The sequence below is a fragment of the Aquila chrysaetos genome, chromosome 6, assembly GCF_900496995.4.
Source record: "Aquila chrysaetos chrysaetos chromosome 6, bAquChr1.4, whole genome shotgun sequence".
Classification (NCBI taxonomy): Eukaryota; Metazoa; Chordata; class Aves; order Accipitriformes; family Accipitridae; genus Aquila; species Aquila chrysaetos.
This window is the reverse complement of record NC_044009.1, coordinates 51,592,130-51,664,218: the sequence shown is the minus strand read 5'-3', so window position 1 is coordinate 51,664,218 and position 72,089 is coordinate 51,592,130.

Below are 72,089 nucleotides of genomic sequence, written 5' to 3'. Positions count from 1 at the left end.
AAGAATGGCCAGCAGCTCTTCCCAGCTGTGTGCTTTGCCTGGTTCCAGATGTGCAAATAAAAGAAACGCTGATGACAACATGCCGTCGTAGCGCAGAGGAAATGAAATGCACGGCCCGATTCCGAAACCCTACCTCAGCCCTTCCATCACCCAGCACCAAAATCAATATTTGCATTTTAAGCCTTGCTTAAGTTTAAAGATTATGGGTTGGACGAAAGGTGGAAAACTTTGTGGCACCCTTTGAAGTTGATTTATTTTAATGTGATACCTACAAGAGCCCGGTATCTCCTTGCACATCATGAAAAAATGGTCATGTGCCAGGGATGAGGATGCTAAACCAGTGCCATGCACATGTAGGTAATTCCTTGAGTTTATCACACTCACCATGGTGAAATGTACCTGCAGAAGTGTGGGCAGAGGAGCAAACTGCCAGGTATTTGTAGAACAGGTGAAATCCATGCTGCGCCAGCTGGGCTCCAGCTATCACATCTCACTCGTGCAGCCAGCAAGAGCAAGCAGAAACATAAAAACTGACGGGAAACCACACAAAAAAAAATCATTAGTCCTGCCCGTAAATGTCAAGAACAAAATACAGAGGAGGGCAGGCAGGTAGGTGAAGGCAAGGAAGGTGGCAGGTGCCGGCCCCAAAGCGGGGGGTCACCATAGGGAAGGGGGACGGGGGTACCTGGTACCCAGCAGCGCTGGGAGCGAGGGATGATGGAGCTGCGCATCACAGGAAAATGAGCATCTCCAACCCAGAGCACCTGCAAGCCTACAACTGGGACCAGCACCTTCTTTGTGCAGGTTTAGGGACTTCTCACAAACCCCTTTAGATTTTCACCCTCTGCCAGAAGATTAAATCCCTCTTTGCTCCACACCGTCTGGGAACCTCAATGTTGGGTTACCCAGGCTTTTTATTATGACCACCAAAATTTATACCCCACTTAAAATGCAGCATAATTTGCAATATTTATTTGAGTATATAGTATAAATTTGTATATAGTATAAAATATAGTATAAATTATAGTATAAATTTGAGTAATATGGACTCAAACCCAGCAGTCGGGTTGTCCTACAAGACATGAGGGAAGAGGTGTCCTAGTTAGGGCAAAATCTTGCACATATATTTTTTATACTGCTTCTTCCAGTGAGGGGAAAAAGCTTTGAATGTGAGATGTGTTGTAAATGAAGACGAATTTTTTTTTGTGGGAATGGGAGGTTGAGCAGAACATGTGGAAAACGCAGAGAGCTGCCCTGACACATCATTACGAGTGCTTCCTGCAGATAATGTCCTGCGTGGGACTATTTTCCCCATGTCCCCAAGCTCGTGGCGGGGAATTCAAACACTGGGGTTTCAAGGAAAAGGCATCCTTCTCCTGCCCATGCTTCCCTGGCCAGCGGTGGGGATGATGATGCTCCCGAGTGCCGTGGGGAGGTGCGGGCAGCGAGATGGGAGGCAGCGGGTACCGGTGCTGCTGGAGGATGCTGCCCTGTAGCGGTGCTTTAAAACGAGATGCTCTTCAAGGAGAAAAGACGGGCACTGCCTGCATCCAAGGGAAGAAGGAAGCCCACGGGCTCCCTGTGCTCCAGCCACGACACACAAGTGTGTGATCCCACCGTTGCCATGGTTATCTCTCCAAAATTATTGGTGAGCCAGGCAATTAGGCTACCACGATGCATCTAATTGCTTGTACATTTTCCAGCATGCTCTCCCCACTTTTCCAGTGGGGATTTCCCCCAGCAGTGCTGACGAGCAGCCGTTCCCCCGTGTCCTCCACCTTCCCCACCACCAGCTTTTGACAGCCCCCTCTCCACGAGGAGCCTCCCGGGATAAATTGCTTAACTCCAGGTGACAGATGCTGCAATAAACCTGCTCCTAATTAGCTGATATCAGAACCCGCTCATTCATAAAATGTTGATATTACCAGCAGGACAAATGTGCTTCCTTTAATCGCAATGTATTATATTATGGGCTCAGAGCCAGCTTTTAATAGCCGCAGACTGGGACAACACTTGATATCGCCGGTGAAATCCTTCCCAGGGCACCTGAGGATGCTCAGGTGGCATCGCAGGGACGATGACCTGTGCTGCGTAAGTACCAGGGGCAAAGCAGGACAGCACTGAAATCCTGCACCCCCCCCACGACCTCCACAGACCCCCAAATCAGGGATGGAGGTAGCACCTTCCCACCTGCCAAGAATTTTATCTTCAGCGCTGAAAACGGCCGCGTTGGAAAAAAAAACACCGTTCCCGAGCTCGGCGCTGGGTACCCACAGGGTTAACGCAGCCTGAACACCTCTTTCAAGTGCTGGCAGGAAGGGATTTGAAGTGGAGCAAGGGGAGGATGTGAAAAGAGTTGGAGTTTCCACTCTTTCACATCATGCCGGAGAGAAGAGCAAAGAATACCTTTTCTTAAAGCCTTATTTCATTGTGATTTTAATGAGCATTTCAGGTCAATTCTCTTTCTGCCTTTGAGCCATCTCTCTGGCTGTACCGTTGTTAAGGTACAAAATATTCAAGTCAGCTAATTTGAAATGAATTTTGAGATTTTTACATATTTCTCTAAAGAAGACTTTCATGATCAGAGTTTAGCATCCGTTTCAAATAGATGGGACTCTGTGACTTCTGGCTGTTTTTCCTGCCGGCACAATACCTCCAGATTTCACCCTGGTACATTAACAAGGCTCATGACACCACATAAAATACAAGCTATTACTAGCGAAGGCACCTATTCAGGTCATAAATTTATTAAAAAGAAAATTATTCTAAAAACTTTTAACACCAAAATTCCCAACCTATTAGAAAACCTCTGTGCAGTTATCTTCCCTCTCACATCTCCCTCCTGTAATAGGGTGGGGGCACCCAGAGGAGACTTACTTGGGGAAATATTGTTCTTTTTTGAAAGGAAATTTGCTGCAGGGTATCCGTATGTTCAGGAATGTTTTTGATGGCATTTTCCTCACCATTGGGTTTAGGGTGCTGGGAGCAGAGGGGGGAACTAGGGCTGCCTGCCCGGCTCACGGTCCCTGCTTTGTCCTTGCAGCAGCAGCAACATGCAGCTGCAAAGCTGTAGCACATGGGCAAGGAGCAGCCCAAATACATCTGCTCGAGCTGGTTCCACTCATGGTAATGGAAAGATTAAATAAAATGTATGATCTGAGGCTTATTTATGGGCAGAAAAGGAGTTTGTGGCATGCGTTGGTTTGAGGGAAGGGTTCACCTGGTAATTCCCCAGGTAAACGCTGAGTGGGGATGCAGCTGGGCACTGGGATGTGCTGGGGGGACCAGGAAAAGCAAGAGCAGTGCTGCCCTGCTGAATAATTCGCGGATGCCCAGGAAAAAAGGGGCTGGTGCTCCCTTGCACAGCTGGCAAGCCCTGCCCTGCCCAACCAGGGATGCTCCGGCTGCATTTCAGACCCAGGTTTGCCTCACCAAGGCGTTCCCCCGCTTTGTCTGCTCCTAGCCCCGTGGATTAACACATCCCAAAGAGCAAAAGCTCTGGGATTTAAATGAAAAGCCAGGCGACAGTGACACATTTCTTCTGGTACTTGGCTCCGTGGTGACAATCTTCTCCATTAGCGGGCAGGATAATGAGGGTAATGGCCATGCTCCTCATCAGGGCTGGCACCAATTACCAGCTGGCTCTTTAATATTATGATGGTTATTGTTGTTGCTGTTATTGCTCACAAGCATTTGCATGCCATCTATGCATCCTTCACCAGCCCACGTGAAGGATAAGTAATTTGGCACGCGAAAAAGGATGCGCTTCGGATGGAGAAAAGCTCCAAATCCCTGTGGCCAATTCCACCTGACTGCTTCACCTGGGGTCTTATGAGCCTGAATATGTACCATGCCAAAATAAAAGTTATTACCGTTCTATGTTGGCTTTGTGGTTTGGCAAGGTTTGGAGAAAAAAAACAAATCGCCTCCATGAATTAATCCACCGGTTGACTGACGGACTGGCTGAAGGCATTGGCTGTGCTGCACCCTGTTCGGTCGTCAGGCTGGGAAAGCAACGTTATAAAAACCTTCCTGTCCAATGGGAAATGATTTAACATGATTTCTGGACTGCCCTGTTATCACTTAGCTCCATGCTGGGAGGTGGGACGCGTTCAGCCTGCACCACGCTTTGCAAAGGCAGCGACACATTTGATGGACCAGGCAGTCTGACACCGCTCACTTTTGGAGATGTCTTGTCTTGAAAATTCATTAAATATAAGCCATGGGAAATGCAAAAGAGGCAGATTTACTCTATGTACTGATGCTCCTAAAGACTCGGCTCAGAGGCATGAAAAGAGGGGTGCGGTGCCCACTTTTTTGGCTTGCAGCACACGTGCACCCCGGATTCAGCAGCACCGACGCCAGAGAGGGTGGAAACAACAGGGCTGGGGCAGGACACAGCGGCCGGTTCCTCAGCATCTCTGTTTTCAGCCATCACGTAGCAAGAGGCGATACCCGGCAATGCAAATCCAGCATCCGCAAGGCAGCGTGGGGAGAAAACCTGGGGGACTGACGAGAAAACCGATGTATTTTCCTTCTTGGCAACATTTACTTCGCGGTAGCAGGATGAAATACGAAGAGGCAGCAGGCACAGGCTTTCTCCTTTCCTGCAGCAAGGTCTGGATTTCACCTACGCAAAGCATTTAAACTGCTTGTTTCCCACCCCCAGTGGGGTCTCCATTAAAAATAAAAACATCCCAGTATTTTCCTTTCAAGCTGATGTTGCTCAGCTGGGCTGGCACCAGGAGTTTTGCCATCCAGATGTGATCCAGCCGCTCAGCATCGCTCCTGGAGCTGCAGCGTATGCGGACAGACGCACAGCTGGATGCTCCTGGGGGTGCAGCATCGCCCGGCCACCCCCGTGGCCCTGGGTTTTGGGGGGGATAAAGCCCCCAGTGGGTGCCCCGGGTGCCGCCGCGGCAGGCAGCGGACCAGAAGGCACAGTGCGGCGTGTTACCTGCCACCTGGGTTCGTGTGCAATTAGAAGGAATTTGAAAGTGATCTGGTTTCCCAACCGAAAACCTGTTTCTAATTAGGGGTAAATGTGTATCCTGGTAACACTGAATTTTAAGCACCGTTTTCAAATGTTTATTGATAAATCATTATTATGGGAAAACACGAGCTCCCATATATAAACCTTTTGACAGGAGCTGTCCATCAAAAATAATGATCCTTTTAAAACTCATGAATAGATAATAATGCAAATCTATTTTACACAAAATACATACTGCTTTCCATCCCAGCCACTGGAATGAAATACAGCTATTTAAAATAATGACTCTATAATGCTTCGATAATGAGCTATTACGCATGTAATACACATGACTTTTTTTTTTCTGGCCTCTGGATTATTACTTTTTCAAATTAAAACATTACATTCCTTCAGATTCTTCTATCCTAAATGCCTCGCCTATGACATTTTTTCCAGTTGGTTAAGGAGAAGATGGCTTAATTTGCCACAGAATCATATCACGATGGACACAGTAATATCGAGCTTCATTAACATTTGCCTTGTGCTTTGGGGGACCGATGAGGACGTGTGCCCCAAGTGCCACCGGCATCCCCGTTGGTCCCCCAAAAGCGCTGTGGCACATGCAAAGCCCCAAGGCTACCAGAGGTCTAAGAAAAATTGCTGAGAAATGTTACTTTTAGGCCATTGCAAACATACGATTTGCTGCAAAGTGCTGAGTCGGCACTTTTGCTCGGTGCTGAGGTTTGCACGAGGTGGGAGTCTGGCATCTGTGGGCATCTTGGCTTGAGAAGTAATTAACAGGACCCCTCCAAAAAAGTTAAATTTTATTAGCGTGCAAAGAAATTATCTATGGGTTGTGGATTACTCTTGGAGAAGTAAGTGTCAATGCTGGCGTTCACCAAGGAACCTGGCTAGTGATAAATACGCTTTAAGGATGCTCTTTCAGCTCTTACTTAATTATACAGTAAAAATACCTCTGGTGGGAAGCTGTGGTAATTCATGTAGACCTTTAGATATTTTAGGATTATATTTTGAAGGCTGAATTTAATGCTTGCTGGTCTGTACTTCTGAAGCAGCAGGAGAGGATGGGACTGGTAACACCATGGCTCAGAGGTTCCTCCTGTTTCCCCAGCGCATCGTCCTGGCATCCTCCAGCTGCCAGGGTCCCAGCACCGCTCCCGAGGCCGTTTGCCACGCTCCTGCGCAGGGAAAACAATATGAAGTGTTTTTCCTCTGAAATCACGGTCAGTGAGAGGATAACACAGGGCTTTCTCTGGTCCTTCGCATGCTTCCATCATCTTTGGTGGGGTGGCTCTTTGGTGCACGGCAGGGGAGGCAGCACGGGATGGATGTGAATAGCAGTGATTTTCCCTTGCTTATTGACCAAAAAAAAAAAGCCATCAAGCCATAGTTAGAATAAAAATTGAGACACAAATGAGAAAAAAGTGGGATTTGCTAGATGCGTATCAGACGTCACGAACTGAACATGGTTTTATCCCGAGCTGAGTATTTAAAAGCGGTGCAGCAGCTGATCCAGCACCTCTTGGTGACCAGGAGAAGGGCTGCAGGGAACCTCCTGATGACAAGGGAGAGAAGTGGAGGGGAGGCCAGGTCTGCCCAGGGGAAGAACAGCCTCTCCCCGCCAAGTCTCAACCCTCCGCCGTCCCTGTGGCTGGGCGCAGCTGCCTGGCTCTGCCGTGCCCGCGAGGATGCAGAGGATGCTGTTGATGGTGAGGTGCCCGTGCCTCTTTTCCACATCAGCGATGTCCATAGCCCACCCCTCAAACTGGACGTGAACTGGAAGCAGGTTACCAATCTGGGAGGCAAATTTCCCCAGCAGCAAGTTCCCATGAGCTAATAAACATCAGATACACACTTTCGGGGGGGAGATACGCACGACGCAGGGATGGGGAGGGGAAACGATTTTAATAAAGGGGCTCAATATGTATTTTTCTCTTATTTTCAGTTGGGGGTAGAAAATGGAAATGGGCCTCTCTGCTGTTCCTGTGGCTCTAATATTAGAGGTAATATCCTCAGATTTCCCTTCCACCTGAGTAATTTGGAATAATCTGAAATATATTTTCAGAGATGACTGTTAACATCTGCAATTCTTCTCCTGGCTTTCAAGTGAGCAGTAAGTGTACCTAATCTCAGGCAAAGAAATCACATCTGAAACAGCAGCAGTAAGGCCATTTGGAAAATAGCTCAGGAGAACAATTTGTGTAGACGATTTCTTTCTATTTTTTTCCCCCCAATTTTTCAATAGGAGCCTATTCTAAAATGTTATTACATGGAATTCAAACACAGGCTTCAACCATAAGAAATTCTCCCAGCGGAAATGTAAGAAGGCTGTAATCAAGAAATTGACTGTAGATTGGGAAGAGGGCTGCCGGTAGAGTTGCAAACATTTTTTTTTTCTTGTTTTTTTTTGCTGTTTGATATTTGCAGAAATGTTCATGGCTGGGTGAGAGCCGGGCAGCAGCTCTCCTCCTACCCTGCGTGTGCCCATCGTCCCCCGCAGCACGGCACAACACGATGCTGAAGCCCCAGTTGCGCATTTCCACCTCCAAATACCCAGAAGAGCGACTAAATACGTGAGATGGAAGAAGACGCAGAATTCTTTGAAGGTTCAGGACTGGAGAGATTTGCAATTAAAAAGGGGGAAAAAAAGAGAAAAAGCCAACAAAGATGTTCTGTGACCAGACTATGGCTTATTTTTCAGATGTCTGCTCATTAAGGAGTGACTCTGTATGCAAGTATGTGTTTAAGCTTTGCTCCTAGCTCCCTCTTTACAAAATAACAACCCTTTCAAGTGGAGAGAAGGAATCCTCTGAAGAGAAAATCAAAGGCAGGTCCCCAGTGAGCGCCACGTTCGCTGCGGGAGCCGCTGGGACTGCCCGGACCCTCCTCGTGCCCCTGCGTGCCGTTCCCTCCGTCAGTGCCTCCAGAGAGGGAAGGGGGTTGCTGAGACCCCGGCCCCGCTGCGGGCTGGAGGGGGGCCCCGGGGAGCGGGCTGCAAGTCGTGATAGATGGCGGAGGTGGAAGGAGCCCCGCTCACCACCCCCAACGTATCTGTGAGGTCCCCTCGCCTTCTCCTTCTTCTTCCTTTTCCTTTTTTCCTTTTCCTTTTTCCCTTCCTTTCCTTTTCCTTTTCCTTTTTCCTTTTCCTTTTCCTTTTTCTTTTCCTTTTTTCATTCTCCTTCCTTTTTTCTTTTTTCCTCTCTTTTTCTTTTCCTTTTTCTTTTTCTTTTTCTCCCTTTCTTTTTCTTTTTCCTCCTTCTCTTTCTTTTCCTCATTCTTTCTCTTTTTCTTTTTCCACTTGCACATTTTAAATTGGCGGGCCCATTCCCACCAGTCAGGCATTTCTCAGTTCAGCCCAGTGCTGTAGAGCAGCGGCAGTGCAGCCCCCGCACGCGGTGCCTGACCTCCGACGGTGTTTTTAGAAGGGTGATGTAGGCAAGAACAGAAAAAGTAATATCCTCACTGTCACTGGCTAAACACAAAACTGTTTCAAAGCTGTAAAATAAAAATCCATGAAGAAAGAGTAGGCTTGCATTTTTTGTGTGATAACATTTGATAACCAAGTTCAGACCATGTTCATCACTTTCTTGGTGGAATTTCTTACGCTGCAATTGTACCGATCCTTTTTTTCTTGCACAAACTAAGTGGCTCCTCCACAACACAGCCTCATTACAAAAAAAAAAAAAAAAAGGGCAAATGCCACTAAAAATCCTGTTGTCTTCATGATGTGCACATTTTGCTGAGCTGGTTTTGTTATACTCCTGCCAGGCAAACCTGGGGAGGGTTTGGCAGGGGAATGCTCCGGGGTGTGTGCTGCCAGCTCCCCTCGCCCCTTAAACAAACGCCCTTGCCCCGGGTCTTGCCATCAGCTCTTGCTGCTTGCAAACACAAGGAAATCACTGCTTTCATATCACTAAAAAGAAAAAGCAGCTGGGCTGCTAGTGGTCCCTTCCCAGCTGCAACCCAAGGACAACGAGAGGTCCCGTGAGCGGGAGGATCGGGTCCCCGATGGAGTGCTCTGCCCTCACCCTTCCCATGTCACATTGCAGGGATTTTGGTGATGCTCAAAGGGAGTTTTGCCAAGTGCCAGCAAACTGGGTAAAGAAAGGCTTTGGGTTTGAAAATGCCCGCTAATAAATTCAAACAAAGAGATGGAATATTCAGCTAAAACATGAATGGGAATTCCTTCAACGTCCATAAAAATGTTATTGTAGAGCTTCTCCTACCTTCAGAATACTTCATTAAAAGTTTGCAAACACAGACACAATATGAAGTTGGTTACATCTGTGGGTTACGGGAAGAGCATCCCGGCACAACCATCCCCTTCACACAAGTCTTCCTTTAACACATGCAAATCCTGGGAGAAGGCAGTTTGCCTTATGCCCTGGCTGCACCCATGTTCAGATGCCTAATTATTCCTCGAGGGATTCAGAGAGGCACTGGAGATCTCCTCTTGAGAAAGGCTCTTCCAGACTCCTTATGGTTTTCACCCTGAGCCCGTTGACAAGGAGGAGAGGCAGGGGTGAAGACACGTGGTGCGGGACCCAGACCCGGATTTTGTTTCTATGGGTGTAAATCCAGGGCTGCTGCATCACTTGTCACTTACGTACTATTGTCAGCTTCACACGTGCATTTGTAATGTGATCAAGCTACAGGTGACCAAAAAACCTTCTGTTAAACTACTTTTTGAGGGTGAAAGGCAGGCATCCCCATGCAGCCCTGGCACCCCAGGGATGTGCAGAGCATCACAAGGTAAATCCCCATCCCAGCCCGTGTGTGGCGGCCCCGTCAATAAACCCCTTCCATGCCTCCACCTCCCTGGCTAGAACCTCTCATTTCTGGCATTTCTGAAAGCCATCCTTCTGCTTTTATCCCCAGAAACGGCTCAAAGGAGACACCAAGATTTACACAGCAGTGCGGCATTCAAGTCACCGAGTCTAAAAGAAGTCTGCAAGATGGATTTGTCTTTTCCCCCTTTCCCCGGCTGGGCACATTATTCTGCTGGGGATCTTTAGTCAGCTGGGGATTAATTGCTCTTCCTCATGCTCCTGCTATTTGCAAATGCTCCCGGCACCTGCTCCTGAGGGAGTAAGTTAAAGTTCCCATCATATGGGAGCACTGGCCGTCAGCAGAGACGCTGAAGCATCCTGCCATCCCTTAGCAAACCTACCTGCAAACCTGTGGGGTATTACAGCTCCGATTCTCCAGTTACCATCCAAATGCCACGCTCCCCCTCAGGAAAGAAAAGATGCTCTGTAAACAGAAAAGGGGGACAAGAAATTATATTAACCTCGGAGAGATGGAAATCCAGGATCAAGAGAGAGAAGAAAACATTTCAGAATACCAACAGCAGAGAGTTGCCTCCTTGTTATTTTAACCAAGGTTTTAACCAAGCCAGATTTCCTTTCTGAGGCCTCTCTTTACTGCCATTGCTCCCAGCAGAGACCATGGGCTTTCCCCACTGCCCACACTGCCACGCTGCAGGCAGCTCCTGCCTGCTCTCACCCCTCCACAGCCGTCCTGAATGAGATAAGAAAATGGAAACTCATCCGCGTCGCCGCGAGCTGAGGTCAGTCTGACTGCCGTAATAATTTGCAGACCGTACCTTGGGTTAGGTTCACTCCTTCCTCCTTGGCTTGCTTTGAGCTGGTTGTAAGGGTCGGTGCTGTCTGGGATCGCTCTCGCGAGAAAGGGAGCGACACCAAGCTCGAGCTTCCCATGGAAATCAGCGCTGGCTGTTGAAAACATCATGCGTGAGCAAAACGTGACAGCTCTGATGGAAAAACAGGGGGTACTGGGGGCAATTCTCTGGCTGGGATGCTCCCGAGTGGTTGGTACCGAGGCAGAGATGGTGTCGGGTCCAAGGGGGGCACTGGGGTTTGCACAAACCCCTTTGTGTGCAGAAGCAACATCCCGCTGCACGACCACATTTCCATGTCATAGTCACAAGGACCTGGCTCAGAAGGAAAAGAGGACCTCGACGCTTTCATGCCTCCACGCACGGTTCATCCGACAGCATCCAGCGTGGTGGGAAGGAACCAGCGTGCCTTGGTGCTGCACCACACAAAGGCTCTGGCCTTAAAGTTTTCTTTCCCAGCCCAGAAAGAGAGCCGAAGCCTCACGCCCAGCACCCCTGCACCTCCCTGAGAGCTTCCCTCCCTTCCCAGGCAACCAAAACCGAGGCCAAAGTAAATCCTTCAAGCTGCAGTTTCTGAGAGCATTCCTCTGCTTATTGCTTACACATGGGTACTGCTGGAGAGCTTCCTCCCGTCCTCCACGCTCGCCCTCGGGAAAGGGCTCTTCCAGCAAATACTGAAACTTCTGCTTTTATAACCACAATATAAAGTCCTCCGTCAACATTAGGAATCATTTAATGAGTCTGGCAGGGATCACCCACTTCAGCTGCTTCGTAGCCAGCCAACCAAAATAAATCAGTTATTATGGCAAAGGGAATTTCTCTAAAAGCTGTATCTCAGGCAGTGACAATAGGGTATTTTTTTCGCAATAGTAAACTTTTAATCCGCCCCCCCCCCCCCAAAGAACAGAGCCTTACAAAGGGCTGGCCAAGCTCTTCTGATCCAAAGTGATGCATAAATGGGACCTGACATTAATCTCCTCCGGCCCGCAGCGCTAGAATGGGACACTTTACAAGCAGTGAAAAATTTAAACTAGGAAGGATTTTCTGGGGAGAAAAAGGAAAAAAAAAAACCAACCTAGGCTATAATAGCATGAATCCTGTTACTGAGGGGAGTGTTTGCATCCAAGGAAATTCACGAAATACGACTCCAGCTTTTTGGGATCTTTGCTTTATAGACAAGGGCCCTCGATGGCTGCGGGACGGTGAGGAGCAAGGCAGCCGGCGGGGCTCTGCTTGGGGGAAGGAGCCAGCCTCAAAGCCCTGCACTTCCTAGCACCGTGACTCGTTCCTTAATGGACTAAATGGAGCTGCACGCTCGCCACGGATTAATTAATTTTTCCCCACCCAAAGAAACGAGCTTTACGCCGTCAAGTCCCCTCGGAGCGGTTCAGAGCATCCCCTGCCGTGCAGGCGAGCGGAGCCAGGCACGGCGGCAGGAGTCCTGCCCAGGGTGACCCGGCAGCATTGCAGGGGTCCGTGCAAACCCAGAGCTCTCTCCACGGGTGGGACACGGTCTCCTCTTTGGAGACCCCTCTTAATGGCTGGGCTGTAGCCGTCAGCAGGGAAAGCCTCTCGGTGTGCTCTCAAGCAGTCCCAGCCCTTGGGTTTGTGCCCCCCAATCACCTCCCCAGGCATCTTGAAATGAAGAATTTGGAGGAGACTCCACAAGAACTGAGATTTCATCAGATGTGGGCACCTATGAAATACGAAAAATCACCCAAACAGAGGAACAAAGTAAGCACTGCTTGAATAAATAACCTTCATAAAAATAGTGAATGCTTACCTTGCGAAGGCACAAGATAAATCCCGGTAATTTCTATGAAGCAGTCCTGGGAGTTTAACTTCTGCTCCTGGACCATCCCAGGGTTGCAAATTGCCTTGCAGAGCCTGCGGCGATTTCTGCATTAATTTCATGGGCTGCTGCACGGGATTCAGTTCAGCTGCTGAGGTTTGCACCCGGGTTTGCTCCGGGATGCACCGGGCTCCGTCCTCCAGAGGTGCCCCGGGGTGGGAAGCAGCTGGCACTGGCCATCTCGGACACAACAAAATAGCTCTGGGCACGTCCTTCCTGAGGCTGGCCTGAACCCACCCCCAAAGTGCTCCAGGGGGGCAGGGGAAACTGGGGCAAGGACACAGTTTTAGGCATTTATCAGTTTGTCTAGGTCAGCTCAAGCGTTGTTTGAGGGTGGTTATGCTTACGGAGCTGTGTGTCTAGAACAAAGTCCATCACGAGGGATAATATGGATAAAAGCACTGTGATGGTTTACCGATGGAGGAAAGGGACCTGGATATAGAGCATAAAGTGACACCTGCATTAATCATGTCCCTTATAAAAATTACAGTGGGCAGAAACATGCCGAATGTCAGCTGTTCGTCCATGGAAACGGGGAGAGGACCCAAGGCTGCTCCAGGAGAGTGGCTGGTCGGTCCAGGTCCTACAGACGAGGACGAGAGAGGTGGCACAGCACGCCGGGAGCTAGGGCATGGAGCAGTGAAATGGCTGAAAATCCAATGCTAGGGTTTTATAGTGATAACAGATGGAGCCGTAGGTTTGAGGAGAGAGCAGGAGGAGTGTTTTCCCAAATCCCAAGGACAAATTATCCTTTGTGACCTGATGGGACCTTCATCAGCATTGGTCCACTTGTCCAAGGGTGCCTCTGAAGGGTGCCCAGGAGCGCTTTGGTCATACGTTAGCAAACACTTGCCCGTTAGCCCGTGTCATTTCTTTCTCGTGGAGGTGTAGAGTGGCAGCAGGGAGGACTCTGGTGGGTGGCCCGGGGCTTAAGCAGCCCGACGGGGCCTTCTGCAGGCACCCACCTCTCGGGGAATTCGTAGGACAACTCACCTCTTCCCTCTCCGATTCAGCCGTTCTCCTTTGCTTCTTAGGGCAGAATCATCTCATCAATACAGCGAAAATCACTCGGAAAAAAATAAAGGGCAGTTAAACTACATAGGACAAAACTTTCTCTTCTCCCAAGCTATTTTATGACTATTTTGATTTCTCTTTCAGACACCGCAACTTTTCTTTCCAGGGAAGCAGAGCTGTTGCAGCACTTGCAGAGCCACGCATGCACCGTGCAGATATGCCATGTGCTGAGGCTGTTTTAACACACCGGGATGCCTTCTTTGGATGCAAATGTCTTCATATATACACACAAACACATATTAGTGTCTACAGAATTGCTGCAGCACAACAGAAGGTAAAATGGCAACCCCAGTCCCAGACAGTCAGCCCCATGGTAATATTCACCAAAATCATTCAGATCCAAGAAATGAGCTGATTTCAGTCATGGTGAACATACAAGAGAAATAAACAGAAGAAAAAAAGCTCTAATCATTTCAGGCTCCATTAGGAATAACTAATAAAACTCAGTGTTTGCCAAGTGGAAAATAACTATCTTGATAAGGAAAAAAAAATAATAATAGTTTTCAACATCACAAAGTGAATTTGGCAGCAAAAACGCCATGCAGAGTTTAAAGAAATACCAGAGGAAGGACCTCTGTTAATAAATGACTTCGTATGGGTTTATCTGGCACTTTTTCATCCAGGCTGTTTGTTGTTATGTCTAAAATCACGCGTCAGTGTATTATATCACACATAAGCACGCGCATTTCACAAAAGTGCAAAAAAACACAAGTTGATGCTTGAAGAGCTTATGCTGTGCATGGGCTCAGAGAGCACAGGGAGCTCAGCACCTTCACCCTCTGATTTACAAGCAGCTACTTCCCTGGCGAAAAATGGCCCCTAATTCCAAATACACTCAGGGTAGTGATGTTCAAGGGGGTCTTTTATTATAATTAGACTCTCTGTTTGTAGCAAAGGGCTCCAGTGCTCTGGGAGAATTATTCCTAATAAGGCAGGAACAAATCTGCCCAGCTTGTGGTAAAAAAACATATCCATGCTGAGGGGCTGGTTGACAGAAAGCTGTAGATGTGTGGGCAGCTGCCATTTAATTCCACATCTCAGCTATTTTTCAATTACCTTTGACTAACCTCTAATTGAGATCTGAAATTAAAATCAAACAGTATGGAGGAGCTTTAGTTGTGAGGACCTAGTCATGCTGTTTACCTCTTTGTTTCACCCCAAAACCTTTTCAGGTCCTTATACTGCTTTTTTTCCTTATTTGCTTTTCTAAAGTGAATTATTTATTAGCAAAAAGTATTTTCTCTACTCTAATCCCACACATAGGACCACACTTTCCATTGGTCTGAGGAATAAATACAAATTGATCTGGCTTCCAGTCTGGAAAAGACGCCTTTAACACATTGATATGCTGCATGGCAGATTTGTTTCTGGAAATTGCTCTTCTTTTGGTCCTCACCATTTCTGTATAATTAGACTTTTTGCATTTCCACTGGGAAATCCATACGAGTTACAAATCATTCCTGGCTGGACAGCTTTGTGGTGCTAATGAAAACCATTTGACACAGTGTTTTCTTTCTATCTTATTTTCTACTTTTTATTTTCTATTTATTTTTCTATTTTAGTTCATTAAATTCACATCTGGTCATATACCGAGCCCTCAGGGACTGGCCCTGCCTTCTCCGACCACAGAAATCTTCTGCTTGGGGAAACATGTCAGTCCATGCTCTGTAGGAAACACTGTGGTTGGAGCCCACCACCCATCTGAGTGCCACCTTCTGCTCGTAGCTCCAGGATATGCAGGCCATGGAGCAGAAAAAATGAGTTATTCAAGCCTAGAATACACATAGTCCTTGGAAGAAAAGGGAAGAAATCAACTATTTTCCACCCCAAGTAGTGGATTTGATATTGCCAGGTCAACAAAATTTTTGTGGTATTGCATTGACTGCAGATCTGCTTCTGTCCTTGCCTGCAAGGTCGGTAGTGACGCAACATTCCGGGCTGGGGGTTTGGGATTTCCCCCAGCAGCAACCTGGTCCAGCTCCTGCAGGCAGGTGTGCATGGGAACACCATGGGCCAGCTGTCCAGCTGGAGCTCTTGGACTTGAGAGCATCTCCATTTTCCAATAACGCATAGTACCAGCTCATATTACTTTTTAATGTCACCACAACCAGTCTTCTAGCCATATGTAATCTTATTTTGGAAGGAAATCACTTCATCTTTTTATTTCTAGGCTGAAAACCACCATAAGAGACATCACCTTGGAAGGTTATCACGCGTCTTTTTGGGGTGCGGGACCACAAGGACCACAGGATGTCTGTGCTGAGACAACATGGGGCATACCACATCAGCAGTCACAAAGGGCTTTCACAGGATGATATTTATCCCAGCGGGATTTGAGTGAAGGAAAGGTCTGCTCCCAAACATGGTATTTATCATACTCCTCCTGCAGGTCCTCAAGAGTTTGGCCTGAGAAGCAGGAGCGAGGAGATATCCTGAGCTGACGTCTTTGCTGAAAAAGCTGCATGTACAGAGACAGAGACCCAGGTAGGAAAGCCCCCCAAATAACATGCTTCTCATGAATCTCCATGGTCTTATAGTTCCCCTGATTCTGTTTCCCGCTCATGGCATGGCTCATTTCACCATGGCTTCCCGGCCAGCCAGCACGGAATTCTTCTGGGGCAGGTTTTCCTGAAGGATGTCCCTGGATGTGGCAGTGGCTGCAGCCACGGCAGTCGTCGGGGTCCCACGGGTACCCACCGCAGCCAGCCGAGAAAAGGGGTGCCCAGCTCCCAGCACTGGCTCACGTTTGGGAGGGGACAGTGCTGGGACACAGGGATCTGCCATTCAGAAGGAGGTGTGCTGGAAGGAGACCTGATGAAGGGTCACTGAAACCACCTCAGAAGCAATCTGGAGAGCATTAAAAAGCTTTACATCGCAGGATCCCGTACCACATAGACCCCTCTGGCTACAGTAAGGCAAGAACTGTCATTCCCTCATTATCAAACCCATCTCTGCTTGGGTGTTGCAAAACTAAAGAAAGCACTTTTGCAACACAGCCCATTAGCTAAGGACAAGAGCACTGCTGGAGATGCTGCTCCTCACCACTCGCCTCTGTAGGCTAGCAGACAGACTATATACTCCCATCTGTCTTCAAACTGTTTTGCTTGATGTCTAATTCAACATACACTTTTTTTTTTGAAAGCCTAGCACAAAATCCTGTATCTATTGAAATCAGCGGGGGTTTCATCTGTAGAGCTGGGCAATGTTTCCCCCAGGTCTGTATCACAGGAGGGTACATGGAGGTACAGGGCAGTAGGGATGAAGTGACTGTTGATTTTCCTGCTGCAGTTCCTATTTAATCAGTATCTTAACTCTCTGCTGCTTTGAGCACCACAGTTGCATATTAAAAATGCCATTCAGTGAATTTACATTTGGACGTGATTCCTGGGCAGTTTATCCAGTTTCAGCTGAATTGCACCATGCTCTGCAGACCAGCATCAGCTCCATGCTGAGCAAACGGTGCCCAGGCTCGTTAGCCCAGGCACAGCGTGGCATGGGCAGAGCTGCACGGCATCACGTGCCAGCTTGGACCCAGATTAAAATCAGCCACTTTTGCATGGCAGAGAGCCCATGCTAATAAACCCTGTTGGATGAGTGCAGGTTGCTGCAGCACCAGCACCATCCTCACTGTCTTCCCTGGCATACCGGAGAGCCACGACTCCAGATTTGATGGGCAGTGAGGACCGTCTGCACACATGTGCGTTTGCCCTAGCAAAACAAAGTTTGGTTAAATCAAATGAGACTGGTGTGGGGAGAGGGAGAAAATGAAGCCCAGTGCCCCCATCCTGAGTGATGCCCAGTGTGGCTCATCCAGAGAAGTCATCTATGGTGACAGTCCCTGCACTCATGCTGTCCCCAGGCGGAGAGCGTTTGGCTTTGTCAGGTGACCGAAGTAAAAAAAAAAATAAATTAGATGTTAAGAGAAAAATAGCTTTCCACATCTCCTGGGAAAGTAAAAATTTTGTAGTAATACATGCCCTGCTAAAAATATTCTGTAGCACCAAATACTGCCTTGTCTGTGTTTATGTCACAGCTACAGGAATGAGACCTGAAGGCAAATGCTCCTGTTGGTGTAAAAGGAAGATGTGTGCATAGCTGTTACGTTGTTAATTTTTTAATTACGAGTCCCTACTCTTAGAAGAACCTTTTGACCAAACGTGCGTTTTTCTGCATTAAAACCTCTGGACGCGGGTTGCAGCTCCGAGAGGAGAAACGGGATCCCTCACGGCTCCGATCTGCCTCCGGCAGGGATCACGTCGTGGGTGCCGCGGGTAGCGCTGGCTTCCAGCATCCCTCCGCCGCTCGGCAAACCACTGGTTCCCAGCAGCGTGGTGGGGAAGCATCTCTGGCCTTCCTCCCCCCGCCAATCCCCAATGCCCGCTCGGCCCCGGGGCTGAATTTTGGCCGATTTCTTGGGGAGCTAAATGGCCCGTCTCTTTACCCAGGGAACCAGAAGCTCATTATGAAAAGTTGTTTTGATATTCCTGCTGGAAATCCTCGCCCAACAACACATTTGATAATCATACATGGTCTCATAGCTAGATACACTCCTGCCCATCTGCCGGGATGGCAATCTGCCCGCTCACCAGATGGTACGCTTGATTCGCAGGGGCAGAGGTGCCAAAAAAAAAGATGGATTTAGATGACACTGTTAGTGCCACCTCTTCTGCCTTCCCTGTGCGGTGACAGCTCAGACAAATTAGTGCCACGGCAACAAAGAATTCCTCTTAATAAAACGCAGGAATTAGAGATGGAAAAGACCTATTAGGTCATCTACTCCATCTCCTTGCCAGTGCCTGATCATCACATTAATCTTCCCAAATGTGAATATCACCGTGGAAGAATAAAAGACAGACTGCTTCCAGATATCGGCAGTTGCCAACAACACGAGCAAGATTTCAGCTTGTGCCTGAGAGAACCGTGGGGACCATATGGGGTGTCAAAATATATTACACAAAAGTTCAGCCTGAAGGCAATCTACGTGAGAGGAGGCCCGTGGCAGACATAAAAAATATTCACGTTTATGGGAGGATCTAATGGCAACTGTGGAGCGTAACGCGCAAGATGTCGTCCTGGGAACTTGGGCAGATATGCAACAGTGGATACCTCCGTGTGCTTTGGGAGGCTTGGAAAAAAGGAGGTTCACCAGCAAAATATATAGCTGGGGATATGAAAAGGGACATAAATGGCTCTGAAAGGACAGGTCAGCTCCATATTTCCTTCCCCCCTGCCCCCCATCATCCCAGTGCTCCATCATTATGTTTTAAGATAAATGTATCAGGGCTCTAAACATTTGACGTGGCAAATACCAAAGCACCCTATGACATGCTTCACAAAACATTAGTCCATCCTTTCCAGTTGGGTTGGGATAGCTTTAACAGCACCCACTTTAAAACCTCAAACTTTCTAAAGCTTTTCAAAACTTTACAAATCCAATCCAACTCTGATTTCAAGTCTCTTGCCCAATACGAGGGGAACATCAAATAGAAGTATAGCCACATTTCAGGGTCAATATTCAAAGTGCTGCCAAACATTTAACTAAAAAAATGAAAGAAATAGCAGAATAAAAGGAGTTCTCTCTATATGTTGCCCTGGACTTGAGATAAAGGTAGTTAACATGTCATTGTATGGCAAAAGACAAGGGTGGGTCCTCTACCAGGTTCTTGGCTTTTCCATGAGCTGGCTGGTTTTACACTCATCCTCATTTTTCTCTCTCTCCTTGATTCCACCGGCAATCCCTAAGGTCATGTAAATAACACAAAGAAAAGACAGACATTCAGTCAGTGTTTTTCCATGATTTTCAGCTCCTATCTTTCCTTCAGGGTTTGCAGAAACTGTAATTGCCTAATTAACCTAATGAGGCGGATCTTTGAGATTTCCAAGTGTTCAGCAGCTCAGTTCTTGGAACCCCTTGAATGCCTCCATCATTTACTTCCATATCATACCTGTTACAGAAGTGATACCCCTGACCGATGCTAGACAGTAAATAAATGGAAAGGAAGGAGAAGGAGCGTCCCTGGAGAGCCAGGACATCTCCCCAGTGGTTTGCAAGGGGCAAGGAGAGAGGGTTCCCGAACTCTGCAGGAGGCAGTGGCACGGTGCCCTGCAGGAGGACCAGGGAAGGGCATCGACACTCAGGCTGGTGATCAAGGGTGAAAATTTTAGGAGCCGAAAGAAAACAAGAAGGCAGAGCTAGGGGGTTTTTTTGCTCAAAAAGTGGAGATTTTGCTGTGGTGACACGCTGACCTCATTTCTTCCTCTGCAGCAATAGCTAGCCCAAAGCAAGAGCAAGGACTTTGCTCCCCATAAAAACAGAGATCTAGTGGTGTTAAATGCCTGCAAGCAGCTGTGATGTATCACATTCTCCATGTGCTGGTGGAGAGTTAAAAACATTTCTTATTGAACCTTATTATTTTCCATGTGATTTGTGGTAATAACACACGGCAACAATGAAAAGGTGAGGCTCTCCTGTTGTTTTACTGTCTTGCCAGAGTTCATTCCAAGCATAGGGTTAAAACAGCATTGATTTTTTTTTTTTGTAAAGAACTTTGGGAAAGGCTGCAGAAAGACTTTGGAAAGGAACGCTCAATCCTTCGTAATGTAATTAGCCAAAAATACTGCAGAAAAATATCCATGAAGGAGAACATAGGTTAGGAAGAAGTGTTCTTTAGCTGGTGCGTTACTGGGTTGTTATTTTTTTCTCTTCGCTTCAGGGAAGAGGAGAAATTCCTTGGTTTGCTCAGCTTACAAATAGACACCCATTAAAATGAGCAGCTGAGAATGCACAGCTCCGAGGGATCCCCCACAGCATCCTGCTTCACTCCGTGCATCCCCGCAGCGCCCATTCCCCTCCCGTTGGATGGGGGCCCTGGGGTAGGCACCACTTAGCATGGATAAAGGTGGCAGCATCTGGCCCGTAAGGAATTTGTTATACCAGGCAAAGCCGAGAGGGTCCCTGCAATGACCCCACGGTGAGACAGACCCCGCTAGGAAGAGATTAGGACACTCTACTGCCTACAAGTACAATACAAGTCCATTAAGAACAGAGAGAAATTGCCCTGCAATTGTATTCTCTGGCCCATATCTAGTACAACCATCACCCCTGCCACCGTTGGGAATATACACAAGTATTGTTCCATAACTGCTAAAATGAACAGCAGATTGAATGCGGCGAGTTTCCTCCTTTTTCTTTGTTTTTGGTTTTTTTTTTTTCCCGTGAGGAGAGCTACCTCTCAGGCAGTGATGCGTGGGTGCTGAGTGCTCCATGCCTGGCTGCCGTGGAGACGTGCTGAATGGGATGCTCTTCTCATGGTCCTTTCTTATTTTTTACGCTATGTCACTCCTGGAAGCACATTGATAGGAGATGTCAGTTGGTGATCATTTACAAAAGCCAGTAAGAAGGCTGCTCATTTTGTGTCTTGGGAAAGGAGACAAGGAAGAGGTGCAATCTCTTTTTTTTTGCTTTCATGAGCAATAAATAGGAATATCAAAACTGAAGCCACTTTAAAGAACGGCAAGTTTCCGAAACACTAGCTAAGAAAGAAATTTAAAGACCCAGTGAAGCATTGCAGCCATTGGGTTTGGAAGTGGAAAGAGTCCTTTCAGTTTAATAGCATGCCCTCTGGGAATCAGGGTTTACAGGAACAATTAGAACCTCACCAAGATAAATAAGAATGAGAAAAGGGAAAATGCACCCTACATTCCAGTGTGCAAAGTGAGATTTACCTGGAAAAAAAAGAGCCAGCCTCTAATCTATGGATAAGCAAAAGCAGAAGCTTTTTATCCAAAGAACTGAGATGCTTACCTTGGCTCTCCAAACTGCAATGTTAGCAGAGTAGCAGTTGCTGGGGTGACCGTGGACACTCGGCCAGAGAACAGCAGGTCCTCTCCGCATCATTTCATAGGCTATTTCTAGATGTATTTTCTTTTCTGTTAAAATGTTGCCCCTTATCCCTAGTCCAAATTTGCCTTTCCGATTGCAGGCTCTCATGCCATTTTCCACTGGATTAGAGAGCTTTCCGAAATCTCTTCCACATGGTGCCATCCTGAGCCCCTCGCAGCTCGCCTCTAAGTGCGTGCTTTGCTAAGCCGGACAGATCAATTTTATTAGCCAGATACGAGGTAAATTTTTGAGGGTTCACGTTATTTTTATGCTTCTTCCTGAGGCCTTTCCACTCTCCAGAATGAGGCTTTTTGGCAGTAAATGAACTCGAGGACCTTTTACGGTGGAAAGCAACTCCCGACACCCTCAGTGTGGGTGGACACAGTGAGCATTCCCTGCTCCCAGGCTGAAGCCAGCGAGATGATTAACGTGAATGTTGTCCCTTCGTCCTCACCTGTCCTTCAGCGACCACGTGGGTTGGAAGATGCTCTCCAGCCTCTCCTGGGCCTCACCCACAGGTTTGCCAACCTCTCAATGGGAAATTCAAGTCAGCTTCAACCAGTCCCCAGGGATGCCAAAGGTATGGGACCGGGCACCCCAAATTCCCCAGGGAGTGGAGGATTTCCAGATGATGGCCAACACCTTGGGTGGCCTTTGTCTTCTGGAGGTGCCACAGAGCACACAGGACACCTGGAGGTGGCATTTCAGCTGGGCACCTGGACTAGCTGCACAAGATACTCCCCATTTCATCACCCTCCTGCCTAATCCGGACAAACAAGGCAGGACAAAGCAAGGCGTTAGCTTTAAACCTTCCGTTTCTTCCATGTGCTTCTGCAAAAGCTATTTTTGCAAAACAGGCTTCATTTTATTTCTGTGCTTTGCTCGTGCTGCAGAACACAGGGTACCGAAATCAAGGAGAAGAGCGTGAAATGAACTTGCATCGCTTAAAAGAGCTTGATTGATATGAAGTAAAGCATTTCCCCTTGAATTCACAAAGTGGAGCTAGCATTTTTAAATCAACACTCCTCTTTATGAAAACAAGTAATTATTCTTTCATTGAAGCCAGAACCAAAGTCTGGCAAATTACTAAAGTTAGAAAAATGCAAATGTTATATTAGTCCAGAACACCGCAGTTATGTTTCATTAACTCGGACTCTTTCTGTACATGCATAATGTATTTTCCCTGTTTATTTTTGTGGTTAACGGGAAGCAAAGGTCCACCTCAGCCTGTTGGTTCAACAGAAAAAGGATGGGTGACGAGGGAGGACACGGATTATCCCCCAGGGATGCTGCAGTCTCCGCTCGTGCCAGGGACTTCCAGGGACAACGCCGCCTGCCCGAGCTTCCCAGGGCTTTGCCAGCCTTCCCGAGTCCTCTGTACACTGGAGACAAGGAAAAACGCCAGGCAGGGGTGTCCTGTTAGGACCGTGCCAGGTGATGCCACCCCCTCCGCTGCTGCATCGGTAGCAGCTTGTTACTGCACGGCTGAGCTAAGTCAGGCGTGGTGGTAAAAAAAGACAGATGGTAGCAAGTTTCTCGTTCAGGACTCATGAGTCACAGCTCATTCACTGGGATCCTTGATATAAGACACAGTTCTTTCCAATTTTTCATTTAGCGTGGAGGCACTTTGCTTATGAATACACCCCCGGAGCAGCCTCCTACAGTATTTCTGCCGAGATCTCCCCCTCTGCGACAGGGAAATCAAGCGGGTTTGCTGGCAGCACAACATCCAGCTCCCCAGGGGCCAGGAATCGGATGGACGCTCACAGCGCTTAGCTCACAGGCATGTCCCAAGGGTTAATTAATGGATGATCGTTAGGTGCCTTCAGCCCCCGGAGCCGAGCAGGGCATGCACATGTGTGACGGGAGCGGGGCAGCACTGCCGGGTATCCCGGCCAAGCCTCGGCCCTGAGGATTTCTGAGCCCACGGGATCCCCCCATGGTCAGCCAGCCCATCACTCCATCAAGGCAGCAATTTGGTGCATCATTATATAGGTCAGTACAAAGCCCTATAGGTGAGAGCCTGGAAATAAAAAGCCCTACAGGTGACAGCCTGGAGAGCTGTGTGGGAACCCCAGGCTGCAACCCTACCCTGCTGCAGTCACTTGAAAATAGTCTTTGAAGTATTCATTTGATTTGGAAGTTGCCCGTCACGCTTGATTTATCCGGCTCATTCCATAGATAGTTAATTAATCCCCTTCCTCAAAAACAATAACAAGTTTATTGCAGTCTGAGCGGTTTCCTGCTTTATCCCAGTTTGGCATGCTGGGATCTGCACCGGCACGCTAAGCTTGGGGCTGTCCCCATCTTCCTTGGGTTCGTGCTGCCAAACTTTCTTCTGCCAACGGGAAACTCCGCAGCTCTCCCGAGGGCCACCAGCTCGCTGATGGAGGACCAGAGACCCGGCACCAGCTCTTCCCTGCTTGGATCGGTTATTGCTCCTTTATAGCAAGGGAAAATAAGCTTCTCTGCGGAGGCACTGAAATGCAATTGCCCCTGCGCAAAAGCTATTACAGACTTTATCGCTAATTTAATGCAACTCCCGTCAGTTTAGCTCATAACATCTGCAATCCAAAGTGATACTAGCTGGGAGCAATGAAATGTGGTTTCCCTGACCTCGTTGGGACTAAGGGAGCGAAACCAAAGGAGTAAATGCATTTCCCTTATAACAGCCTAGAAACATGTAAAAGCGGTTGTGTTTTCCTTACGGATGCTCATTTTCTGCTTTCCCCACGGCGGAGCGGAGCAGACCCTTTCCTCTCCTTCTCCCACCAGCCAGGGCTGCTGCTGCAATTACCACAGTGAGGGCCCAATTAAAGTGTTTATCATCAGCCTTTCTAAGTGTCCGTATTTCTGGCATGGCAATACTACTGCTCATGTGCCTCAAGGGACCTGTGTGAGATTGAATTAATTTTTCCCGAGTGCTCAGGGATGCTCAGTTAGGAGATGCGATATTACGAAAGTGCAAAATACTTTCATTATTATTAGAGCACCTGATCCAGTGCAAGGACCATTGCACCAGCTTCTCAGGGTGTAAAATGTAGCTCTGTGTTGAAATGCAACGTGTTAGAAACTGCTATTCCAAAATTGAACCTCATTTGGACTAACCAATCGCCCAAGCCTGGTCCTGGTCGACTTGCTTGCCCATATGAGAGAGAAGCGTGATTAAGAAACAGGAGGCAGTCACCTGAAATTGCCCCTAAAAGACAGAATATTACATTGTACATGAGGGAATCGCCATGCCAGGGATGTAAAAGCCACATCTCCATGCCTTTATGGAGCATGAATCCACAGCAAGTGCAAAAGGCCGAGCTGTTGGAAACATTAGCAAACTAAAAGGCTTCTTGCTGTTAAGTTTCATTTAAAGAAGCTTGAAATTCCCAAGAAGAGCAGCCGCAAGCTGCAGAAGGCCTCTTTAAATAGTTCCCAGTGCTGTTTGTTATTTTACCTGTTGTTTACATGATGTTTATAGTCTGTTTTAGATTGAACAACAGCTACTGAAATCTATTTATAAGCCTTCCCTTCAGAGCCAAGCTTACTTTTCTAATGATGGTGATGATGCACAAACAAAGAAGCTAAAGAATGAGCTTGGCTGCTTTCATGACAGATAAAAATGTAAGGGAAAAGGGCTTAATTCTGAAGCACGGAATAGTTAAAAATCCAAATAGACCCATGACCTTCCCGTCCGAAAAGACAAAATGCCCCAGCAGGGAGAAATCGACTGTAACTCACCCTGATTTTACAGGGCAGCCATTTCAGATGTGCTGCACTTAGCATCTCTTGCCTTTTTATTACCCATCCCATTTCTGGTTTGCTTTTAAGATGGGAAAATTGTGATGAACTCAAGGGAAGCTTTCAGAGGAGTCCCCTTCAGAAAGCAAATTCTTCCATGAGTGCCGTTGCACCGCTAAAATCCTGGAAACAGTACAGAAATCCTCTTTTTTGCGCTTGATGAAAACACAGAGCAGAGAAGTACAGGAAAAAAGACCTCAGATAAAATTTTAATCATATCTGCAGTAAATTAAGAGCAGGTGAGGGTTGCTCTGAACTTTGTCCCCATGACATTATTTCAGAATGAAGCCATCACATGATAATCCCTTTAGTGGTTACGTATTTTGCTGGTTTTAGAAGAAAAGAGTACAAAATAAGGAAAAGTGGAAATGAGTTGCTTACAAAATTAAATACATATGGGAAACATAAAAGAACCAGCCTGAAGAGCAAACTGTGTACTCTAGGACTACCCTAATTGCACTGAGACACCAGCCATACGCATCCAAAAACGAAGACCAGATTTGATGCGAGCTCTTTGGTCGGTTAGGATTTTATAGGCTTCTCCAACCATCACAAGCCACATAATTAACTGGGAAAATATAACCGACAGTTTCAAGCGTATTGTTTCATTGTCAGTTCATTTACGAGGTGAAATGGTAAATTTGCTCCAATTTCCAAAATCCACTACCAGTGTTTACCAAGAGAAGATGAAAGAAATCCAGCCACTAAGCACAGAAGCCAACATTTTTGTAAAATGACTTAATTGCAAACACTTTCCTTTTGGGAGCCTCTTTGGGAGACACCTTAAAGGGGGGTTTGTTTTCTGAATGTGTCGAGCATTTAATTTCTAAAATAACATTTCTCGCCCTTGGCACTCAAAATGATGAGTCACTTGTCAAATCCTGGCCCACGCTGCAAACCGCAGTAGGAAAAAGAACTGCCTAAGAGTGTTTGCAAAAGGGAAGGAAAAATGCAGAGGAAGTGGCCAAGATTTAAAAGAAGAGCATCCTTTCTTTGGAGCCCCAATTCCCCAAGCACAGGCAGGTGCAGACGGGGATTTCAGTGACGACGAGAGGGGCTGCGTTTTCGTTCTCTCCCGTGGTCCTCTGCCACGCTCCGCCTCTGCTACGGGTGGTGGTTCCCTGCTGATCTAAGACCACCGCTCGCATGCCAACATGTGGATAAAAGCAAACCTGGTGAAGGATTTTCTTTGGGATGCATCTCATGAGGCATCCCCAGAAATGCAAATTCCCTACGACAGCTTTCACTTAACCTACAGCTCAGTTATAATTAAAGGAGGGGAAAAAAGACACTCCTGTGGGTTTCACATCCTAAAGCTGGGCATAACAACCTCTGTCACTGCCTCCACCCTTGGATACTGAGACATGAGTTTAAGACACTGAAGTTAATAACGTGTAGGTGCTTTGCTGGTCCGCGGTCTCATCACAGAACGTCTCACGCCACCGTTTGCTCCGCTGAAGTCCCTGGGATGACCCAAGAAACACACAGAGTGAGCCTGCGAGGAGTGGAATGAGGTCCACGGGCATGAGAAGAGCAAGGTGGCCCACCTGCATGGCGCCCGGATTAGAGGACATCGGTAGCAAGTTGACTTGTAAACATTTGAGCAAATAAATGGGCATCACACTGAGGCGTTCCGTTCAAGAGGAGTAGGTTTTGACAGGCTGTTTTCTTACACGAGGTATTTCTAACTTCAGTGTGTAACTTGGGGGACCAGTGACACAGCCTATGACATCCAATATCAAATCCTACCATTTTAGAAGCTGCAGTTTTAGATATTTCAGAAGATGTCTCCATGAGGCTTTCCCACTGAAAGAAATTTAAGTAATCCTTTAGACCTGCTTCAATAGATTTATTTTTTTTTAATTTTTTGAGATGGCTTTAATGAATAACACGACTCCACCTCCAAAAAGCCTGAATCAGTCATTGTAACTGATCATTGCATATTGAAACTTCATGCTTTCCTTCATACTATTTTTTTCCAAAAATAAGCACAGCATAAGTAAATAAATGCATTTCCTTAAAGTATAAGTGATCTCTTAAGAAGTCTGAAGCTTCAATAAAAGACTGATTGCTCCAGAATGGACAGAAAATTATATTAATACAAAATAATAGCCTAGAGTCTATTCTGCCCATTGCATAAAACACAGAAAGTTTTGAGCTGGAAAGTCAGCAAGGAGCAGGATGGAGATCACTCCCCACATTGTTGGAAAAAAGGCTAGCAAGGCTGTCATTGGCAGCTGGAGGTTCTCGAACTGCTTGTTTGGAAGTAGCAGGGCGGACTCACGATTCTGCCACAGTCACCACTGTCGTGAGCTGAATATATTCACCTTTAGGGGAAAAATATAACAGAGAAGGCCAAGACTTAATCGAGGCATTCAAAAGACCAAATCCATTGAAGTTTGAACCCAATGGAGAGTTGCAGAGGTTCAATGCGGGGGCACTGCGGGGAGACCCACACTGGCACTTGCTATTTCCAGACCTGCTCATGATTTTCCACTCAAAAATGGCTTTTCTGGAAAAATACTGCCCCCCCCCCCCCCCGCCTTAATGTGAAAATGTCAACTGTGATTTTAAAAACATGTTACTTTATTGCATGGGAAATTTTGAAACCAGCATGTTTGCCTCAGTTTAAAGCACTGTCTCTCAGCCTTCAGTTTAAACAACTTCAAGTTGAAATACCAGTCACAAACATGACTTCCTGATACATTTCAAGAGGGTTTTTTAACTATAAAAAATATTAAGTCAAAGCAAACTGGCTATTCCAAAACCATTTTGACATAGAGCTTTAAAATATAGTGAAACAGTACAGTAAAAATTTACAGTGCTATTTTTAATGCGATTTAATGAATTTTTTTTAAATGTTTGAAACGTATTGCATAAAGTTGGGCTTTTGCTAAGAAGAGAAAATGAAGTGAATGGAGAGTTGTTTCACCTCAGTTTTTGAGGTGCTTGCCTTGGTTTTGTTCAGGAAGGGTGGGCTTATATCCAGGTGCCACCAGCATGTCCCGGGTAGACCACATTTCCTAAGTGACCTCAGGGAATGCATTTAGAGACTGATTTATTAAAAAAAAAAGACACAAAAAAATCAGCAGCCACTTTTTTGAGTACTTTTTTTCGATTGCCTAATTTGGGGGGGGCAATAGTAGGCTCTTTGTATCTCTCTGTCTCTCTTCGTTATCCATATCCTTTGGAAATCTCTTAACCAATCTGTTCTTCTGGTTAAAATGGTGATAAAGAGCTATTTCCAGCAATATGTGCTGGGAGAAGTGGGGATAGGTCTATAAGGATCAGGTTCACGGCCACGAAGTCTCCTCCAAGCCCACCGCAGGAGTGCGTGGCTGGCCCCAGGCTATCAACCACAGGATTGCCCCAGCCTCTGGCTTCTGCTTTAGGCTAGCTTTTATATATATTTATAAAGTAATTTTGACTAGCAAGAACTTCCTGCTTGGTCTAGATTTCCTGGGAGTCTTTTATAAAAGGAATTATTTCAGCAAGAATTTTGCGGTAAGAGTGGCTTTGCTCCAGTTTTTGTACTTTATGAATTCTGGCTTGGAGCAGAAACCGTGCTATAAAGACAGAGTCATCCATGCAGAAACCTCAGCAGATAATCCCAATCAGGAGACACTCATTAAACCATGTTTAGTATTGTTGGTTCTATGGATAATTAATAAAGCAATCAGCTGAATGAACCCATACAAGGTATGGATGGTATAATATAAAAAACTCTTCCACGTGACCGGCTGAGTAAGGGTTTCAGCACTGGAAAGGTATGAGAAAGCCACAGATGCCTGTTTTTTATGCAGAAAGTGGACAGACAGCCTTCAATAAAGAAAAAACTCAACTGACTCATGAAGGCCGCCAATATGTTGCTATCCGGACCCAGAAGAAACCCCTCCAAAGGGGGACTGATGCTTTGGGTGGTCACAGCACATCTCCACTGAGACCAGCATCCCATCCCAACTGGGCTACAGCGGAAACCTCCATAAACGAGGCAGCACAGAGGCAGCAGCATCCATCAACAGCCAATTCATTATACTAAATCCAGAGAGGATAATGAAACCTGCTGAAATATGGGACTAAAGGCCAAGGTTGGGTTTCCCTGGAAACCATAACATTGTATTTGCTAACTTTTGTTATTCGCAAATGTTGCCCACGGTATTCTGGCGTCGCTGGTCTGCCAAGGGAAACATCAGGGTCTGTGCTGGTGTTTTCCCCTCCCTCCCCTCCAGCCCCACGCTAAGACTACTATAGCTTCAGTAATTTCTTACTAAAAGGATAATAAAGGTGGTGGTTTTTTTTTTATCTTTCCCAAAGTTTCCCTTTTATCTTAATAAAGACACTGTTATATATTCTCATAAATATCTTGGCCCACATAATATCTACTTGGCTCTTGCCGATCGCTAGGAGAAAATAAGTGACCTCAGTGGGGCTGCGATGATAACATTGGTATTTATCAAGAGCAACTCCTACGAGTCTTATTTTCATTTTTACTGTGGTCCAGCTGGGGTATAAATCAAATAAAAATCAGGACCGTTCATCCATCGTGATGGATCTTAGCGCTGCTGTCATCACGGGGAAGGACATCCGCGCGGGGAGATTTGTGTCTATCTGTCTACTTTTGCTCTGCCAACGAGCAAGTTGTGTCATCCCTGATGGAAATGTTAGCAAGCAGTGAGGATATGTGGAAAAAAGGGGTTTTGCTCATGGTAATAAATTACTTAGCCAGACCATTCATATTGTCTAGTCATAATTTTCAGTCTTTTATCTCTGCGTCTTTAAATGGCAAGGGAATTTCAGGGCTTTTTACACACTATTCTTTAAACAAGACAAACTATTTTTAGCGGCTGAGCTTTACAAGAGGGAGCAGAGTGAAAATGAGCTGGGCTTCCCAGCACAGCCTTGGCAGCATTTTTAATGCTCAGCAACACTTATCCCCCCGTATGAGGACCCGCAGCCCCCCCAGAGCAGCACCAGCCAGCCAGGCGTACGGGAGATGCTCCTGCAACCTCTGCTCTATCAAACCTGCCGTGCGCACTGGCTCATCTCCCTTAGGTGGAAAATAAAGGTGATTTTTACTACATTGTGTAGATAAAAAGCTGCCTTGGGCCAAAGGATGTGCTCTAATAACAGGCAGCCCCAGCCCCACGCGCAATGGGAGCCACGGCTGCCTGCTAAAAAACGGAAAATGAAGATAAAAGTAGGTAAACATTAAGCAACGGATTAAAATATTGCCACATTTTATGAGAATGCACATAAATATCCTCCAGAAGTTCTCCCAAGCTGCTTTATTTCACATGTTTTGTCTGCTAGCTCTCCCCCTCACCCATAAAGGCAGCTGTAAAACCGGCCGCAAACAGGCTGGCTATGGGGTGAGTGACTTCTGTGCTAACACTCAGAAATGCAGGAAATATTTAGCATTCACTGTCAATGCCTGTTCCTTCTTAATGGGAAGGAAATTCCCCATTTATTCTTATCCCACATCGCTTCACGCCACGGTAAGGACACTGCCCTGGTATGAGATGCACCATCCCCTTAACAGCCCACCGCAGCATGCAAAAGTTTAGCATCGTTAAGATGCAACCCCATGGCAGGCAAGTTGTTTATGTGTCTATTTGGTTTTATTTTCAAGCTTTTGCCTATTTTCCCTCTTTTTTAGTGTGAGAAAAATGTGGGTGTTTTCACACCCATAGCTCCCACTAGCAGCCTGCCATCCAGCCCCGCTCCATGAGGCACGGATAATCCCCCTGCGCAGCCTCAACCTGCAGAGATTAGCTTACTTTTTAAAACAAAGGAGAAAAAAAGATGCTTTTTGCAGTTTCTCGCATTGTTTGCCTTTCCTTTGTTCCATTGTGTTCTCATTTTGCCCTCCAGCGGGTCCCGCTGGCCTCGGCAGCCCATTGCTGGTTCTCAGCCTGCTGTTGCTCTGCAGGAACCGCCGAGGACCTCAGCAGCACGTGTCTTGGGAGACTTTCTGGTCCTCGCTTTTAGGTTTGGATCGCAAGCAGTTGTCTGGAAGCCTGCATCTGACCTCCCCGGGCTTCGGGCTCTAACCCTACGTCCACGTCACTCCTGTGTGCGTGGGTAGGTCCTCTAAGCCGGTGGCGTAAAGCTGGTCGGAGGGAGGCTGGTGGCTGTGCTGCAGCTCCAAAGAGGTTCTCCTGGCACGCTGTGGCTGCCCAGCATCCTTCCACCTCCCCCGGGACGGGGAAAGCCACTTCAGCTCTGCTGGAAACGCTCTGGGGCTTGGGCATGGCAGTGAGGATGCGATGCAGAGCCCTCCTCTCCAGCGCCAAGGGTAAGGGAGCAAGGGGTGTAAAATAACCACACCGGGGCCATAATGTCCCAAATTTTGGCACTGGACAGATTCTAGCCCCTATACACACGCACTTTGCCCCATGAGCGCTGCCGGGGCATCTCAGCCCGAGCAGGTTTGGTCCCCCCCACCCAAGCAGTCACTTGGGGTGCTGGATTTTACCAGGGATCGCTGGAAAACCGCCGACGGAAAGGGAAGCACCCAGGCTGGCAGGGAGAGGGACGCGTGGCAGAGGAGTTGTGCTCGGCCGGACACGCACCGCGCAGAACCTCACGAGGATGAGGTGCCTCTGTGGCTGAGCAGGACCTTGACCCCTGCCCTTTGGGGGACAGCAAAATCCTTCGGAAGAGCAGGGGTTGCTGCTGGCACAGGAGGGACGGGGACATCCTCCGAGGCCAGCACGCGTGCTCACCCATTTCTGTAGGCACAGATGGAGGAGACGGCCCTGCGAGACAGCATCTGCCTCTAATTGCTTTGTTCCCTTTCTCATCTCTCCGCCCGTTTTGCCTTTCATGCCTCCTCTGTTGTTTTGTCCCACCATCCACCTTCATCCCTCGCTCCTCACATCTCCCTAAGCTTGCATCCGCTCTTCCTTTCATCACCATTTCAAATGCCCCAAAGACTTTGACTTTTATTTCACCATGGCGCTTGCTTCCCTGAATGCCCTCCCCTGGGAATAACACCGGGGTCTCCCCTTTCATTCACTTCTGAGCTGAGTTAAAAGAAATGGGACGTTAAACCCGCACAAAGCCACTATTTCTTTTTGATCTTGACATCCGCAAGTCGTAATAGAACCAGAATCAAAACAGTCCAGAAATTTGGCACAGCAAGGGCTTGGAAGGAGCAGCTGAAAGGAAGATTCCCAGGACTTTTTTTTTTTTTTTTAAAATGAAGGTTTTGGAGAAATTTTGTTTTGAAACAATGTCTTGCATACAAAATCATTCCACCCTGCCAAATGATTTCCAGTTTCTTGTGGTAAGAAAGCTGTGTATTGGGAAAGAAAAAAGGTAAAGAAATTGCTGAGCCTTATTTACCATCACTGCATTCATGTAAATATGCACAAAACCAAACCATCCTTTCACCGGCTGTACGGTCCACATTCTTGCGGTCCCCACTTCGGGTGCCCCTTGGTTTAACCCTGCGAGATGGTGGGAGACAGCCACTTGCACATCGCTCCTGGTCCCGTTCCCTTTCCAAGCACAAGGAATTTTGTTTTGGTTTTAATGCATCTAATGAGAGGTCCTTGGCACGGGTGGCCCGCATGGCTTTCATTCCTGTGGTCTGTGAACATATACACTCACCGAGATGTTTACGCTCTCTGTCCAGAGATATTTTTCTGATTAACCACCAGCAGTTATTGGGATTTGTGTTTGCCCGCATGCACAGCTGGGAAGAGCAAACAGCAAACACTGGAGGGAGGTGGACGGGCACCCTTTGTGTCTCAGCTGAAGGATGCACAATTCAAGGTGAAGTGGCTCCTTGCTGCTGTTTGCACTGTCTTCACTAACAGCTGAGGACGTGATGACGCTCTTTCCAGTTCTGTTTCACCACTGCTTTATTGGTCCTATAAATTCCTGGAAGAGGGTACCTTTGTATCCATCTGCATAATGCGCCTATCTGATTCAAAACAGTAATTACTGGGTATTTCCTCAGCGCAATCAAGTATTTATCAGCAGTGGGTACTTCTGCACAGAAAATTAGATATTAAAGGGCATTGCATTACAAAAATCAGCACACATGAAATAACTTTTACTTCAAGCCTAAATATATGCTGTAATATCTACCTCTAAGGCACATATATTTAAGTGTGTGCACACATCACTTTAATTACAGCTTTGGTTCTATCAGTAGGAGAAACCTGCAACCATTAACTTTTCATTCTTATTTAAAGCACGCTGCTTCATAATAAGAAAATTAGATAATGATCAAAAGTCCAGCTCTTCTTTCAATAAAACCTCATTTGTTTTAATTTCAATGCCTGCCGCTCTCTTGGTGGAGCTCACCTTAGGGGAAGGGCTGGGCACATCCCCCAAACTTCATCCCCATCTTCTACCTCCCTGGTTTTGGGAGGCTTGTGGGAGCCTGCGCTCCTATGAAGCCAGAAATCACTATCACATAATAAATATTATATTTTTATATAAAAATAGCTATTAGACACATACCAGACTCCAGCACTAATCTGTGTACAAACGTCTTCGACACTTCTCTCCCACCCTTTGCCCCTGTGCCAGCGCTCGTCGGGGTGAGAGCAGCAGCTCTGATCTCTGCTGCCGTTCACAGCTGGGTCATTTCTTGCTCTTCATTCATTTAATGCAAAGCCTTGGCAGAAGGAGCAGGGCAATAAATAGTCTGAGCTCTGGGTCCGTGTGCCCGTGACATGAACCATGCATCAGTCCCGCAGCCCGAGCTGAGCCTCGCCGCGGTCCCTGGCTTGTCCCTGCTCTGAAACCTCTCTGCATGAACCAGATCAATATTATCAGCCAGGTTGCTACTTACCTGTTTTACCTAAATCCCCAAGCTATCTTTTTCAATGTTTAAGGTCCCTGACCAGAAAAAACCCTCCTGTAGTTACAGTTGATTTATTCATTCAGGGGAGGTGCCATACCCGGTGAGAGCAAAGAAGCAAAGGCTGACACTGACAAGTTATATCTCATTACTCATAACTAATTTGATGCTTTTCCAGCTGTAACAACTACCTCCAAATTATTGTCTGGTTGCAATGCGATTTCCAAAGCTTTAATCTGGTACACAGCTCCCTGCATTGCTAGAGAGAGACTTTGCAAAGCTTTGGAGCTTGGGAAGAGCTCAACCCGCAATAAGGATTAAATACAGAAAAACAATAATGAACCTACTCCTGCCCACTGACACCAACATACATTTTCCCGTGTGAGTGATGAATAAATACAGGATACATTTGCCATTGATGTGTCCCGTTGTACACGTCCGGGCACCTTGGGAGGGAAGCTGTTGTCTCTGCTTCTAGACGATACGCAGCCTCTTGTCCCATTTGCCATGTTTTCATTGATGAAAGACCAAAGCGTGCAAAAAATCAATGGCCTCATGCATAATACAGAGAACAGCGATTAACTCTTCGCTGCGATCCTCTGTCTCCCACCGCCGTGACGCTGACTGACTACAAATGGCTTTCTGCCTCTGCCGGGGCCGAACTCTGCCAATTCTCATCATCGATCAGGCATCCTGCGTGCGTTCAGCCTTCAAAGCTGCTCAAGGTGTCTCTTGCTGTTTTCCCCCTCGCTTGGCTGGCAGACACGCATGGAAGTAACTACGTGTCCGATCGCATTACGTTCTCCAACCGCACCGCTTATTATTCTAGCTGGGTTTGCAAGTCTTATCTGTGGTGCGCGGGCCTGGAATCTCAATCTTGTAAAATTCGATTTTACGAGCCCAAGCCTCATCCCAGTTTATTCCCCATCATCGCCAGGAGGTAGGGGCTTCGTCAGGATTGCCACACTGTCCAAACTTCTTCCGAGCATCCTTGTGGTCCTCCCAGCCTCCCACTGACAGCCTCCTCGTTCCCACACCATCCTCCCACCACGGACCTTGGCAATGCAGGAATTGAACAACCCTTTGGGTTCACTGTGGTGAGGCGACTGTAGGGGCTCCCCATGGGAGCTGCCTCTGAGCAGGCAACGCCTGCGAGCTCCGCGAGGAAAGCTCTCCCTAAATCATTCCTACAGCGGTCTGTTGAGGAGCAATAAAAACAATTGCCTCTGCGAATCTACTTTCTATCACGCACTAGACATAAGAAGGGACGGCTGTTTAGGTGTTTTGCTTGTATTGCTGATAGTTAAATGGGAGAAAACGTTAATAATAATAAAAGCAGTAATGACCAGTAGACGCATCCTTTGGCATGAGAATATCTCAGAGCCAGAGAAACCCTTCAGCATCATGGACCAAATGGCCCCAGCACGAGGCGGGGTTTACAGCCCTCGTCGAGAAATCTGTCATGGAGGAAATGGAGCTGGGACCCAAATCCTTCTCTCTGATGCCTCGTTACAAAGTTTGGTGGCTAATGACCAAGCTACTTTAGATGTGGTGGTGGGACTACATCCCTGACTTCGTGCTCTGGTGGGCTGAACGTTTAATGTCCATAGGCAAGTAACCATCAGCCCGGTACCCGTACAGTCCTGTCCGAGCACAGCTAGTTCACAGCTTGTCAAAGATACGATCTTCACCAGGCTCCGGAGGAAAAATCGAGAATTTCTAGTGCTTTTAAAAAACCCACACGTCAGTTTGTTTAGTGAAAGGATGCAGGGCTGGTGAGCAAGAAGGCGATGGGGCCCCTTGCTCTAGATTAGACCCAGATGGCCTGCAGAGGTAGGGGAATAGCCTTTGCCTTCTTGATGATGAACGCACAAATCCCTTCTGCAGCTATCTGAACCGTCGTGTTGTGAAATGTATGGTGATTGATTAGGAGAGTATTAACCTTGTCATTTGTAATAAGTCATCCGGTGATTTTATCACGTTTTAATCCATATTTTTTTCGTACTGAGATCCTTCCTAAGGAAAGCGTGTAGATGGGAGAGCTGGGGACGGATGGGGGTCAGTGTTCAGAGAGTTTGATGATAATTTTTTTAATGCTTGCCTTTTCTGAGTAAATTTTTTTTCGTAGCTCTGATGGTGAGGTGAGATGACCATTTTCCAAGATTTATGTGACCAGATTAGTGATGTGTATTTACTGATGACTGTGAATTCCCTGTGCTGTTGAGGTGCTGCAGGTTTAAGGGAACAGATCATAGGCAATAGGTTTTTAGGCTCTTGCTCTACCCGAAACTATGAATATCTCCCTGAAGTCATGAGGAGTTTGCTGTGCCTATCTGAGGGTAAAATCCACTGTAGATTTATTTTGTGGTTTGTGAGTACAGTCATCCTTTCTGTTTCATTCACTGTCTTATTTAAAGTGGGTGATGAGCTGTGAATACCCAAGTTAGACAGTTACTTAAGTAAAAAACATTTTTTCTTTAGTACAGATTTGTAAGCCCAAGCTTGCAGGCACCTGGTGAGGCTTTGGAAAGGACCAAACACCAAATTTCCCGTTAGTACATCTTCAAGAAAATCTGCCCTTCTTCCCTGCATCTTCACAGGAGACGTTTCATGCCATGTCTGTTTCCCACCTCTGTTTCCCATCTCTGTGCTGGGTTTTGGTTGTTTTATCCGACCTGAGGCTGAGCAGCTTTTGCATGGCTATACACCCTGACGCGATGCTTGGGTGGAAGGAAGGATGTTATTTCAGTTATTTATATCCTTTTTTTCCCTGATTGTGTTGTCTGGAAGGGATGACTGTGGTCTCGGGTCCGGTTTTGGTCCAGGAAGCAATCTCTCAGCTGGAACATGACCTAAAATTGGCTCCCTCAGTTGATGGGGATAATTTAATGGGTTGGCAACTGTGGCTGCAGAGTCAGACCACGGCAGTGGACGAGGCTTGCTCTGCTTGGCTGGAATGAGTTAGGGTGCAGCAAGAAGAGAGTGAATTGGGGCAACTATCAAGTCCTGACTGCATTTCTGTGTCCTTTAACGATGACATTAAGTTCAGGTTAGTGGGTTTCTTAGCTGGAACGGCCACTCCAGTAAAGTGCTTAGAAAGGAGCCAAGCATGATGCTTGGGTTTTGATGAAAGAAGTAGATTAAAAACATGAAGAAATCCATTTTTAAGAGAGAAAACCAAAAAAAGAGGGAGTATCCCAGCCCTGGGAGAGGACAGGGGTCCCACCCTGAGCTGCCTAAGAGGTGTTGGAGGTCTGCAGGCACATCAGGCAGTCGGAGGCTCAGTCTTGTGCTCGCATGGTCTTTGCTATTATCTGCTGCATGTCTTTCCATCTGCATTACAAAGTGAAATGAGCTGAAATTTCCCCAGAAGGTTACATCTGTAATTACTGGTATCTCCACGCCTGTGCTGATTAGGATATTCCCGTTATAGTCTATCATTCTGTGCAAGAGGAGAACTGGACATTATTGCCCTTGGATGGTGCTTTCTGGGCGCTGATCTCAAAGCATGGTGCAATTTTTTAATGCCTTTGGCAACAGACAGAAAAGCAGGGCATACCTGTTCCATGCTCACACCTGAGACATTTTTTGATTAAACAAATTCCTCAAGCCCAGTGAGGAAATCTGCTGGTATGATGATGCACTGAGATGCATTTATGTGCTACATGTCTCAGGAGTGAACTCTCTGGGATTTAGGGGATGCCCTCCCTGGGGAAGAGCTCTGTACACTGAATTGCATGATGTACAATGACTGCAGCCTCTCTCCATTCTGTAGAGAAAAGAGGATTTCACCCTCAAAGCAGCTAAATTTACCTTCAGGGGGAAAGACAACACCAGCCTCTTGTCCCAGATGGTATTGTCTGGGGTAACCACATTTAACAAACACAGGCTTTCACTTTGTTTCAGTGCAAACACTGCAAATATGTGTGTATATATGGGAGGTATTTACATATTGTTCATTTTTAGATTTCAGCTTAATAGAGAAACAGGAACAACAACAAAAAACAAACCAAGGGGAAGGGTGCAAGTGTATTTCTGAGACATGCCTGAACCTGCTGCACCTCTGAATAAGATTTAGCGAGATCAATACGTTGATACAATTTTCTCTGGCCTTGCCAGAACAAATATTCAGAGAGGAAAGTGGGGCGAGGACGGCTGCAGGCTTTTCTTGCCTTCAGATTACTGCTGCAGAATTAGCAGAAGTTTCCATTCTGGGAAAAAGATCGAGCATAGCCTTTCAGTTAGTGAAAACCCAGCATATTCAGGAATTTCACAACCTTGGCGGGATGATAAACTTGCAATTCCCTCTCTCTGATGTGCCATTTGCTCTTTCTAAGGGATTATTCTTGTTTTTCTGGGTTTGATTTGAGTGAGATCAGGATCAGGCACCTTTGGCTTGAATCATTGCTACGGTGGTGGCTCAAGGTCTGGTGTGGGCTGGGAAGGTTATCATCAGAAAGGGTGGGTGTTCCCCAAAAATGTCCAGGAGACTTCCAGTGCCAAAGCTATCCTGCCACTGCTACAGCAATTGAAAGATGGATTCAACCCAGAAAGCAACATTCTTCTTGGATTCTTAGCAATGTTCTTTGTTGAGCATATACACTTGGAAAATGCTTTCCAAAATATTTACTTTCAAATATTTTTAACTATGCTATATTGTTTTACAAAAAACCTAAATTTATCCCTTCATGGTTGTTTTGCAGTACAGACTGACTCAGAGTTTGCTAGTTTAAGCTGAGTCTGCACTGCTGCTGGGTTGCATTTTGTGGAGACTTAGCTCTTACCTGATCTGTATGCTCCTACTGAAGACGGAGATGTTATTAGCTACTGCTGCAAATGCTTTTTTTTTTCAAATGCATTTCATTAAAATCATTTTAGACAGAATAAATAAGGTAATTTACATGAAATTTGATTAAGAAACCACCATTTTTGGAGTCTGGTAGAAGACAGGACTGAAGGAGGGTGTTGCTGGTATTGCACTTTTGTTATTATTGTTGGTACTTACGGGCTAGGTTGTGAAAAACAGATTTTTAAGCTGGAAAATAGAGGCTTAGCCCCAGACAGAGCAATGCCTCTGCCTTTCCCAGGAGCCCACTGCTGTGCTGCCTCCCAAGCCCCTTGCTCAGTGCTTCTGACCTAGTAGAAATAATTGCTCTCACAAGAGAATACAAAGCATGCTGGAAAGTTTAGGACTGGAAATGCTGGGAAAAAATACATCGGTTACACTAATGCTACCCACTTTAATGTGGAGATACGATAATTTGACCAATCACATTCATTTTGACAACAGATGCGTTTTGTCAAGCTAAAAGAAATAGTCATAAAAATATACCTGTTATTTTGCTATCAGCCAAATATAACCTCAACACTAGAGGAGATTCAAAAACAGAGAGCAGTGAGAGGTTCAAAAAGCATGAATTCTCTGCTAGTAGTATGAGTGATCTGCTTTGCTGGAAGTCAGTTGAAATGGAGTTTGTTTGAACACACAGTCTCTGTGCACTTGTGAGGGCATTATTTGCACCCTTCTGCCTATACCGTCACGCTGTGCGAGGCCACGACTCGCACCTGATTCAGCTTCCTGGCAGAAAATCAGTGAAACTTCATTTTTTCTTGAGTTGGAGCCCACGCCTGTAAGCGATTAAAAGATAAAACCCAATCCAGGCACTCTTGCCCAAAACTAAGATCTGAATCTCAACCCATCTGCAGTCTGCGGCTTCAGTCCCTTCACATTTGCTGTAACAAAAACTGTTCAAAAAAAAAGAACAAATAAACTTGTTAAGAGAGATGTCTGGGGTCACTGCACAAGCTGTCACACTTAGTTAGCTCCAACATGTTACTGCAAGGCGTATTTATGGTCCAGCATGGATCAGTCAAGAGGCTGGGACAAGGTACTTTGCCAGGAGTAATGGATCCTTCCATTTTTTCTTGTACCTAAATCCAGACTAAGTTCAGCAGAATTTAAAAAGCCACAGCTAAAGAAGGAAGAAAATGATACAGGAAACATTTAAAGTAGAAATTTAGTTTTTAAGAAGGATATAACATAAAGAAATAGGTATGTTGCCCACCACCATTACAGACCGTTGTCTGGCCAAGGGCTAGGTCAACACTGGGTTCACACGGTAAGACCATGCAGTGGCTTAATGCCCACAGAGGTGTCAGGGCTTTTATCCCACCATCCCTTTTCCAGGTCATCCTTTCTCATCTGGAACAGGCCTTTTTCATAGTGGGGCTCAGACAAAGAGCCCGGCAGCTCCCCCATGGTGACCCGGCGGTCCCCGGGGCAGCGGGACAGAAAGCAGCCTCATGGCGTCAACCTACCAGGATAAGAGCAACCTCCAGGGAGCCGGCGGTGGAAAGCAGAGCAGAAACCCATGATTTCGCTAGTGCTCTCACATCAATTACCTTCTACTCAACTTTATAAAGCCATTGCATTTTTTCCCTTTATTTTCTCATCTTGTTTAGCCCTCGTCCCACCACTGCTCCCGTCTCCAGTTGCCATCTGTGAGCAATCTACATTCCCAGCCTCATCATTAATTTGTGTCATTTCTTGAAAACAGCGGAATCGTATACTCGTGGTAAGTATTTCATTCTGATTCAGGAGAGCTTAAAATGCCTCCATGTGTGCCTGCCTGCGCCGGCACACACGGCCAAGTGCCACCAGACCACAGCCCTGGCTTGGTTTTATGGCTTATATGAAAAAGCCTCTGCCTCATGCTCCCCACGAGCCACAGGCCCTTTGCAAGCACCTGAGCTATGCCCGATTTTTCACTTTTTTCTTCCCGCCCCCCCCACATATGGTAATAGTTTTTCATGAAAAAAAGTCAATGACATTTTCTACAGAACAAAAAAAAAAATCATTTTCTTTGGGAAGTTCTCTTTTTGGAAAGAAAACAATGCTTTCGAAACTTTTATTTTAAAAACTTTCATTGCTCGTGTAAGTCTAAAAATATTTGGCTATATTTCAAATGCAATGAAAACAGTTTTTGAAATCTCCAGATTTACAGTGAAACAGACATTCCAGCCTTCAGACAGCTCTGGATCCAGAAGGTCTTTAGAAATGCTTGGGACAATCCACCCCAGAGACACTAAGCCGCTGTTTTGCCATTTCAGTGGCAAAATAGGGACATTTTTTGGACACCTTTTTGCCCCCAAACCATGGGGTTTGCTATATGCATGCAAACAACTGATCCATGAAATACAACCCCTCGCTATGGTAGGATCTTGGACCCCAACGCTCCTGTGCCCCTGAGAAATAATTGCAGGGGAAAGTCTCTCCTCAGCATATAACTTGAAGAATCAAATGTTAGACTGGTTTTACGGAAGGGTCATTTCTGTAGTGAGATTTCAGTCTCCGTGTACACAACAGGACATGAGATAATGTCTAAGGAAGGAGACCTCACTCAAACACCACTCAATATTCACCTCGCTGTGATAGGTACCGCCGGCTTCTGTGCCTCCTGCTTAAGAAATTCACGTAAAACAGAGACAAAGGGGCACGCTGCTGCCTTTGACACACATCCATATGTGCCACATGCCGCTCGTGTTAACGTAATTAACTTAATTTGACAAACTGCATTGAGCAACAGGCACGGTTGTCTCGGAGCCTATTCGCTCTGTAAGGTGACTACTCCGCAAACCATCAACATGACAGAAGAACTGTGTCTAATTAACACTTTCTTAATACCTCAACAAATAACAAACCTGCTGTTGGGAAAAATAGTTTCACACTTCCTTATCAAATTAGGGCAAAATCACTCCTAATGAGCTAAAATCAATTAGTGCGACACCAAAATGAATGTATTTATGCTGTCAGCAAGAGCTATTTGCATAACACTTTGCAAGGGCAGGGAAGATGCTATAGCTTCTCAGTGCTGCTAATGAGGAGCTGCTGCGGGAAGGTGTTACCAGAGAGAAAATTGTTTTATACAACCTCCATACAGCACTGGCTGGCACCCACGGCCGGAAGCATCCCAGGGGATGGTGCAGGATTTTGTACTCCAAAAAACCCAGAAGCCCAGGTAAATGTGGTCCAGGGGTGCATCCTCTCTGCAGCCCTGGGAGGAACAGGGACGTCCCCGCCGCTTCTCTCTGCCATCACGACGCGCACGACCCGTGCCGGTGACTGAGATGAGCTTTCTGGCACCACCAGCACCTTCCCTATGTGCCACGGTACTGATGGGGGACCTGGGTCTTCCCTCATTTACCCAGAGAGGTAAATGCCTCTTCAATGGCTCTTCTGCCCATGCAGGGAAAAATAAACAGCTGAAAATGGTACATAACAAGACAAAAATGCCTTTATGAAAATCACCCTTAGTTTTCTGTTGTTGTTAAAATCTTTAATCAAATTAGAGGACTGGTTCATGAACAAACGGAACGGAGATAGACAACAATTGATGTTAATTTTTATTTTTTTTTATAGCTACTTGAAACATCTCGTTGCAGTTCTGGTGCATACAAATGTATTCTTGACCTTGGAGTTAATTGCTTTAAAGCTGTGCTTGTGACTAATGCATACATGTCCATGTGTCTCCACCTCTCTCTATCTCAATGCCGTTATAGTCATGCACGTAGAAATACGTATATAAGAGGAAGAATGACACAATTTGGACTGAAATAACTGCATGTAAGCTGGCGCAGCTGAAATCTTTACTAAGACACTTGTAGCGGATTATGTCATCTTCTGAATTTAGGCTATCATACAGACAATAGTTGGATGGATAAATAACTCGGCGTCCTGCAGTTTTCCCCATCAGAAGAAAGGATGCACGAGTGGAACATGGGTCCACAAAAATAAATGTAAAGAGAAGCAAATGCAGGAGGAGAGTAGAGACCGAGCGTGTTTTAGGAGAGGAAGCTGAAAGGTGACGGCACGCCTGGCCGGGCAGATCAAGGGCAGGGAAGGGACGTGGTGCATGAACCCATCAGCAGCACAGCACCAGGGTATGGTGCTGCTTCCCCTCGCAAAGACTTCACAAGGACTGAGCTGCTCTAAGTCCTTCTGGTCTTCTGCTGAAAGACTTTGGGGAAGGATATGGTGGGAGGTAGATCAGGACAGCTCTGGTCAGCTCTCTGCAAGAATGGGCACGGGGGAGGTCTGATGCAACGTGCCGTGGGAAAGGAAAAACCAGCTTCATCTTGGATTTCTCTTAGCATATACATGCACATGCTAACAGCTATGAGATCTACTTATTTTTCAACACATTTTCTTCTTTAAAATAGAAATGGTCAATCCTATAGCTTGGGAAAATTTACTTAATGCAAGACAGGACATTTTCTTTTTTTTGTAAAATAAAAACAAATTTTCAAACACGTGGGCAGGGTGATGCTCTGTGATGATCCTGAGCTTTTCATATTCTCAATATATTTTCCTAGGACAAAAATATTGGTATTCACACAAATCCATTAGGAACTTTATTTCCCACACTTCTAGAATCACTCTTCACTGCTGGTTTCATTTTACTTGGTCTATTAAAAAGATGTGAGTTGGGGTGTTTTTTTAATCTCAAAGAACTGAAGCAAACAGTCCCGATTTATTTCATGTCCTTGGAGAACATTTGTAACAAATATGAAAAGCAAGCCAGGCTCTTCAGCAGGGGACACATGTGCATGGGCAGCTTTGTAAAAGCATGGGGATTCAGCCCATTTTGCTGAAGCCACACCTGAAGAAGAAGAATTAACTGGGCCAGGGTAAAGTTTCTTCTGCCAGGTACTGGTGGGTCCTGCCTGGGCCGGGGGGGGGGGGGGATTGGGAATAACTCGGTGTCAACCGGAGCCCTCCTGCTTTGGATGTGGCCAAAGCGGACGCAGGAATTCCTGTCCTTAAAACTGTGCAAAGCCGTGCCCAAAGTACGCATGAGTCAGCCGGCTGATTAACTGCTGATTAATTGACATGGAGCTCCAGCATCTTTAGTGAGTTGTGGTTGCAGCACCCTCAAAACCCACACTGGAGGTCATAACAGAGATATTTTTCCAGGAAATTCTTCTTCTTGAGCCCCTCCCGTCTTTTTGGAATATACTTTTTGCTCCATTTTCTGTACTTTTCTCAGCAAAGAGAGAGCAAAAACTTCGTTTTACCCACCGTAGGGTTTCCATGAGCGTGGCTGCTGCCGCGGGGTCTGCCTGGGACCACGTAAGCCCCAGGCGTTCCCGGCGTGCTGGGACTGCAGCCCATCCACTTAACATAGCGTCACGCATTCCCTGGCATCGTACATCACCTCCCACCGCCCCACCAGCAATTTCAGCTGCCCTGTGGGAGCCCCACCGGCGAAGATGGCAAATCCTCTCCACATGCAGCAAGCACATCAATCACGTGGGAAGCACACAGGTAACGGGCAGCATGGGATGGGTCCCTGGCTCTCACCCAGCAAACTGCAAAAAAAAAAAAAAAAAAGCCATAATATTTTAACTTTCTGCTCTAGATACACTCTGCTGGGGTCTAAGGCACTAAGCAGGAATCTGTTTCTTATCTTTGCTTTTTATCTGGCAGCCACGGGGAAAGCATTTACTAATGCAACCAACGCACTCAGAAAAGTTTTAAACAGACTTTCTGGCTTTCTGAAGAAAACAAAGACTTTGTCACGGGTTATCGTTAGTGGTTATTATCAGTAGAAATTTTTGGACAAAGAGGACTGTATCTGTGGCTGGGAATTCTTGGCCAAACCTACACACGCAGGCACCAGAAAGCCCATGCTGGGGAAGGTGGACATCCCGGTCCGTGACACATCTGGAGACTCTTGGGCAAGTGTAGAAAATTCCCTAAATTTTCACAGAAAAAATTTCCAGATGGAAAAGGAGACACTATTTGTCCAAGAAAAGAAAATTCAACAGTAACTTATTTTAGAATTTTATGCAAAATAAAGAAAATTTGATGGAAACAGATTTTTCCTCTCACATCATTCCACAGCCTGCTGAAAGCTGTTTTCTCTCTGAAAAAAAAATGTTCTCATATTATATCTGGGCCTAATGTATAATTTTTACATTACGACCAGGATCTTTGAAAGATATTCTGAAATAAGGTTGCAAAGTAATCTCCCAGAAAGGATGGGGAGTCTGCAAGGTCAAGGTCAGTGCATAAATGAGATGAGAGCATATAAGCAGCTAATGAAGCAAGCAAATATTAGTGAGAAAGGGAAAGAAATAAATTCCTGAAGGACCGAAACTGGAGCGTTGCCCAGCCACGTGGGCTCTGTACAAGTGGGGAAAAAAATGGGGGTACGAGGTGGAACCCGAGAGCTCCCCATCAGAGCAAGGCACCCCCAGGCCACGCGGAGCATCCCCCACACCTGGGACATGCCTGTCTCTTGGGGCATCCTGGAAAACCCCACCAGCTATTTCTCAGCAGCTTTTAGACACCTTCGAAATAATTTCACTTTATCCATGGAAAAAATGGCAGGGGGTAGCTCCTCGGCTTGTGCAAATGAGCTCCCAGGGACCCAGCCAGGGCAGGACCCACTTGCAGGATAAATAGCTGGAAAAGACGGTGCTGCCGGAGCCAACGTGGCATTAATGACACTGAGCAGCTCCTGTGGCAGAGGCATTACCTGCCACAGTAACTAACGCAGGACAAGCACGTTGTGTTCCTGTAGGTGCAGTCGTTCTTCAAATGAGTCATTTATATGGGCACATTAAAGTATATCATGTGTAATTTCTCACCTATCACCGCCTGAGGGGAACACACGAGCCTGATTTACAAGGAAGTGTTACACAGACACCATGCGGTGGGCAGTGAATAACAGATTTTTTTAGATTTTCAGTCTTTAAATAGTTCTACAAGGCAGTGAAAACACCCTTGCGAAACCAAATCCCCCGTGCATCACACCCTCACGGTGCGTGGGGATACAGGAGTCCTGCTGGGAGACGTTTGGCAGCTGCTGCTGCTCAAAGGTGGTTTGTAAAACCTTGCAGATGTTTTGCTAGATGTTTACCCGGCACTGAGCGAGGCTGTGCTGGATCACACACATGCTGGATGGGTTCACCCTGGCATGTTGCAGAAGTTTTATGCTCTCGCGTGCATCCTTTCCTCAAGGGATGCTCCAGGAGTGCTCCCGGACCTGTTGCATCAGGTTTACCCTACACGGTTAATTCCAGATTTATTGTCTCAGCTTCCAGTCATTCTTATGGTTGTTCAAAAAAATCTGAGTCCCTGGTGCATGATGCACAAAAGTCAAATTTGATCATCAGATTTTGAACCTCAGATTTGGATCAATGTCTCGTTGTGAGTCTGTGATGTACGACGGCAGCTGTGGCTACAGTAGGAGGGGACCATGGACTCATAAAGTGTCCAGAAATTAATATGATGTGACTAGTCTCAGCCCTAGAGGGTAGAAGAAGGAAAAACAAACATTACTGCAACTCTATACCCTGGTCATCGCAGTTATGGGGGAAGACTGTTTTTCTTGCCAGCTCAGAAGGAAAAATGAGGCAGTACAAATGCCACGGCCAAAAGAAGGAGGACATGGAGAGCCCAAGTCAGAAGCCAAGTCACAGTAACTAGTGTGTATGTTTAATATCACCTAGTAAAATCTACTTGCTGTCACGATAGCCTCAGAGAGGTGTTGCACTTTTTTATACTGATGCACATTCAGCATGAGACCAACAAAATGAAGCAAAATGTTTCCTTTGATGAGCTTTCTGCTTTTCCAACTTCTTGGGAAACACAGCAACAAAGCGCCTTTAAGACATTGCGATCTTGCATCACATTGAAATGTCATGGACTACCACAAGACAAATATATCTTTTGTGCAATTTAAATAGCAATCAGGGAGCTATTTTTTCTGATTAATATACGGAAAGTTGGCGGTCACAGCAGGGGACTGATGAGGCTAATCCGTCAATGTCCTTGATAGTGGTACGCTTGATTGCTCTAAGCCAGTGGAAGTGCATAATGACGAGGAAAGGCGGTGATCAGAACCGGGGTACGTCGTCCCTTCTGCTCGAGTCATTTGGATGTTTGCACCTCAGCTGACGCTACGTGAGATATTTGGATGGGCTCTCAAGAGGGCATTGCTAATGAAGTTATGAGCAGGAGAGGATATCTACGTCCGTGGGAGATCAGATGCAGTCCAGAAACACGAAAGATGAAATTTAGCATACTCGTGTGTCTTTGGTAAGGGCTTTCTGTATGAGCAGAGATGGACCTAAAGAACCTAAAAACATGAATAACTCTTAGATGAACTTGTCCCTTCAGTGCTTCTGCAGCAGGTACCTGCCACGGCCAAGCAGCAGTAATTAAGTGCATAAACAACTGTCTCCGCTGTCCTTTTATCAGGGAATTTGTACCCTCAGCGGGGAGCAGGAGAGGGGGTTTGAAGGGTTGCCACTGACCACCCTTCCCTCTTGCACTCGGTGGGACCAGAGGCTCGTGGTCCCAGGAGGGTCCTGCCCAGAGCAGCCGAAGCTCTGCAGTCTGCTGGCTCAGCAGCTAGCTGTCACAACAGCCAGCTAAACACCAGCTGAGGGCCAAAATTGCATTTTCTTCTCCATCCTGTGAAGCCAGGCTCATCGCTGCCTCGGTTTCTCAGTGCTCGTAAAGGTACTGACAGCGTGAGCTATGAGTGTTTAACACGCGCAGGTAGGCAGGCAGGGAGCCCGCAATGCATCACACTGCAGTTGTCCACTGCATCCCTGCTGAGAAATGAGAAATTTCATGGCTTATTGAACACTGCAAATAGTCGCAGCAGATGAGACACAACCCCCAATTTTTTTTTTTTTTATTTTTTACACATTGAGAAATTCCCATTTTGCCACAGCCTACAAAGCCATACTTGCTTTCCTCCTCCCGAAACACAGCCGGCTTGGTGCTCTGAGCTGAGTTAAGCAGCAAAGCCTCCCATGCCCACAGAGAGGAGTGCAGCACAGCCCTCCGCCTCCTGCAGCTCTCCTCACCTTCTGAAAGCCAAGGAGCTCTTTGCACTGGCAGCAATTCAGCAGCCCCATGTTTGCTAGCTGACCGCACACTGTTAGCGGTGGTTGTACTACTAATGGTGGCATCTTCTACTGAGGGCAGCTGAGGGAGGGTCTTCTCATTTAGCATTTCGTTTTGAAAGCTCTGCACATCTCCCCAGCGCTCGCAGGCTTGCGATGCAGGGGTCGGACCTGGGGTTTCCTGAAGGCAGCATTTAGTGTTGCTATACCAGCAATACATACGATGGACACATCCATCTTACTTCCCAGACGGTGGAGAGAAGGAATCATAACTAAAATAGAGCTTTTCCTCATTTTTGCCCTTTATGGGGTAAAACCTTCCTTGACAAACAGCCTCAGTTCTGCTTTACCTTCTGACTCCAAAGGGTGGGTCAGGCATGTCCAGATGATGCTCTTTTATGGACTGCGTAAACTAGAGAGGAGCAGCTGACCTTGAACCATCTTCTCCATCCATTGGTGTGACTCTGCCCTCCTCCGGAGGCGGACCACCTCCAGAGTACCTACATCAAAAGCTCCTCCGAAGCACTAAGGATTATTTCCCACTATATTAATATTTATTCTAAATGCTGTAAACACACAAATGCAGAAGTTCCTAGACCTAATGAACTGAAATGGCTTCAGCTATGTTGGATAGAATTTACTATTATTTGAAATAATATGTAGCCAGTGATAACAACAGTGCAACTAACACTCCCACGATTCCATCTCATTTTTTCTTCAGGAAACAAAACATTCCTCGATTCAGACATCCCTCCTGCTCTGGCAGCACGTGGAACGGTGGGAAGGGGTCGCAAGTGCCCTAACGGGTACCAGCAACCCCAACACACATTACACAGCTCTGCTGCCATTTCAAGCTAATTTTTCAGTGTTGTGTTGAAACCGTGCAATTTGACTCACCTTTCCAGCAAGTAGATTGCAAGAATGCTGTCGGGCATCATATCACGTCCTCCCTCCCTTAGTGCCATTGATTTTGCAGCACGTGGGGTCGTAATGGCCACTGCCAAGGACGAGGAGGTGCGGTCACGTCCCAGAAGTGCTGGGAAAGCCTTGGGGTGACACAGGGTCCGCTGTGGCACCCAGCCCAGGACGGGGCACGCATCCAGCACCCGTTTGCACAGGCAGGGTGGGACGCCGGCTGCAGAAGGTCTGCACAAGCAGGGTGGGATGCCGGCTGCAGAAGATCACTCACCATCTGCTCATTTGCTGGCGTAGAGCAATTCAAAGGGAGCTACAAATTTGTAATGACCTGAATATTTCAATGCCGGCACATTTCTAATTAGTGTGGGCTAATTTGCTTTCAGATCTTTTTCTCTCCTGTAAAGCTCAGCCTGCTTTGCAAGACAAATGATCATTTTTCCGAAATACCTTTCTTCCCCTTGGATTGCAAACCAACCAGGCCTAGGGCTCAGCCTCCAGCAGACTGCAACCCTGCCACCTTAAGATAGCTTCGGAAAACTGCAGGCTTCTGCTGGCAAAACCAGCCCTGAAACCCTGGCGTGCACTCCTCCATCCTCCATCCTTCATCCTCCACCCTCCACCTTCCACCCTCCACCCTCCATCTTCCACCCTCCACCCTCCATCCTTCATCTTCCATCCTCTACCCTCCTCCACCCTCCATCCTCGCCGCTTTCCCGAAGCACAGAGCAGGAGGGTGAGCCACACGTGGGGGATGCCTCCTTCACACGTGTGATGTTGCACACCCCTGATCTGTTGTTACCTGCGGCAGATCCTGGCATGGGGTTGTTAGTCTTGGTTTTCCGCTCCTGGAGGGAGATCTTTCCAAAACCACCCCAAACAGAAGAGTTTCTCTTCGTGCTGGAGGAGCACCCTTCCCAAATTCACCCAGCCCCTGTTCCTGCACGTCTTGCAGATGACAGGTACTTTTCCTGCAGGACTTTCAGCGATGGCTGTGGTCAGGGGGGATGACCTGGTCCTTTTGGTGCCAGCCTGGTACCAGAAGTGGGTAACACCACCTGCAACCACACTGCAAACCAGGACTCGACGGGACAGACTTGGTGCATGCAACTGGTCGGTTCGGATGCTGGGAGAGAAAAAATGCAATTCCAGTGGCCCCATGGGTAGACTTGTGCCCTTTCTCAGCCCCCCAAGGCTGCGGAAAAACCATCTCCCTTCAAACACTGCTGAGAGCACATAAAATGGATGGATTTTACCCCACAGGCATGCATAGGCTGCCGCAATGGCTGGGTGGACAGTCAGAAACTCACTCAGCCATCGTCATCAGTGCTTCTAAGCCCTTCGATAAATTAGTGGCCCACATCTTCATTTTATCCTTCAGCTTTAATGAGGTGATCCTGATTATCAACTTATTTTCAGCTTATTTTGCAGGGGGAATAGTAGTTCAAAGACAAGAAACAGAGTAGAACACAAGTGAATGAAACTTCTGCCCAGACGTTTCTCCATGGGCAGGAGGAAGAGATGTCCCCACAGTACAGAGCTCCTCGTGGCCAGCACGGTCCTTGCTCCAAGCTCAACGCACGTGAGAATTACCAAACATCCCCACGCTGGGCCTCAGGCGGGACCCCGGGCTGAGCACTCAGCCTCAGAAATACTGGTATGAAAATCAGAAATATAGGCAGAGCCAGCAGGAAAATCATGTGGCCACATCCCAGGCAGCCCTGGGGAGGCTTCTGCTGCAGGGATACCGAAATCCTACCCGCCCCCTCTTACAGAGGCACTTCTCGACGCTGCTTTTTTCCTCCTGTGCAGCTTGGAAGAACAATCCTTGTTACATGAGCATCCCTGCACCAGGAGAAAGCAGCCGCCGGCAGCATGGGAAGGAAAGCTTTCCCCCAAAAAACCCCGCTCACGTGTCCCCAGGCAGCTCACCTCCGCAGCTGGCAGTGTCCTCAGAGTTTAAAGCTGTAATATAAGAAACAGTTGTAATAGCTCCGTAGACCATAAATATGATCCTACAGAGCCACAATTAAGCATATGACCAATCAGAAAATTTTTAATGCTTGCAACAGGTTTTCCTTGTCAGCCTCATTAGATAAAGAGATACTGGTGGGAAAATCCGGGGAGGCTGTTGCTGGAGTTCAGCAAAAGGGCTAACGAGACGGCAAACAATGTTCCTTTTAGGCCCTGGGCTTCAGGAGTCCCAAATTCCCAACATTAGAGCTAACACATTTTCAATTACTTCCCAAGTCCCAGCCCTGAAGTCTGTTTACATTTTGGAGAGCAGCCAAGAGGTAGCTTAACGTCGGTAACGAATCCGTGCTGAAACGGGACGCCTTCGCGGCGGGGCTGCCCCCGGGTTATCACTGGGGCTCCAGCCCCTGCCCCTGACCTAACGGGGGGACACGCTCGGCTCTTCCAACACCCGAACCCGGCCGGCTGTTCATCCCCGGTGGGGATAAACCCACCCACAGCCCTGCAGCTCCCCACCCCAGCCACCGAGCGTGGTGGTAGGAAGGATGCTGGGCACAAGGAAAGAATGCGGCAAGTCCTTCAGATCAAGCCAAGTACCAGGGTAAGTAAGGGCTGACCGATCCCAAAATACAGCTGTACTCCTTGGAAGCCCCTGCCTCTGCAGGGGAAAATTTAATAAAAGTTTTGGGTTGGGTTGGTTGGGTCTTTTTCTGTGAAGGGGGAGCGATCTGACTGCGTTGAGAGCTAAGTTAGATGACCTTCACAGTCACACCTTCTACCTGAAAGGAGGTTGTAGTGAGGTGGGGGTCGGTCTCTTCTCCCCAGAAAGAAGCGATAGGATGAGAGGGAATGGCCTCAAGTTGTGCCAGGTGTGGTTTACATTGGATATTAGGAAAAATTTCTTCACCGAAAGAGTTGTCAAGCACTGGAACAGGCTGCCCGGGGAAGTGGTGGAGTCACCATCCCTGGAGGTATTTAGAAGACGTGTAGATGTGGTGCTTAGGGACACAGTTTAGTGGTGGACTTGGCAGTGCTAGGTTAATGGTTGGACTCGATGACCTTAAAGGTCTTTTCCAACCTAAACGATTCTATGATTCTCATATAAGGATGAGGATGGAGACACTTCAGAAACAGAGCAAGATAAAATCTGGTTTAAAATAAAAACAGAAAAGAGCTTCACCCATCTCACAAATGGAGCTGATGGAGTTCCTTCCAGTTCTTCCAATTTTCTTGCATGTTTTAGAGGAGGAAAGCTGTTTCTCACGAGTCTTATCAGATCCCCCAGACTTAAATAATGGTAATGACTAATATAATTTTTTCAATATGTTTTGATGCCTCTGCAATTCATTTTTCATTCTGATATATGGAGGTTTATATGTTTTCAACAAAAAATGTTATGCATTATCTTTGTGCAGAAGGAGTGCTCCAGCATTTATGTACCGTGGCAATACACAGACTCTAACCAGTTACTCAATATTTTCCCCTGGGAGCTGGGGCCATGTTCCCTATTGTTTCTTATACTTCACTGTAGCCTTGCTGACTTTGGTACTGAAGTTTAAATATTTGCCAATTTGTAGGAAAATTCGAAGTTTGTAGCTCTGTAGTTGCTGTGTGAGAATGTGAGTTTGCATCCCTACATTCGTATGGACGTAATACTTGTCAGGGTACTGGCGATGTACTGCTGAGGTACTGGCTTCTTCCAGATCTGGGTTACATTTCAGCTTTTTCACTTATGTATTTTGCATGTATTAAATAAGGTATTTATTTGCTTTTGTCAGATGCTCGTCTTACTCGTTTTCCACCAATGTTGCTCTGAGAGTTTTAAGCTGTTTATAAATGAGAGGACTAAAAGGCTTATACATTTGTTGCTCAAGGTGCTACTCAAAGATGTCAAGATATCTTCTCACACATATGTAAAAAAAATTCAGTATATAGGAAGTATATAGGTACATTTCCAGAGTCTCAGGTGGAACTTGGCCAGAAAAAGGCACATTGTCAACAGCCAAACACCATGCTGGGGCTGGACAACTCAGAGTATGATAAGGTGCAGTATGAAGTACCTACCCCAGGACATGGAGCTAATATAGCAATCTGAAATCTCACACTTTAGAGAATTAGGTCATCTAATTCATCCCTGCTGTCAGCGCAGCATTGCTCCTTATTTTTTTGAGTGCATCCTCCAGTGTACCATTATATAATACAATTAATTGGGGCTGTATGCAAATATATCATGGAGGCTGTTTTGGGATACCAGAAGCAAGAATGATTTCTCCCTTCCCTCACATTTATGGATACGAGACCAGTTTCTAACCAGCGGATCAAGGGGTGCCACCTGTCCCACCACCTCACCATCAATGGAGATGGACACCTTCCAGTTTACAGCCCAGAACGGCATTTGTGCCCCAGCTCATTTCAGATGTAAAGCTTCTTTGGGGATCAAATCCTGCAAACAAGAGAAAGATTCCTGTTGTGATTCTTTCTTCCAGCATCACTTTGTACCCATCCGTGATGCCTAAGATGACCTTCAGTCTCTCTGAACTTTTCCCCAGGGAGCAAGATGAAGAGGCATTTGCATGCCCGACCCTTTTTTCCTGACATTTGCTGGCATGTAGATAGAGCTTCATTAGTTCTACGTTATTTATTTGATCTTACAATTTTTATCCTTGGCTTTGATTGCCCAATAACACTGGAAATTATTTTGAAGTCTACAAGGGGGTTCTTCATAAATAAGAAGCCTGCCACCTGACCCTCATTATTCTCTGGTTCCTTCTGCAGCACTTCATTTTACATACGCAGAACACGAGTGAAAATATAAAGGGGAAAAAACCACGAGAAACGATGTCATGCAGACAAGTGCACACGCCTGCTTCAGCTTTCATGTACGGGAACGCTGGTAACCCTCAGATATCTACAGCAGCTTTGCATGCCAAGTTGTTACGGCACTCTGGCGTGATCAATAGCACCATTAATCTTTTATATGCTGCCTCCTTCCATGTCCACTCCGCAATTAAAAATTCAGAGCAAAAAATCCCCTGCAAAATAAAAAAACAACCCAGCAGCAGGTGCGTTGGGAAGGTTTTGGTGGAGCTGGCAGCAGCTCTGCCTGTGACCGCGCTGGGGATGGCACAGCCCGAGTGTGAGCGAACGACGCATTAGTGAGCTAACGGCAGCAGTTATCATATATCACACTCTTTAAGTATTATTATAAGTGTTATTTAAAAAACGTGCTGTCCTCAGACAGATCCCCATCTCCCAGAGGAGACTGCTGGAAGCTGAGGGGAAATGCACCAAGTAGAAATGACTTTATTTAATAATCTTAAGATTTAATGACAAAATGCGGTATGTGGAAGGAGGAAGGGCAGGGTCATGACAGTAAAGCAAAAAGGATAAGAGTAAACAAGCCTGGGATCTTGTGGGAGAAACAAAGCCAAGGAAATATGGGATATTTTGATGGGGACTTTTTCCAAACAAAACAATTCAAATGCTAAGTTCTTACTTAAATGCAAAGCTCTCATCTGAAAACTTCCAAATCAAAAGTCAATCAGAAAATAAAATAAACTTTCATGTTTTTAAGATGGGAACATCCTCGAGTTACAGGTATGGCACACAGACACCGCAAGCCCTGTCCGGCTGGCAAGCACTCCCGGGGAGCTGGACCAGCAGGGATGTTCTAAGCATGAGCATCATTTCCAGCAAGTAGTAACGAGAGAGAAAGGCAGGGTGAATGCACTTTAACTAGTAAGATTCACAGTCTGTGAAGGCTTAAATTACACCCACCATAAAGCTGGGTGGGGGTAACACCTCATGTGGGGCTGCGGCTGTGATTTATGTTCCATGATGCTGCCCCAGATGGAGCTTTGGGAAGGGCTTTGGGAAGGGCTGGGCTCTTGCTTTCCTGCTAGTCTGAAAAACCAGGAAGGAAAAATCATTTCAAGTTCATTCACTCCTTTATTGTAAATGTTAAATTAAATTTTTTTCCCATGAAAATGAAATAGTTCCATCATGGCTCCTTGTTGGCATTTAAGATTAAAATAGGCAAATGAAATGCTGTCTTGAAACCAAATATCAGAATGATGGACTTGCAAAATGCTAAAGTGAACTTTACAGGCTTTTTTTCAGCCCCCGAAAATATCTTGGTAAGTTACAGAAGACTTTGCAAATAACTTTGATGGATCTGATTTTACATTTTCTCTGAGGAGGAAGTATTTGACCAACAAATTACATACAGCTCCACTTAGGAAGATGCAAAGACTGTGGTTCAAAGATAGGTGAAAGTACTCTGCCTCGCCGCAAAGCAGCTTCCTACACCTGCAAGGCAATAAAACAGGGAAAAAAAGTCACATACAGGGAAAACCAAACATAACAAACACAAAATTCAGCCTCACTTTTTTGCAGTGGAAATGGTTATAGCAACACTACTCAAGCTGCTGTATGGATTGGCTTCAAAATGGAGAGAAGATGCTCCTGTGGACCAGGGGAGGTCCCAGCCTGATGTTGCCCACCCTCAAGGCACACTGGCCTTTGCATCCCCACAACCTGCTCCCCCTCCCAAAACGCCTGCAGAGACATTCGCTTTGCATATATGCAAACAACAATCGGTATTTTTCCCTGCTGGAAACACCAGCTGCCTTTGCCTTTACTGTGCTCGGCAATAAATGTTTGCAAATAGCAGAAGCTGCAATAAAACGAACATCGTATGTACAGCAACACTTCATAGCAAAGAATTAGTCATTAGGACTTTTGAGAAATTTGGATTAATTACTTTGAAACACGGTAAAAAAAGATATGAATGCAGTATGCTGCTATGAACCAGGATGGGCTGTTTTGGAGGATGGAGTAACACCATTTAGAGTAATGAGAGCAAGGCTGTTTGGAGGGAGAGAGCCTTGTTTACAAATATACAAAAGGTTGGAAGGATTTGCATGGAGCTGTGATTTTACTGTCGCAGTTAGGTTAGGAAAAGACTAACGACATCCAAGGGCACCATTCCCGGCTCAGGGCTTCAGCTGAACTGCTAAAACAGGAGCAAGAGGAGCAATTTTAGCTCCTGCTAAAATTATTATTATTTGCAATGGGCTGCATTCAGCGTGGAGCTTTTAAACCCTATTTCCTATTGTTGCGAGGTCCCTGGCTGGGCTTTTTCAGATGCACAGCTGTATCGATCCGCCCGTAGTGAGTGACCCCCTCCCACGGCTCCGCCGGACAAAAGGGCTCATTTCACGCCCAGCTGGATTCGCTTTGGGGAGGACATTCCTGAATGGGCTCCCTGGGGTCGGCCACGCACCACTCAAACGGTATTTCTGGGAAAATAAAATAATTCGCAATGTATTTAGTGATTAAGCCTGGGAAATAGCTATAATCTATCTTGGGCTTTTATTTTAAAAGGGGGGATTAAACAGTGTTGGAAACCCTATTGGAAAATCCTACAGCAGTATTTAACAGGAGGATAACTCCCACCCTCAGCCAGCCAGGGCAAACTGGAGGTCGGATGGGAGAAATACGGATCAGGTTCTTTGTCCATGCGAGCCACGTTGGGCAAGACACTTTGGAAATGATCAAATAACAGAAGTGATTTAATTTGCTTTCCTAGGAAAGAAACTAGCCCGGAGCTCGCCAGCCCGCACCCAGGAGGAGCCTGGCTAGCAAGGTTGGGATGGAGCGAGCCCACCTCCTGGCACCGCAGCCCCCAGCGCGTTATCGCCCCTTGTCTTCAGCCAGGCTCGACACGCGCTGCTGGAAATTTTAACAAATTCACCGCCGTAAGGAAAGTTTTCCCGTTTGGGCGCATCGTTTCTGCTCCGACACCTGCTGCCTCACCCACAGGGCGCACGCTCGGCACTGAACCCACTTCTCCGTGCCCACGCTGGGGCCGAAAACCCTCCTGCTCTCAGAAACGCCTGTCCCCCGTGGGCAGAGGCTGCGGGTACCTCCCGGTAGCCCCGCAAAGCCTGGCTCCATCCCCACCGCCTCTGCTCCTGGGGAGGCGACTTGGAACTACACGGGCTGGAGACAAGCCAACGCCACCTTTGCGATAAAAATGTATTTGCGATAAAAACGTACCCCGGCAAATGCAAGATAACGGCGCTCTCTGAAAAATATTTTGCTTTTTTTTTTTTTTTTGCTTCAGACACAAAGCCGCTGTGTTAATTAATCGAAGCTGTGAGTGACCACAGTGGACCTTTGCGGTGTCCATCCTTTGCAGCAGCCCACCGTCCAAGGTCAGCTCGTGGCATACGGTCGAGCAAAATGAAAACTCTTCCTGCAAATGTCAACAGAAAAATCAAAGCGGGAAAGACATTATCGGCACTGGCACAAATGAGAGATTATCGTGTTTCTGCAGCAATAACCTAAAGATAAAGGCAAAAATTCAAAGCAAGCTGATAGTTTATGTTGCTGTAGGAAAACCGATGCTGAATAAATTAATCTTCGGCAATGACACGTGAAGCCAGGCATGACCTCCAGACTATCCGAGTGCTTACAACAACACAAGGACACTGATGAATTTGAAGCAGACATCACTTTGACATATGAGAAAATCCAACGGATTCTGATTACAATATCCCGTGAAGCCATAATTAAGGCCTTTATGGCAACAAAGAAAATTGGATTACATTATTTCAGTGTTAAACAGCCAGAAGATTGCAGGAAAGCCAAAAGTATAGAGCGTAACAAGCCATAGACATCTCCAACAGAAAACAAAGACATGGGCAATTGCAGGATATTTTAAAGCAGTCTTGTGTTTTTCAAAATGATATAGGACAAACCCACGAGTGGCAGCAGAGGAAATCATACCTTCATTTTCTCCTAGTCTCTTCATGCTCCATTTTTTGTAAGTAATGTGCGTCACATAAATCAAAGGAACTCTAAATGCAATCCACATGTATTCTCATTTCCTTCGATGGCTTCGCAGTAAGAACAAAGTTTTCCATCACTGCTTTATTTAAATGAATACATCATCTATACCACAAAGCAGGTGAGGAATGCTGAAAATCCCCGATACGCACTGCAACCACCTGAATTCTCCATCCTTTAAAACACCAGACCAACCCTATAAGAACCAGAATCACCTGAATTAAAACCACAAGTGAAAAGCAGGCATGGGGCAGCTCTATCAAACTTTGCATTAGTTTAAAACCCTTTCCATTGCAGTAATAATAAACAGAGTTCATGTGACAGGAAGGAGCGTTTGAGAACCTGCCCATGTCTCCGCTGCCTTCCTCCATCAAGCACAGCAGTATCTGCTCCCTCCTCTCCATCGTTTCAAAGAAGGTGGTTCATGGTCAGCAGTTCTCTTTTTTGGTTTGCAGTGGTCCAAAAGAGTAGTGATTTGGCTCTTGCCAAAATGTCCTTGTCTATGTATGTCCTTGCTCTGAATGTAAATCCAAAACTCAGAGCGAAGCTCAGCCAAAACCACTGATTTTCCTTGGTTCTTTGTCAAAGCCTTGTCAAACTTCACCAACATTTTGTCAAAAATTCCTCCCAACCCTTGTCAAAATGTTGGCTGATTTTAGCACCAGACATTAAATTACAAAACGATCTCAAAGTAGGCAAACTGTGTAAAACCATACCGAGGCACCCATTTTTACAACAAACCAACAGCGTCAGAGCTATGTTTTATGTAATACGGTGTTACCACAGTTCCAAGTGGCTTTAAAACCCCTGCATTTTAGTTTTCCACCACGGTCCCTTGGCCCAGGTGACTGCCTTAGTGCTTGGCCCCCATGCTCTGCATCCAGCTGTGCCTCCAGCTGTGACCGTTGAGGAACACTGGTATAGGAGGCATTGCAACATGTCCTCACCACAGTTCGGCTACAAATCTTAGATACCTAAAGTAAATAAAACTACATATTCCCAAGCCAGAGAATAAAAATCATCTTACTCTTCAGTTATATGATAGATTTAGTGTGCACTTCACAAAACATGGATATCATTTGTTTTAATAAAAGGAAACCCACTGGAGAGTTGGCTTCATCTCGGCTCTCAATTCATTGTTTGCGGGTTGCATTTTGCTAGGTTTCTCAGCTGATGGTACATCAGTCACATCCCATCAGATCACAGACAAAGGTGTTGGCGTTCTGTAATATTGTTTTTTCTAGTATTCTCCATCCTCTCATACCCTTTCATAAAAAATATGAATGTGTCAAAGACTTTCCAGATTTATATTGATTTGTGACAGATCATAAACATTTCATCTTCTTCACTTCTCTTCACTGAGCAAAAAGATCTGTGAAAAATTTCATTCTTACTTTGTTTTTTTCTCAACAGAATTAGCAAAAATCCAGGTTGGAAATAATATCTGAAACACCTTATCAAAAATACATGAATTTTATCAGATTATTTCAGTGGATGGCCCCATCACTGTTCAGATTTCAAGACAGACTTTATGTTGCTGTGTTCCTCTTCTGTTTGTTTTCCTAAATGGGACTTGGACAGAGAGGTTGTATCCGTGTAGGGCAGGGGGAGAAAGTGTGTAAAACCTCCGAGGTACCATGTCCTGTGCTCCTGCGGGATCCACCGGCATCTTGCAGCTCCTCCCCAGCGCTGTACCCCCCAGGTCTTGGCAAAAATTAATTGGAAGTCTGTTCTTCCCACTTGTTTCCTTGTGTGGAGTATAAATTCAGAGATTAATTAAAAATTAGCAGAAGAACAGTGTTTTGGGAGGAATGAAATGATAGATGAATTCTAGCTGAATTTAGCAAATTCAGAAATGGCAGAATGACTCCTTGTCATGGTTTAACCCCAGCCCCACGCAGCTGCTCACTCACCCCCCCAGTGGGATGGGGAGAGAATCTGAAGGGTAAAAGTGAGGAAACTTGTGGGCTGAGATAAAGACAGTTTAATAGGGAAAGCAAAAGCCGCACACGCAAGCAAAGCAAAACAAGGAATTAATTCCCCACTTCCCATCGGCAGGCAGGTGTTCAGCCATCTCCAGGAAAGCAGGGCTGCATCATGTCTAACGGTGACTTGGGAAGACAAACGCCATCGCTCCCAACGTCCCACCGTTCCTCCTCCTTCCCCCAGCTTTATGTGCTGAGCATGACGTCCTATGGTCTGGAATATCCTTTGGGTCAGTCGGGGTCAGCTGTCCCGGCTGTGTCCCCTCCCAACTCGCTGCTGGGGTGGGGTGAGAAGCAGAACAGCCCTTGGCTCTGTGTAAGCACTGCTCAGTGGTAACGAAAACATCTCTGCGTTATCAACACTGTTTTCAGCACAAATCCAAAACATAGCCCCATACTAGCTACTATGAAGAAAATTAACTCTACCCCAGCCAAAACCAGCACATTCCTCCTCACGCTTCATTTCAAAATGGCAAAATCAATTCACTTGGGAAAGAAAAGAGGTTAAACAGCAAGATTAACTAACCCAAAAATACCACCCCCCAGATTTCATCTAGGATATAATGAGATGTTTTGAGTTGACCCTAACGGAAAAAAAAAAAAATATTAATTTCACTTGAATCTACTTTCTCTCAGTTCGGCTATTACTTTAAAAAAAAAAAAATTCCATTATCCATCCAGCTTTACTTTGCTTTCAGTATGAGCAAACTTGAGTTACCTGGAAATCTAATTTCTGTGAACATTCATAAGTCATGAATTTTTATGGTATAGCAAAATTTTGGGGCGTATAAACTCCCCCCCAAACTACCAATGACAGAAAAACAAAGCATAACCAGAAGTGCTCATTTGGAAGTCAAATAGCTTTGGGAAAATTGCATATGACATCAAATCAGAAGTAATGTCAGGATATCAAATGTCTACCTCAAGCTATATTGGAGTCAATTAAAAAAACCCAAACAATCTACTCCGGGTTTATTGGCTTGCTGAAAAATGTCAGAGCTGAAGTTGCTGGATACATACACGGTACATGTTAAAGTATGCTGAACAAAACAGCCTTGTGTGTTGATGAGCCATAAAAGTATCTTCTTTAATACCTATAAAATGAAGTAATAGGTATTTTTCTCTTTTCCCCTTCCAGTACGTAGCCCGTTCAGTCCTGCAGGAGCTTCCTGCTGGGGAGCAGGGATGCAGCGTCAGCTGCCGAGGCCCGTTCCCTGCACGGGCCAGGTGGGTGTTTGGGAGGAGGAGCAGTGACCGTCGGCAGTATTTATACCCTCTCGAAGCACGGGGTTGTTGCCTAGTTCGAAGGACAAGAGCCCGAGGTGGGCAGTAGACCCACAGCCTCTGGGAAGCCTTCTGGTCACCAGCCACCGCCCGATGGCGGGACACCCCGCATCTAGGAGAAAAGCTCTTCCAGGGACCTAACACCACCAGAGGTTTCCCTAACACCAAATATCTCCTCCGTTAGATATTTAAACCTGGCCTTTAGTCCCTGACTCAGCCCATTTTGGTGACTGGTTAATGCCTTTGTTAGTGGTCACCATCACTAAGCACATCCCTCCGTGGCAGCCTCCTCCACACGGTGCATGGGGACCAGAAGACCTGACGAAAGAATCACCAACTTCTGCTACCGCTCCATGTTTTAATTTTCCACCCGAAGCTCATCCCTGTTTTCAGACCCCATCCCATTTACCTTCCACCGTGTACCCCGACCCCGTCTGCCGAGCAGTGCTGCCTGCACAACGCCCACCTCCAGGATTGCCAGCTGCCCGCAGCAGAGCCCGCCCAGCCCTGCCAAATCCCAGATAAGGGTTTCCCAAGGAGAAGGAAGGTAATTGCCATCGCTTTATGATTCATTTAATTACCTTGTGTTATGAGGATGATTATATTCGATTCACAAAAAAGTGACTCAGATTACACACAAAATTATTAACTGATAAAAAGAGAATATATTCTCTGTAATTACATTTTTTTAAAATTTTTTTTTTTTTTATTCTCAACTGATATTCTGCTCTCAGGAAGAACTGCAACAAGCTAAATCTTAACGATAGACATTCTGGGCAGGAAATTTGAGACTGTGCCATTCCTTTACACATGGACCAAAAACAAAGGTCTCCGAAATCTTGAACAAGAGGGATAGGACCGATTCAAAGCAAAGACCAGCCTTCTCCCACGTTTCCATGAAGCTTTCTATGCAAGGGTGTTGAGGGGGTTGCGGGGAGGAGGATGCTCAGAGAGAGGGCAGTCGTGCTTTCTTGGCAAATTATTTTTTTTTATTCTATCTTACAACCACTTTCAGGAATCCTTCTGGGTACAGCTGAAACCCTTTCAAGCTAGTAAAAGATCAGTTTGACTTTTATTGCTTCAATTAATCAGTGTGTTTATTCCCCATCCCAGGCTGCCTTTCAACACAGTGTGGGAGAGCTCTGCCTCGCAGGAGTGCTTGCCCGCACATGTGCAAGGAGCCGGCAGTCCTCCCTGCCCTGACAGTGGGGAAGAGCAGGCTACAGCAATTGGCTTTTTTCCTTCTCTCGGGGAAGAGCCCTCTCTCTCCTCTCTCCTCTCCTCTCCTCTCCTCTCCCTCTCTCCTCTCCCGTCTATTCTAACTCCTATTCTATTCTATTCTATTCTACTCTATTCTATTCTATTCTATTCTATTCTATTCTATTCTATATTTCCACTCTTCTTTTCTTAGTCCCAAGCAGACGTGAGAGGTACCCGACCACACCAGTGCGTCCAGGGACTGCACACAGGCTTCAGCAGCAGTTTGCAAGGAGGCACCCCTGAACCAGTGAGCCAAGAGAACCAAGTGCCTGGCCTGGAAAGAAAGGAGGGCTTTAGTATTTTATCAAGACTTTTAAGCTTTTTCATAACACAGGTTGCATCTTCAGAGGGAGCCTATTTTATATTCTATGCTCCGTCCCTCTGGCAGGTGAATAATATCCCTCTGGCAGCCGGAGCAATTGCTTCCATGGAAGAGCAATATTAGGAAAGTACTGATGCATTTTATCGACTTGCAAAACTTTGGCCCAAGTGAGAGAAGTCGACGAGAGGTCATCAGATGCGTTGCATTAGCACAGACTGCAGAAATCTCCTGTAAATTAATGAAGGGGTGATCTTTTTAGATGTATGCCCTTTACACAGTGTGTCAGCACCAGCAATGTCTGCGTGAGAATGGACCCAAAATCTGCATTACAGACCACAACGTGAAAGAGGAAGAGGGTTTGATGGAATTTAAAATGAGATAGCACACCTATAGAAATGGAAGAAAATGAAGCTAAAAATTACCTTGTGGGTTTATTAAACTTCCCTGTGATTTTGGCCCATGAAAGGATTTGGATTTGATTTAAAGAGGAAGCTGATGGCATTCACTAGTCATACAAAACCAGGATGGAGTCACCCTGCTATATTCCCACCAAACGTCTACCCTAAGACTGTACATTTATATTTTGTTTCCAAATCCTACTATACAGCATGCAGCAATTTCTGGCTCGTGCTGTAGCAAGAGATACAGGGCAGCAATTGCACTCCCTTAATCTGCCGAATGACAAAAGAGTTGCTCCACAAGACTATACTGAGAAATATGGGCAGATCACAGGCTTTAGGCAGCAACATGGGTTTAATTTGATGCACTGTTGTGCAATCATGGTACCGGCATAAAAAGACATCTGTATTGTTCAGGTGTACCTCACTGGGAAGCAAATGACATCATTTTCTCTTCCCTGCCAGTGCACAGGCTTTGCCCAAGCATCACTTTCCTCACTTACAGAGGAGAGCCCCCCACCTGCCAGCTAAAAAGGGAAAATGAGAAAAGAAAACCTGAGCAGACATTACCTGGCATGAGAGCAGCATGTTGCACCTACATCCCGGAGAGAGGATGCAGGGACTGGCCATCAGACCTGTGCAACTGAGCCGTGGTACACAGCAGCAGCATCGAAATTCATTTTAATAAAAATACAAAATCTGAAAGCAACTTAAACACTATTATAAATATACCATTGGCATGCTTACTAAAAAACACAATTAATTCCAGTTTCCAAAGCCTCTAGGCAGGACATCAGGCCGGACGGCTGTGAAATTTTCTCCAACATACACCTACAAAGCCAAGGCAGCAAGGCAGGCTGTCTGCAGGATTTAAGGCTCAGAACAAATTGAAAATCACTAATGGAATATTGTGCAGTTTGTTCATATTAGGAGCAGTCAAAAATCATACATAATGTAACAATGTACATGCAACAGCAGGCTCACGCGAGATAATTTAACCATGAGGAAATGGTCTTTGAAGTGGTCCCTGATGAGATTTTGCTTGTTCCTAAGAGAATCCAGATGTATTCCAGAACAGCATTTTAAAACCACTTTCTAAAATTACACCCCCTCCCTGTCATTACGGTGCATTATGGTGACACTCTGCAGTTGGGATTTTATGGGGAAAATTACTTCCGAGTTGTATTTTTCTGTTAAATGCTCCCCCTCCAGTACCTGAACCCCCACTTTGATGACTGCAGGCATTTCATTACCCGACATACACGTTCCCTGGGCTTTCTGTTTTGCAGAAGATACATCGTGGGCCATCTGTTTTCCCTGGGAAGCTCATTAAAGGCTATTAATCTTGACTTCATGGGGGTTACGGTATGGTAACTGTGAGTAGAAGTTGGCCTGAACAGTCATGGTTTCACCCCAAAATGTCAACTCATGGTTTTTTAGAGCTGCAGAGTGGAGCAAACCAAGGGCAACCAGGCACCCTTCCTCTCTCGGCCGCTCCATGAGAAGGGAAATTAAGTGCATTATTAAAAGGGCTCCCTGACTTTGCACTTTGCACTTTGCTGGGGATCTTGCTGTGAAGCCGCAGAGCAGACAGCTCAGGAGGTTTGCAAGCCAGGAATATATAATTTTAAGATTTGTTCTTTACATTGCTTTGTCTCAAATGCGATAGAACCAATGTGTTGGACGCACCAGCTGGCTCGGACTGTGTAGGTCAAGGATGCCGCAGCTAAAACAGAAAGATACCCAAACAGCCACAGAGCCCAAATTACTCTGGTCCAGGCTATAATTGGGTTCCTTATTGGTATTTTAAGGGAGACACAAACACAGACTCCTTGTACATATGTGGTGAGTTGACCCTGGCTGGAGGCCAGATGCCCACCAAAGCTGCTCCATCACTCCCCTCCTCAGCTGGGCAGGGGAGAGAAAATATAACGAAAGGCTCGTGGGTTGAGATAAGGGCAGGGAGAGATCACTCACCAATTACCATCATGAGCAAAATAGACTCGATCTGGGGAAATTAGTTTAATTTATTACCAATCAAATCAGAGTAGGATAATGAGAAATAAAACCAAATCTCAAAACACCTTCCCCCCACCCCTCCCTTCTTCCTGGGCTTAATTTTACCCCCAATTTTCTCTACCTCCTCCCCACCAGCGGCGCAGGGGGATGGGGAATGGGGTTTGGGGTGAGTCCATCACACGTTGTCTCTGCTGCTCCTTCCTCCTCAGGGGCAGGACTCCTCACTCTTCCCCTGCTCCAGCGTGGGGTCCCTCCCACGGGACACAGTCCTCCACAGACTTCTCCAGTGTGGGTCCTTCCCCTGGGCTGCAGTTCTTCATGAACTGCTCCAGTGTGGGTCCCTTCCCCGGGCTGCAGTCCTTCAGGCACAGACTGCTCCAGCCTGGGTCCCCCGCGGGGTCACAGGTCCTGCCAGAAAACCTGCTCCAGCACAGGCTTCCCACAGGGTCCCAGCCTCCTTTGGGCATCCCCCTGCTCTGCCATGGGGTCCTCCCTGGTGGAGAGGTGGAGATCTGCTCCCCCGTGGACCTCCCTGGGCTGCAGGGGGACAGCCTGCCTCACCGTGGTCTTCCCCACGGGCTGCAGGGGAATCTCTGCTCCGGCGCCTGGAGCACCTCCTCCCCCTCCTTCTGCACTGACCTGGGGGTCTGCAGGGCTGTTGCTCTTACATGTTCTCACTCCTCTCTCCGGCTGCCGTTTCTGTCTGTCCCAGCAACTTTTTTGTCCTTCTTAAATGTGTTCTCCCAGAGGCACTACCACTATCACTGATGGGCTTGGCCTTGGCTGGCTGCGGGTCTGTCTTGGAGCCGGCTGGCGTTGGCTCTGTCGGACATGGGGAAGCTTCCAGCAGCTTCTCACAGAAGCCACCGCTGTAGCCCCCCCGCTACCAAAACCTTGCCACATAAACCCAATACAACACATAATTAAGACCTGCAACCTTGCCCTAGCATGGCAGGGCTGAGAGCCTTGCTGTCCCCCCTGTGACTGCAGTGACAGCATCTACCGGCGCTGCAGACCCTCTCCCCACCGAAGCAGCAGTGGCAGGTCCTTCCCATGGGATCTGCAAGAGAGGGGATGCGCCGGGCATCCACATTTCCCATCAGGATAGGGGTCACAAGACCTCTTTTTCTTTCCCTTTTTTTTTTTTTTTTTTTTTTTTTTTAAAGATTTGACCTTCAGAAGGAAATTCGTGGGCAGCCCTAACAATAACCGACTTCCCCCATCTGTGTAAAGTGCTGGGGAAAGCTATCAGGCAAAGAAAATTGATTCCCTTTCAGAGACAGAAACAGACCCGGAGAGGGATTTTATTTCCCTGTAAGGTTATTATATTCAATGTTAACATTATTTAAAGGGTTTTGAATGGAGCTGTACTCCACAACACCTCATTATGGAGTAAAATCGTCTTAATGATTATGCTCTGCCAATACCCACTGCTTTATGGGGTGCTTTCATTACCGTTAGAGATGCTCTCCGTCTGGGAGTGACGTGCATCTCTCACAGCAGCCTGGCAAGGATGGGAAAGAAAAGGAAACCATCACTGTGTAATAATTGTTAGCGTTTCTGTCTGCAATATCCCCGAAGTTGTAACAATTCTGTTCAAACACATGGGATTTTGCATTTTCCTGCGGTGCTTTTTAGCGCTAGAAGCCTTCAGAGAGTTTCATACATTAAACATAGGTTCTGTGCTTAATCTATTTGTACTGGCCGTTTCCTTTCCATACGGAACCTGTCAGGAGTTTAAAATAATCTGAAATATGGTCATTTATTTCCACACTGCATTACTAAGTGTATGAACGGCACTTATCACCCAGTAACACACCTGCAGTGCCGGCACCTTTGCATTTGTGGAACTAAACACATTTATGCAAGTGAATAAGTAACATGGACTCGTACAGCTTTTCTTAGGCTTAGCCAGGAAAGCTGTTCCAATTTCGCCCCCCCCCCAAAAAAAAGTCTTCCAAGAAAATGAAATAACTTTGGGTTTTACAAAAGTACTGTCTGGAAATGTTTGCATTTTCAGTGAAAACCCCAAATCCTCTGACCAAATGATGCAAATAACCAAAATGTAAGAGACTGGGAAAAGATGCTTTGACAAAATGCAATATTCCTTATTAAATGTGGTGTTTGGCCAAAAGCACCCACAGCAATATGCCTCCTTGGGAGGAAGGTGTGAAGGGGTATTTACTTCTACGTTTGCACTTTGTAAAACTGTTACAGGAGAAATTATCTCCCACTTCTGGAGCCAAGAATACAAGGTGCTGGTAGGTTGAAAAGGCTCGTTGTTCACTCAAAGAACAATGTTAAATGCATTTTTACAGGGAAAGACTTAAGCTCAATAGATTAATCTTCTCATGAAGGAAAAGATTAACAGGTGACTTGGCCATAATATCTAGTGTATTTAATACACAGCACTCTGCAGTATAACAGGAGAGTGCTCTGCAGCTTAGCAAGCAACATTATCAGAAGTTACCATAGCTGGAAGTTGAAATTTATTCTGGTATGACTTAAATTACACGGATTCATTTCCAACCTTACGTGCACTTAATAAAGGGAGTGATTTACCCAGGACTGTGGTGCATCCCGTGCAGCATGAATCGGGCATTAGGTCTGGGTCAGCCTTTCCAAGGGCTTGTACCAGGGTCCCCTTCTCTCCCCAGCCCTTTTAAAAGCAAAGAAGTCCTGGCTTTCTCGGCTTTTTCCTATTAATTGAATCCTATTTAATGCAAGCGTGCCTATATTTACAATGAACAGGGGAAACGTTTCTGCACAGGCGTTGGTACTCAGTGGAAACAGAGTTCTGCGCCGTGTTGCAGCTCCCTGGCAAAGACGTTTTACAGCCGTTAGAAGGAATAAATCCAGCGCACCGTGACCCTACGGCAGCCTTGGCAGGCTGCACCCCGCTGCAGACACGCAGCAGTGGGGGATCCCCCATCCCCAGGCCCCAAAACCCAGCAATTTCCCTCCCCCCCGGGCTTTGTGTCCCCGCCAGCAGGGCTGGAAAGAAACGGCTCCAACTCTGACCTGTTCCTACAGGACAGACAGAGATTTTTTAAACTCTTTTTTTTTTCCTCCCAGTCTGCTATTTGTGTGATTAATGGAAGGAGAGAAAAACTGGGTAAGGAGAGGAGAGAGGCGTCCTGCTCCTCCGAGCTGCGGCTGTCCAGCCAGCAGCTCACCCCTCCGCTCGGAGATGGATGAGGTTGCTGCGCGCTGGGAAGAGGAGCCAATGGGCCGAGCTGAAATCCCATCCCAAACCCGTGTTTAATATTTATAGCTGGGTTAGAGCACCAGGAGGCTAAATCACACACGGGTTTTGTATTACTTGCGAGTTTTCCCCACCCTGTCCTCTTCACCTCCAGCAGCAGCAGCAGAACCTCCATATGGAAGCATCCCAGCTACGCACCCAGCCAGCTCTGCAGACAGAAAGCAATTTGCCAGTAAACATATGCATTAACCAGAAAATCCCCCCGGGCAAAATTCCTACATGAGGCTCAATGAGCCGCAGATACCTTAACGGAGTCCCCAAGCCCTCCAACAACTGGGTTTTAATAACTTTAATAACCCCAATACTGTGAGCTAAAGTTAAAGATTAGGTTTGTAGCTTTTATTGTACTTATTTGGGTGCAGGAGTGTTTTGAATAGCCTGTGAGCGGCTTTAGTTGTTTTCCTTGTCAGCATGTTGGCCCTGGGCTTTGCAGTTCGATGCTCAACTCAATTTAACAATTTTTCCTTCTCCTAACGGCTTTAGTTTTGAAAATAGTCCTAAATTGCAAACTGGAAGAAAGAGAATCGTGGGGGTTTTATGGGCATTTAAAGTTCACAAGGAGGGAAGTCTCCTCCAACGAACACTAGCAAGTACGCCTGTACGCATGAGTAGAAAGCCATTTGCAATATCTCCTTCTGCAATGGTCCCCATCGCCCTGCACTGCTCTGAGGGAGGCAACGTCCAGACAGCCGGCACCTTCCGAAACCTCAGCAGAATTTATGAACTGCTGCCAGCAGCCTCCACGCTTGTTAATGCCTCTTCATTTGCAAATCTAACGGCTGGAGATGTTGGTCCTGCTGCATACGGGAGATGCAGGACTTTGTCCCCATTGCTGATGGAAGATGCCCAGCCGCACCAGCATGCAGCAGCCAGCTCAGCACTGGTATTTTGTGCTGGGGGAACAGAACGGTGTGGCCAACCCCGTTGCTGCAGGTCACCGTCCACAGCGGTGCTGCCTCTGGTGTAGCTGCACTTGTGCAAGGAACTCGTTGCTTACAGAAGACCTTTTTCTTCCAAGCCTTTTTCTAGCACACCAGTACTGCCATTACCCCTACAAATAGAATCATAGAGTGGTTTGGGTTGGAAGGGACCTTTAAAGGTCATCTAGTCCAACCCCCTCTGCAATGAGCAGGGACGTCTTCAACTAGATCAGGTTGCTCAGAACCGCGTCCAACCTGACCTTAAATGCTCCCAGGGATGGGGCATCTACAACCTCATCTAACCTACAAATGTTACCAGCTTCAAAGGAATTGTATCACGCACCCATGCGGCATGCAGAAACAGGCAAAGCAAAAGTAAAACTGTAAATTATCTCTTTTCTAACAGGAACATGTTGAGTCACAAGTTAATTAACGGTAAGTTACATGAGAAAACTCTATAATGAGTCTCCAACTCTCTGAGTCAGACGCCCACAGGTTGGAGGAGGGAAGAAAGCGGGGGAGAACGGCTTGCAAAAGGATGCCCTGAGGAGCAGGACCAGGAGTGAGTGGCCATCCATAATAGCCATATAATGTGGTCATATAATTCCCAAGAAAGAGTTATATAGAGCATGATGAGAGATGTCAATGCTTAAAAAAAGAGAAATAAAATGCCAGAACTCTACAAGCAACAATTTGCCAGAAAAAGCAAAACAGCTGAGAAGGAGTAATCTGATCCACATTTTTTTCTAATTTTCTTCATTAATTTTAAATACTAAAACTTACAGGAAGGCAAGCCCTAAAAAAAAAGAAAGATTAACTCTTTCTTTTCTGTATGAATAAAGAAGCATAGATTTTTCTAGTGATGTCTCCCCTTCATTTGAGAGAATGGGACCAGAGGCAGCAGGCTGCTGAAAAAGTCAACACCCACAACAAGGTGGCTGAAGCTGAGAGCTATGCCAGCTTAAATCCCATCAGGGGCTCTAGCCCAACACAGGCACATGCCTCGGATGGGGAGATTTGGGAAAAGCCTCAAAATCATTGGACAGTTCTGCTTTCCCTTCATAGGGTGGCTAAGAGGGCAAGGGACAGCCTTCCCTCCCATCGCAGATATCAGGACCAGATGGTCTTCCTGAGATCTGTTCTTTGCCTCTGAATGCCACAGAAAATAGTAATCTTCTAAAAAGTCATTTATTCACAAGCCAACCTGTGAGACACTCTCCGGTGCGATCGGCCTCTGGTCTGGTTTGGGATTGAGTGCAGAACCTGTCCTTCATCAGCTCGCTGTCCTCCTTTCCTTTTCCCTGTCTCTTCTTTATACATAGCCAAGGGGTCATCGCAGTTTGATTAGTAACATCCTAAATTATTGGGGTTTGTCCCGTTCTGCATTTTTGACAGGTGCTGGGATAGCTGGTTCTGAAGGATTTGCCACTTTTCACAGCAAGACTGGTATGAAACAAGGATGTCATCCATTAGTGGAGACACCTTGCAACAAAGATGAGGACACTTGGACCACAGTGGAACCTGTCACCCTGCTGTGGCACCAAGCGACAGCTGTCAGGAGTATTAGAAATGCCTCAAAAGCACCAAATCCACCGGGTGTACCAAGTCCTGCAGCCTCCACCCCACAGATGGGAGCTCCAGGTCCCTCTCCAGCCAAGCAGACATGCAATGTACAAACTTACAAGTGTATCACCAAAGAGAAAAAAAATCCTGAAATTCTTATTGCCAAGAAGCTGCTTCACTGGCAACTCATAGAAGCATTTCTCTTTCCAGCTTTAACCCCAACACGTACCTCCTTACCCTGTACTTCTTGTGCAGGAGGATGGTTGTGAAGACAAGACCCAAGTGGCTCAGCAGAAAGCAGCTGGGTTTCATCTCCCCAACAAGCACTGGCCAGCTCCTGTGTCCCCAAACTGTTTTCATCAAAATTCTCTTCGACCTGAATGACCGTTCTATTTCCATAAAGGTACAGTGCTCAGAGTCTATCTAAAATTCTATTCCAGCTGAAACCCAAACCAGAGGTACTCCAGGTCAGGGTGGTTAGGAGAAGTCTGGGAAACCACAGTCCTCACCCGGCAGCCTCCTTCCTTTACAGCCAGTGGCAATGCTCTGACCGAAGCCACGGTCACACAAGTCACTTCTTGCTTAAAATTCAGAAAAAATTTCCCAAATATGAACTGAAGCTTTTTGAGTCCCTATTTCCACGTCCCTCAATTTGAAAGCAAAGAGCGGGGTGAGCAGTGAGGACCCGGTCCTGCTCTCACTGAAACACCTACTTCTGCGTGCTCTGGCTTTCATCTGAAGTTTCACTTTTTCCCACCGATGAAACTGTGATGAGAAAAAGGCAGGAAAGAACAATTCCTGTTCAGTATCTGTTTCTACAGAAAACACAAAAATTGAGAGAGAAGACTGCTAACATCACCCAATCCACACACCTGCCAGCGCAGCAGTGAGCACCAGTCCCGGAGTTTCGAGACCCGCTCACACCTGAGCGGACAAAATGCACCTCCGTGGAAGTTTTACAGACTTACAACACTGACTCGAGAGCTATCCCAAACAGAGTTACACGTTGCTGTGATTTAATCAGGGAGCAAATGCTTCATGTGACCACCCGGCAAGGGTACTCCTCCGGCTGTGAGGGAGCAGTGACGGGCACGAGACACCCTCACGCTCAGCTCTTGCCTTAGGAGCTCACATATATATTTAACCGACAAGATGCATAAAAATCACTTGCTGAGCAAGGCGAACATGGGATTTGTTTGGACAGGGTTAGCAGGTTTGCAGTATCCAGATGGAACACACAACTCCTCCAAGAATGCGAATATCATCTTTTTTTTTTTTTTTTTTTTGAGAAAATTAATATGGGCCATGAGCCAGACAGTGTCAAGAGGAACGCTCACATAAGGGAAGCAATCACACCGCG